Source organism: Pongo abelii, chromosome 5 (genome assembly GCF_028885655.2).
Source record: "Pongo abelii isolate AG06213 chromosome 5, NHGRI_mPonAbe1-v2.0_pri, whole genome shotgun sequence".
NCBI lineage: Eukaryota > Metazoa > Chordata > Mammalia > Primates > Hominidae > Pongo > Pongo abelii.
This window is the reverse complement of record NC_071990.2, coordinates 92,548,645-92,620,733: the sequence shown is the minus strand read 5'-3', so window position 1 is coordinate 92,620,733 and position 72,089 is coordinate 92,548,645. Positions and strand designations below refer to the sequence as shown.

At 34.0% G+C, this 72,089-nt stretch overlaps 1 pseudogene; it reads left to right on the top strand.

Annotated features, from left to right (window-relative positions):
- Positions 1 to 41,671: 41,671 nt before the first annotated feature.
- On the top strand, positions 41,672 to 42,978 carry LOC100449398 (transforming protein RhoA-like; annotated as a pseudogene).
- Positions 42,979 to 72,089: the final 29,111 nt, after the last annotated feature.

Below are 72,089 nucleotides of genomic sequence, written 5' to 3'. Positions count from 1 at the left end.
ATTTTATATGTAGAAATGGAGATGATTCAATATTAAATAATTATGTGGGTAACGCTGAATCCTTGATCAAGCTGTTTAGATCTTTGTAGCTCCATCTTGTATATTTAATTTGTCTAAGAGGCCAAAATGTCACAGAGAGAAAAAAAAAAAAAAAAACTAGAGATGATCTGAGTGTCCTCAGAGACCATGCCTGACTTCTTGGGGATGAAGATCTATTGGAAATATGATTAAGTTGTTCTAATTAAATGTGGGCTCAGAAATAAGCAATGTTCATTTGGTGCACAAAACCCTTGGGGCTGAGAGGCGTGGAGTGCATATCCCTTAAAGTGAAGGAGCACATTATATAAAGAAAGAAAAGAGAAGCCGTACAGTAGGGACCAGATAATGCAGAGACTTTATGTTAATGAGTGTTTTGCACTCTTAAAGAAATGCATTTTAAGCTGGGGAAATGACATATTTCCATTTTGAGATCACTGCAGATATAGAGAAGGACTTAGAAGGACTAAGGATGGGTATGGAGGAATTTGTTAAGGAGATAATAAGATAATCCAAGTGATAAAGTATGGTAGATTGCACAAACATAGTCAAAGAAGATAGCAAATAAAATGCATATATAAGATAAATATTTAGAGTTTCCCTTTGCATTAGCAAAGTTAAAGGTCAAATTTGCCATGTAACTAAAAGCAGGGCACTTTTCTTGTGAAGGAGGGCATCTTCACGTGGACTTATTCAGAATCTTTCTCTCCTTTTTTCCTTTATGTTCTTCTCTTCCATCCTCACATCTCCTGCCTCTGTCTATATCTTGGTGTAATTCTAAACCTGGAATTCACAAATAAAATAATGCATAACACAAAACATTATTTTTGTCTTTTGTTTGGTATATAAAAAACATATATGTGGCAAAATTACCTGACATAGGTTATTATTGGATAGTTTTTTCTATTAAAGGATTGAATATGAATAAATTGCTACTTATTCTTTTACTCCATCTCATGAAAATTAAACAACAAAAATTTCTAAGAGCTTATTCTAAACGAAGTATGGATATCCTATATGTTTTATTTTCCTTAATCTTCATGACAATTCTAAAGATCTACCTTCATGGATGGAAAGAAGTAAGATGTAAAAAAACCAAAGCAACTTGTACAAGATCTCCTAGCAAATAAATGAGAGTTGGATTTCAGGATAGTTATATATAGCTGTTTGGTTCAAATGCTGAAAAACAGGAGACAACTTATTGTCATACACTGTTATTTTATATATCAAAGTCACACGTTTTGTTTTTTACTTACAGATAGGCATGTTGTGCCCATGTTTTTCCTTGTATTGGTAATGGGTTATAAAGGGTCACCTACATTCTCTTGCCTTGTTCATTTTATGATGGCATATATTTGCAATATTTTCTTGGAGGACTTTCCCGGCATTCATTGTCCTGGCCCACAGCACAATAAATGAGCATTATCAATGGTACTTGGCTCTTATAAATATGCAAAATCATTAGTAAAACATTTTGTTATAATTTTTTTCTGAGCATAAAAGACACCAAATGATATAGACACCAAATGATATAGACACCAAATTTTATAGAAAAATGATATATTATTTTTGATAAATGAAAAATCAAAAAATTATTTAGAAAATAAAGAAGGGACATGGATGAAATTGGAAATCATCATTCTCAGTAACCTATCGCAAGGACAAAAAACCAAACACCGCATGTTCTCACTCAAAGGTGGGAATTGAACAATGAGAACACATGGACACAGGAAGGGGAACATCACACTCTGGGAACTGTTGTGCGGTAGGGGGAGGGGGGAGGGATAGCATTAGGAGATATACCTAATGCTAAATGACGAGTTAATGGGTGCAGCACACCAGCATGGCACATGTACACATATGTAACTAACCTGCACATTGTGCACATGTACCCTAAGACTTCAAGTATAATAATAATAAAATAAAATAAAAAGAAAAGAAAGAAGGAATTAAGAATAACTTTTGTCTTACTACATAGGGACAGCATTTTTTATTGTTTCTTTTCATTTTTAACTTTTTATTACTGAAGTCCTGAAACACACATGCAAATATCAGACCTTATATACTATGCAAAAAGGCATATGACTTAGAAGTTTATAAATTTATAAACATTTTCTAATAATGTAATCAACACTCTGGCTGTAAAACCCAGAAACTCATTCAACCAGCATAAGCAAAAGAAAAATAATACTAGATAACAAGGAGACCTATTATTTTACTGAACCAAAGTCAGAAGGGGATCAGTGTCCATAAGGTCTGGAATCAAAAAGTCAAAGGCCTTTTGAAAACCAGACTTATCTACCTGTTTGTCTCTCCTCTCTTTCTCTCTGTTTTTGTCTCTCTTATTTATTAGTCTCTTTTTATAGCATCATACTTTCCTCTGTTTCTTCTATCTTTCTTTGAAGCTAGTGTGAAGTACTTTTTAATCAGCCTAGCCGTTTTGGAAAAACCATCCTACTCCACTCTTAGTCTATATGGTTCAATAGTGCTGACCTCACCACTGAGGTGAACAATTGACCCAGGTCTGGTCAATAGATTACAATAATTGTTTGAAAAATAAGTATATGGAATATTAGTTAAAATCACTAAATTTGGAGTAAATTTAAACATGTGTTCAAATCTCAGCACCAACACTCACTAGCAATACAGGCCTGTGCTAATTATTTATGGTCCCTAAGACTTAGAACAGTATCAAGCAAATAGTAAATAATTAATACATGTTAGCTGTTATTTCTACCAAGTTAAAAAGAGGCAGTGTTGAGAATATTTATGGAACTACTGGATTATTAAGGAACTGTTGGAATTTACGGCTGCTTAGTGGTTGAACAAAAGCTTGAAGTTGTTGACCATTTTGCCACCATAAGGACACACCTGCTTGAGAATAAAAATGTATACTAAGATAAGCTGAGTCGGTGTATTAGTCCATGCTCACTCTGCTATAAGGACATACCAGAGACTGAGTAATATACAAAGAAAGAAGTTTAATTGACTCACAGTTCCACATGGCTGGGAGGCCTCAGGAAATTTACAGTCATGGTGCAGGGCATCTCTTCACAGAGTGGCAGGAGAGAGAATGAGGCAGGAGAGAAAATGAGTTCTGAGCAAAGGAGAAAGTCCCTGCCCATAATGGAGGCTCTCTACCCAACCCTCGTAACCATTTTTCCTTTCTAGGCCTCCAGGCCTGTGATGGGAGGGGCTGCCATGAAGGTCTCTGACATGCCCCGGAGACATTTTCTGCATTGTCTTGGTGATTAACATTTGGCTCCTTGTTATTTATGCAAATTTTTGCAGCAGGCTTTAATTTCTCCTCAGAAAATGGGTTTTTCTTTTCTATTGCATCATCAGGCTACAAATTTTCCAAACTTTTATGCTCTGCTTCCTCTTGAATGCTTTGCTACTTAGACATTTTTTTCTGCCAGATACTTTAAATCATTCCTCTGAAGTTCAAAGTTCCACAGATCTCTAGGGCAGGAGCAAAATGCTGCCAGTCTCTTTGCTAAAACATTGCTGATCTTTTTGCATAGCAAGAGTGACCTTTTCTTCAGTTTCCAACAAGTTCCTCAGCTCCATCTGAGACCACCTCTGCCTGGACTTCATCGTCCATATCACAATCAGCAATTTGGTCAAAGTCATTCAATAAGTCTCTAGGAAGTTCCAAACTTTCCCACATCTTCCTGTCTTCTGAGCCCTCCAAACTGTTCCAACTTCTGCCTGTTGCCCAGTTCCAAAGTCACTTCCACATTTTCAGGTATCTTTGTAGCAGCACCACACTCTCTGCAGTACCGATTTACTGTATTAGTCCATTCTCATGCTGCTATAAGGACATACCAGAGACTGCATAATTTATAAAGAAAAGTTTAATTGACTCACAGTTCCACATGCCTGGGGAGGCCTCAGGAAACTTACAATCACAACAGAAGGTAAATCTTCACAGGGCGGCAGGAGAGAGAATGAGTGCCGAGCAAAGGGGAAGCCCCTTATAAAATCATCAGATCTCTTAAGAACTCACTCATTATCACAAGAATAGCATAGGGGAAACCACCTCTATGATTCAATTATCTCCACCAGGTTTCATCTTTGACACATAGAGATTATTACAATTCAAGATGAAATTTGGGTGGGGACACAGAGCCAAACCATATCAGTTAGGAACCAATGACAACATATGAGAAACCGGGTGCAGCCCATTTATCTCTGGACATACCAATTACATGAGCCAATGCATTCCCTGTTTTGTTTAAGGCTGAGTTCTTTTCTCTTGAAATTATACTGACCAGTATTCTGCATTTTATTACCCAGGTAATTATCTAGATGAGAAAAAAATACATAAAGATATATCTTTCAATTAATTAAATTATTAATTGATACAAAATTAATGTGAATTTTATATATTAACATATAAAAGATATTTTATATGTACAAATATATATCATATTATCTAAAATGCCTGTTTGAGTACATCCGTGTACTTAGAAATTCAGTTGGTAAAACAGTATAAAATGAGAAGACTCACACTTTGGCCTATTAGTACATATATCTATGCCTAAAGTTTTATAATTTCAAATTTAATTATTTTTAAGATTTATAACTTCTTCTCTACTTAATATGCTTCTGTTCTCCTTGTATGTCATGTTTCTTTGATTTAGCAACATTAAACAATATCTTTGATTCTCAACATGTGCTATAATATATTCAGTGGTAAACATTTATAAGTATGCAAATATTTTTCTTTGTACTATAAGTAGTACAATTGGTTACATAGAGAAGGAACTATAATCTAAATCCTTAAACTTTGCTCTTCAAAGGGGAATTTTCAGAGCATCAATGTCACATGCATGATCCTTTTGATTTTTCAAAATATTTTGTTTTCTACTAAGATCATAGCTGGTTTTGTTATTGTTTTATTTTTCTTAGCTTTAATTTGCAATTCTGCCTTTTTCATTGTTGAAGGAAATGATGCAAGAAGAGCTGGCCTCCTGATTTTACTTCACTTTCTCATTAAAGATATTTATTATTCATGGAAATTTCCAATTTCCTGTTTTAGTTTAAACAAGATTATTTTCTCAGGCCATGCACAGCTGTCCTCTTCAGATGTCTCTTCATTGAAATAGTGAGTTAAGATTGTTGTTTCATATACTACATATCTTTTTCTCTTAGGCTATTTGTTCAATATGCTGTAGTATATATTTGAGTATGTTTTCCTTAAATAGTATATAGATGCCAACATTTATTTTCTGTGTATGTAAAAATGTATTATTTTGTTCTCATTATTCATTAATGAGTTAAATAGGTCTATAAATCTATCTTCAAAATCATTTTTTCCAAGCCTTTGAATGCCTTACTTCAAACTGTTTTGATATCTTGCATTCCTAAAGTCAATTTGAAGCTCATAGTTATCTTTATTTGGGTGATAACCTGTTTGAGTGTATATTCTCTAGTTTATTTTGGTTTTCCAACTTTGGTAAATTTTTAACTTGATTTTTGCAATTGTTAAATGTTAACAACTTAACAACTAGGTGTGAGCTTTTTATTCATTCATCTCACTCTGTAAGTATTGAGCTTTTCATTCTAGTAATAAATATTTTTCTAGGGATGGGGTCAATTAATTTTCCTGGAGTCCCTAATAAGTGGATGTTGCACATTTATAATTTTTTCTTCCCTGATCCATTTCCTTTTGGTTTTTTTTATCATTTATGAAATTTTTATAAATTTGTCTTTTTCCCTATTCTAAGAAAATCTGTACATTTTTCTCTTCCAGATTACATATTTGTTCTTCTGAAATTCCATTTTATTTTTCAGCCTCCTACTAACTTAAAATTTTAAATTTCTATTACCATCTCCTTGTCTGTTCTGCGGTTTGTTCCTTTTCCGTAGAAACATCTATTCATTCTATGGATAAAACATTCTCTTGAATTTTTCTGATAATTCAGGAAAATTTTATTTTCATTTTGTTTTTCTTACATTATATAATCATTTCTCTGTGGGGTCATTCATTGGATCTATTTCTCTTCATTCTTCTCTTTCGTGTTTGTGTGGGTTTTTTCCCCCCCACTTAGTAGCTAATGATTTTTACTTAGTCATTTATATCTGAAAAAAGGACTAGCCTCAGTGCTCCTGAAAAGTTGGAGGTTGATTTGCTAATAATTTTCTTCCCTGTAAAAAAAGATTCAAAGAGATTTCCAGTTTGTTAAGGGGGTACTGTCTGCATAATTCATTTTTAGAAAATGCAGTCAGCGAGAGTGGAAGGCAGGCTGGCAGGCTTGGACTTGTCCCTCCTCCAGCCTCACAAATGGTAAGCAACATGGAGCAGGAGTTAAGGGTTTCTGTTCTGGAACCAAGTCTGTCTGGTTCAAATTCTGGCTCCATCACTGGTAAGTTACAGGACTTTGTGCAAGTTACTTCATCTTTTGGTGTCAATTATGCGTTAAACACAAATAATAGACCCTTCAATACAGGATTGTTATAAGTTACATATACGTCATTTAGACCAATATCTGGCATAATATAGAAAGCACTCAATAATTGTTTGCTTAAAAATAAAAGCATAGCAAAGAAGTTTATGTTAGTATTTTTTTTCCTTGGGGAGAATTACTTTTGTTTTGTTTTGTTTTTCTCTGTTTTTGAGTTCTAAAACTGCATCAATCCTTTACTGGTTCTCTTTAAGACACCCTAATTCTAAACCTCTGTGGGCAGATCTGCTATTATTTCCAAAGATTCGTTCTCCAGGTTTAGCTTGAAATACAACTGCTGTCTGTTTCTATGTATTGGTCGTGAAAAGTGAGTAAGAGAAGAGAAAGAAGAAAGAATGGCTCATCCAGTGGTTTCTTTTAGTAAAGATAATAATTATGAATAGCCAATATTATTCCTAACAATCAAAATGACTGTCATCCACTCACTCTGAACTTTGAGTTCAGAGTTTGAGTTCTCCTATTCTGGACTTTGAGACTATTTCTAGGGATTGGGCTACAAGAATGTTTCCCACTTTTGCTAAAATCCTCAAACTGTGTTATATTTTATATCATGCAATTAATGCAAATCCATCTACATTTCTCATTCCACATATTAGACACACTATCCAATTAAGTAATACCATTGTTTCCCCATTCCATGCATTACTTTGTCTTGTAAATCTGTACTACTATCTTGAATTGGAAGCAGCACTCATTTATTTTATGCTGGGATTTTCATATTGACTTTTGAATCAATTAAATTCCTTAGTTCATCTTTATGTATCATATTTATGCATATCTACATCTAATCTTTGTTCCTAGTTTCCCAAATGTTTGTAATTTGTATTATTGTATTGTAAACCAATATTAGCTTTTGAATTTTTTAGAAGTTATATTATTAAACACAATAATGGGTAAATATCCATTTAATATATATGTAGCTAAATAAATATATATGTGGCTAAATATTTTAATATTATTCAATATATTAACATAATTCTTTAGGTTATTAAAAAAATTCTGAATGGAGTGCACTTTCACCAGGGCAAAGATAACTTAATACACATTCTTATTTGTTGTTATTAAAATTTAAAAGCATTTTTTCTGTATAGCACCTCACAGACATTAAGGATTTAGACTGGTTTTCTTTCTCTTAAAAATAAAATGTCTACTTGGAGAACAATGAATTCATTCATGGACCATATTAACCAGTCAATAATTTATGGTCCTTGTTTATACATAAGATATTAGATATATGCAATGTAAACCTTTAACTATGAACAAAAAAATGATTATCTTGTGATTAAAATAGACCTGAGAAATTTGACTAATGGAAGAGTTTCATCATTAAGGTCAAAGTTATGGCTTAAGTAAGGGGATAGATTTGCCTGCAAACAAACAAACAAACAAAGAAACTATTTAGTCAGATGATCTAAAGCAAGTACCTTTTTAGCCTTCTACCTCACTGTGTGGTTTGCAAGTGAAAATTTCACTGTCAATGAGCTCAGAATAAAGAAAAATCAAGGTTTTATCGTATGACAGTGATCCTGGCTGCTGTAAATAATGGCAGTGCTCCAATTTTTGAAATTCTTTTATTCTAAAACCAAACATTGGATTTCCACCCAATGTAATACGATTCTCAACCTCTTTTGACTCAGTTTGAAGGAAACATTTATGGTGCTTAAATTGTTCCTGAGAAGTCTATGCTCTGTAACATTTTGAACAAATGCATTTTATAGCAAACTTTCCCACAAAGAGTGAAGATAAATCTAAGAATGTATAATCACATGCCATTCATGGACTGTTTTCACTTTTTAGTGGGTTCAATTGTTGTGCTCTCTTACCAAAAGGATAGTCAAAACTTATAAAAGTGATATTTAAATGCACAGCTGGTTGCGTCTCTAATAAAATGACTACTCATATCTAAAATAAAATAAAATAAATTAGGAGAAAATGAAGCTCAGATCCTGAGGCTGGCACCTACATTTCACTTTCTCTTTCCCTAGTCTAAATATAATGTCAGTTTGAAAAGCCATGATGTGGATCATCATCTGCTTTTGTTTGTCCTTTTGATTTCCTTTATGGGTTTAAATGTAATAAAAACAAGTAGCCATGTCTTAGCAAGTGGACACTGGTCCGTTTTTAAGTTACGTAGATTATTCTTAACCTGGGATTTGACTCATTTTGTTGATTAGGAAATTTACTTCTGTTATTTCTTTATTTATTTTTAAAATCTCACTTCTTAGCTTTACAGTATACCTATGGGGGCCATCACATGTGGATGATGAATGTGTTTCTATTTCAATCTACTTGTTTGGAGATTTAAGTGTTCTGTGTGTTTTGTAAGCTCCAAATTTGACACTAAGAGGTATTCATAAAGGTTATTTTGTGGATATTTGGTAATTTCTGTGGCAATTTTCGTTTCCTCCAGGACCCTAGAGGAAATCATCTCTTCCAGTTGAAGACCTTCAGAGGCCTTCACATCCAGCCCTAACGTGCAGTGATTGGCAGGACCTCCAACAAACAGAGGTTTCACCAGTCAAGTGAAGAGTTAGTTACCTTTTATTATTACACTTTATAAGTTGACTGAATTAAGTTAAACCTGTACATCATTTTTCTTTCTGGAAATTAAAAAGATTTACACTCACTATTTTGAACAAGTACATTTTTGCTTGCAGCTGTCAAAATATGCTGTCATTTCAATTATCTAGAGTGCCTATTAGTCACTTTTTAATAAAGTTCCAACTACTTTTTCCTGGTGTGTAATGAATGGCGTCCCTTGAACACCTTTTAAATATGTGTTCATGGCCCCTATAGATTTCTACAACTAGGTAGAAAATATTAAATAATTTAATAATAAAGTGCTTTACATTCTTCCATGTTGCCAAGAGTGAACTTCTTTCCAGAAATTGTATTTTCTTTTTTTTTTTATAACAACTCCTTCACCAAGGAAATATATTTTAATTTAAATTCACCGTTCTTAGCAATCATCACAGCAACAATAGGTGTTATAGTATTGATGAATGTGAGACAATTATTTTCTTTTTCACTGGAGCCATATATAAACCATTCATTTCATATACATATATGATATTTATCTTTTCAACTCATTTTAAGGTACTTTCTCTTCCAACCTGACTTTAAACTCCTGAAAAAGAGTAACCATGTTCATTCTTCTCTCTATTCTTCCCAATATTTAGTCAATTTTTATGTACATAATTTGCTCTCATTAAATTCTTTATTAAGAGTAACTAAATAAATCCATATGTTCAGGTCCTTAAGGTCATCAATTATGCATCATTTCCACCTCAGAGATAAGGAAGCTGACTCCTAATGCATTTGGCCAACTGATGATAAGAGGGCTACCTTCTAATGCCCAGAGCACTAATGCAAGATCTATTTCACCTCTCCATCTTGGCTTTTTTTGCTAGGATGTGTTTATTCCTAGAAAGCTGTCCTTACTCTTACTGTGCTTTTGTCAAAACAATCCTCTGAGGGCCTCAATTTTCTGCAGCTGTCATGTTGTTATCTCTAAGCCAATAATGGACACCCAATAACTCTTTAAAACATTGAACTTTTTCCCCTACTCACAAAAGTTTAATCACTGCTTTGTTCATCCTTAGTATTTTCTTTTTTTTGTTTTTTTGTTTGTTTGTTTGTTTTTCTTTTTGTTTTTTTAGACGGAGTCTTGCTCTGTCGCCCAGGCTGGAGTGCAGTGGCGCGATCTCGGCTCACTGCAAGCTCCGCCTCCAAGGTTCACGCCATTCTCCTGCCTCAGCCTCCCGAGTAGCTGGGACTACAGGCGCCCCCCCACTGCGCCCACCTAATTTTTTTTTTTTTTTTTTTTTTAGTAGAGACGGGGTTTCACCGTGTTAGCCAGGATGGTCTTGATTTCCTGACCTCATAATCCGCCCGTCTTGGCCTCCCAAAGTGCTGGGATTACAGGCGTGAGCCACCGCACCCGGCCCAGCCTTAGTATTTTCTCTTTTACCACATTTCACATTCCTCATTTCAATATAGACCTTTTCATAAGCTCTATCTTCTCCAGTAGATAACAAGCAAGACCCTGGGAGTTTTAAGCCAAATTTGGACCATCTGCGTATTTATTGCAACACTTAGCATACTTAAAGACTAAATCATATTATTTAAGACTATGGTTTCTCTGATTACATAGACTTGGTTTAAATTCAGTGAGACATTGGCCAGGCTTTGTAACAACTGTATGCTTTCCTTTTCTGATATATAATTCAGATAACTGTAGTACTCTCCTTTAGATCTGTCAAAAATAATAAATTACTTTATATATGTAAAACATTTAGAATAGTAGCCCTCACAGATTAGTGCTCTCTCTCTCTGTATATAGATAGATAGATAGATAGATAGATAGATAGATAGATAGACATAGATATACATACAGATATTATTTATTATTTTGACAACACGAAAGCATTTTAGGAATTCTATTCAGGAGGTCTCTTTAAAAATTACATAAATATGTGTGTTAATAAGCATTATGTTTCCCTAAGGAAATTATTCATAACTTTTTATCAGAGTTGCAAATGTACCCATGAATTTAAAAATGGTTAAGAACCAATGTTCTCGGTAGCCGTAATATACAAGAGTAGGCAGAAGAAAAATTGTCAAAGATTAGTGTATTGGCAGCAGAGTCCCAGCTTCTAGTGCAGCTGTTGAGGTCACAGCCAGTAGGTTGAAGTCTAGAAAAAGAGACAAAGAGTACTGTGGGCCTCATACGTGGACCCACTATCTGCCAGGCACTTTGATAATTTGTGGGGGAGTCCAATTATGAGCATTCACTGGAATTAATATATGATGGTTTTTCTACCTGACAATCATTATACCAGCCCTACATCCATTCCACTCCCATACCAACTGACCATCATTATTATTATTTTTCTTAATTTTTGCCTCTTCTCCATTAGAAACTTTGCCAGAGGTTGTAATCAAGGTGCACTTTTTTTCTTTTAATTAAGAGCCAGGTCTTTAATCCTCTTAGCCATTTAAAAATTATTTTTCCAACATACATGTTGACTAGAATATTGAAAAATTTGAAAATGTTGGAATTTTCTATTTCATCACTCACATCCTGAAATTAACTCCTAGTAATTTCTTTTATTTATGCTCCGAGTGTCTTTGATTATTTGTCCAATCCTCTCTCCAGCTATGTTTTACCAGTCTGGATCTATAACTGCCCTCTTTGTCCTTCCAAAATGCTAATATCTGCTTAAGTAATCCACAGTCAGTCTCTGAAGTTGGCTCCCAGAGGTTCCCACCTGATACATTCAACAGCTTACCATTGAGTGGAGAAACCAAGCAATTAAATAGGTAGAAATAACAAAGTGTGATGGATACAGAGAAAGTACAGGTTGCTACAAAAGCATGTATCAGGAAAACATAACTAACCTGGCATTGGAAAACACTTTTTGTGGATGATATGTTTAAGCTCAAACCTGAAGCTAATGAGGCATGAGTTAAGGAAGTTAGGTGATGTGAGCTTCATATGCACAAGGCTGAAATATAAACACAATATTAAGGATAAAGGCAGGCCCACTTCTCAGACTAAATAAAATATTATAGATATAAAGGGTATATTGTGACTCAGAAACCATGGAGATTCCTAAAATTTTTCCTTGACAATCCAAATAACTTCTTTGCTTAATAAGAGTAACTGCAGACACCCATCTCTGCTTACATCCTGACCTTTCAAATGTGGCTTACTTAATAAGACTACTTAACCTTCTGACCAACCATGTATGGGGATTCCAATTTCACCTCTTCACCAACACTTGTTATTGTCTGTCTTTTTTTGTTTTGTTTTGTTTGTTTTTTTTGAGACAGAGTTTTGCTCTTGTTGCCCAGGCTGGAGTGCAATGGTGCGATCTTGGCTCACTGCAACCTCCGCTTCCCAGGTTCAAGTGATTCTTTTGCCTCAGCCTCCCAAGTAGCTGGGATTACAGGCATGTGGCACCACACCCTGCTAATTTTGTATTTTTAGAGGAGAAGAGGTTTCCGTCATGTTGGCCAGTCTGGTTTCAAACTCGCGACCTCAGGTGATCCGCCTGCCTTGGCCTCCCAAAGTGCTGGGATTACAGCCGTGAGCTACCATGCCCGGCAACTTCTTATTTTTCCATTTGAATATGTTTTCTTAACTTTTTTTCTAAGTACCCTGGCTAAAACCTCCAGTAGCATTTTGAATAGAAGTAGTGAGTGAGAAGATGCTTTCTGTTTTCCTGATTGTAGGAGGAAAGCATTCTTTCTTTAGTTATTGAGCATGATGTTAGCTGTAGATTTTTCATGAATACTTTTTCTCAGATTCAGTAAGTTCTCTTATATTCCTAGATTTTTAAAATCTTTTTTATCAATAAAATGTGTTTGATTTTACTATAGAAAATATGTCTTTTGTGTCTATTGAGAAGATTATGTGGTTTTTGTTTTTTATTTTATTGATATGGCATATTATGGTGATTAATGTTTGTATGTTAAACAAATCTTACATCCTCAAGATAGATCCTACTTGGTGGGTAATTCTTTCTATATGTTGCCAGTATTTTGTTGAGACATTTTGCATATATATATATTTAAAGAAATATTGTTGTTTAGTTTTCTTTTCATATGATGTCTTTACTTGGTTTTGATATATGAATAATGCTGGCCTCATGGAATAAATTGAAAAGTTCTATCTTTTTGGAAGGATTTGCAAAGAACTGATATTAAATCTTCCATAAATGCTTGTAAATTCATCAGTGAATTTTTTTTTGTAGAAAGTTTTGTAAGATACGAATTCAATCTTTTTTATATATTGATGTTCTATTCAGGATTTCTATGTTTACATTCTCTCATTTTAATTTTGTTTTTGTTTTATATATGTGTCACAAACAGACCACAGCTAGATGGAGATATCAAATCTATTCTGATTTTCTGGAATTTAACCTTTAATAGACTTATTCAATCTGTTAATATTTTTATTAGGAATAGCAATATTTGGAATATTTGTTATATTTTGTATATTTTGGTGTATCCTTTTCTTTCTTCATTTTTATCATTTTTTGCTTTTTGTTGGATTAATACAGCTTTCTTTAACCCTTTTTATTTTTTTCTCAGACATTATTTAATATGTATATTTCCTTCACCACAATCACTTCCATTATACTCCCTAGAAGTGGTCATTGTTAACAGTTTGTGGATATTCTTCCTGAAACTTTCTATGCACATACAAACATACATTGTTTTATACAAATTGAATTATATAATACATACTGTTATGCAACCAACTGTTTTCTTTAAAAAATAAATCCAGACATCTGTCGAAGTTAATAGATAGTTATTCTTTTGTTAAACTGCTGCATAATAATTCATGGTTTGGAAATTCCATAATTTATTCTTACTAGATTTTTGTATTATTGTAAAAGTAAGATATATACTTACAAACTAATCAACCAGTATCAAAGTATAAAATTATAATTGAAGGCTACAAAAAAAAGGTACACTCTTATTAACTTAAAGAAAGTCCTTTATAATGTGGCTTTTATTTGTTTGTCTAGCCTAAGTGAATGACAATCCATCATTATAGCTCTATGATCCAGCCAAGTCACCTATTTCATAGATCCAGTACATGTCCCAATCTTTCTTACCTCATAACCTTTGCACATTGTCTTCGCTCTACTCCAGCTCTAATGAGCCTAATTTAACTAGCTTAATCTTGATCTTCCTTTAATTGTCAGGGCAGATGTTATTTTCTCTAGACACATTTCTGCCTTTCTAGATACTCTCCAACTCTGGATTTGATGCTCCTTCTATGTCCACACATAGCAACTTGAATTTCATTTTGGCACTTAAAAGCATATTAAAATAATGATTTTAAAACAAAAATGCCCACTGTCACTACTCCTATTCACCATAGTATTGGAAGACCTATCTGGAGAAATCAAGCAAGAGAAAGAAATAAAAGGCATCCAAATTGGAAAAAAGGAAGTCAAATTATCTCTATTTGCTGATGATATGATATTATACCTAGAAAACCATAAAATCTCTTCCAAAAGACATCTAGACTTGATAAACTAGTTTAGCAAAATTTCAGGATGCAAAATCAACATGCAAAAGTTAGTAACATTTCTATACATGAATAACATTCAAGTTGGGAATGAAATCAAGAGCTCAATTCCATGTACGATAGCCATAAAAATACCTAGGAATGTGTTTAACCAAGAAGACGAAATATATCTACAAAGAGAAGTATAAAATACTGATGAAATAAATCATACATAACACAAAAGGAAAAATATTCCATGCTCACAGATTGGAAGAATCAATATCAATAAATGACCATACTTTTCAAAGCAATCTGCAGATTCAATTCCTACCAAATTACCAACATATTTTTCATAGCATTACAAAAATTTCCTAAAATTCATACAGAACAAAAAAAGAGCCTGACTAACCACAGCAATCTTGAGAAAAAGAACAAAGCTGGAGGCATCACATCACCTGAATGCAAAATATGCTACAAGCCTATAACAAACAAAACATTATGGTACTGGTACAAACATAGACACATAGATTAATGGAAGAGAATACAGAACCCAGAAAGAAAGCCACATACCTACAACCAGCTGATTGTCAACAAAGTCAACAAAAATATATAATGGGTGAAAGGACAACCTATTCAATAAATGGTGCTGTGGAAACTGGATAGCTGTATGCAAAATAATGAAGCTGGACCCTTATCTCTCACCACATACGACTAACTCAAGATAGATTAAAGACATAAATGTAAGACTTGAAACTATAAAAATCCTAGAAGAAAATCTAGAAAAATTTCTTCTGACATTGGCATAGGCAAAGAATTTATGACTAAGACCTGAAAAGCAAATTTAACAAAACCAAAAATACACAAATGGGACTTAATTAAACTTAAATGTTTCTGCACAGCAAAAGAAATAATAGACAGAGTAAACAGACAGCCTACAGAATGGGAGAAAATATTTGCAAACTATGCATCCAACAAATGACTAATATCCAGAATCTATAAGAAACTCAACTCAACAAGAAAAAAAAACAAACAATCCAATTAAAAAGTAAGCATAAGCTAAGATCATGCCACTGCATTTCAATCTGGGCAACAGAGAGAGAAACTCTATCAAAAAAAAAAAAGTAAAATAAGCAAGGGACATGAACTGATATTTCTCAAAAGAAGACATACAGCCATGTATGGTTGCTCACACTAGTAACCCCAGCATTTTAGGAGGCCGAGATCGGTGGATCACTTGAAGTCAGGAGTTTGAGACCAGCCTGGCGAATGGGTGAAATTCCATCTCTACCCAAAATACAAAAATTAGCCAAGGATAGTGATGCACCTCTGTAACCCTAGCTACTTGGGAAGCTGAGGCAGGAGAATCACTTGACCTGGGAGGTGGAGGTTGTAGTGAGCTGAGACCACATCACTGCTCTTCAACCTGGGTAACAGAAAGAAGCTGAAGGCATCAGAAAAAAGCTGAAGGCCTGAAAAAAAAAAAAAGAAAGAAAGAAAGAAAGAAAAATAATTTTTAAAAAAAGGAAGACATACCATACAAGTGGCCAAACCAACATATGAAAAAATGCCCTTCAAGTCTAAAACACCAAAAGCAATGGCAACAAAAGCCAAAATTGACAAATGGGATCTAATTACTACCATCAGAGTGAACAGGCAACCTATAAAATGGGAGAAAATTTTCACAGCCTCCTCATCTGACAAAGGGCTAATATCCAGAATCTACAATGAACTGCAACAAATTTACAAGAAAAAAACAAACAACCCCATCAAAAAGTGGGCGAAGGACATGAACAGACACTTCTCAAAAGAAGACATTTATGCAGCCAAAAAGCACATGAAAAAATGCTCACCATCACTGGCCATCAGAGAAATGCAAATCAAAACCACAATGAGATACCATCTCACACCAGTTAGAATGGCAATCATTAAAAAGTCAGGAAACAACAGGTGCTGGAGAGGATGTGGAGAAATAGGAACATGTTTACACTGTTGGTGGGACTGTAAACTAGTTCAACCCTTGTGGAAGTCAGTGTGGCGATTCCTCAGGGATCTAGAACTAGAAATACCATTTGATCCAGCCATCCGATTACTGGATATATACCCAAAGGACTATAAATCATGCTGCTATAAAGACACATGCACACGTATGTTTACTGTGGCACTACTCACGATAGCAAAGACTTGGAGCCAAACCAAATGTCCAACAATGATAGACTGGATTAAGAAAATGTGGCACACATACACCATGGAATACTATGCAGCCATAAAAAAGGATGAGTTCATGTCCTTTGTAGGGACGTGGATGAAATTGGAAATCATCATTCTCAGTAAACTATCACAAGAACAAAAAACCAAACACCGCATATTCTCACTCATAGGTGGGAATTGAACAATGAGAACACATGGACACAGGAAGGGGAACATCACACTCTAGGGACTGTTGTGGGGTGGGGGGAGGGGAGAGGGATAGCATTAGGAGATATACCTAATGCTAAATGACGAGTTAATGGGTGCAGCACACCAGCATGGCACATGTATACATATGTAACTAACCTGCACATTGTGCACATGTACCCTAAAACTTAAAATATAATAATAATAAAATAAAATAATGTAAAACAAAAAAAAAAAGAAAGAAAAAATGCCCAACATCACTAATCATCATGGAAATGCAAATAAAAGCCACAGTGAGATACCATTTCACAGTAGTCAGAATAGCTATGACTAAAAAGTTAAAAAACAACAGATGTTGATGAGGTTGTAAAGAAAAGAAAACATTTATACACTTTTGGTGGAAATGTTAATTAGTACAACCTCTATAGAAAAGAGTTCGTACAGCGATTTCTCAAATAACTAAAAATAGAACTACCATTTGATCCAGCAATCCCACTTCTGGGTATCTACCCAAAGGAAAATGAATCATTATATGAAAAAGACACCTGCACTTGTATGTTTATCACAGCACTATTCAGAATAGCCAAGTCATGGAACCACCTTCATGTTCATCAAAGGATGACTAGGTAAAGCAAATGTGGTGTACATACACTGTGGAATACTATGCAGTCATAAAAAAGAATGAAATAATGACTTTTGCAGCAACACGAATGGAGCTGGAGGGCATTATCGTAAGTTAAGTTACTCAGAAACGTCAAATACTAAATCTTCTCACTTATAAGTGGGAGATAAACCATGGGTACACATAGACATACAGATTGAAACAATACACACTGAGGACTTCAAAAGTGAGGAGGGTAGGAGGGTGATAAGAGTTAAAAAGTAACCTATTGGGTACAATATTCACTGTTCAGGTGATGGGCACATTAGAAGCTCAAATCTCACCATTATTATGCACCATGTCCACCTAACAAATCTGTACATATATCCCATGAATCTATAAAAAAATAAAATGTAAAAGGTTGGTTTTCCTCTCAAGCTTAAACCATAAACTGCATGAGACAGAATGAGGCTGTCCAATTGACTATGGTAATCCAAAAGCTTAGCACCTATGGTAGGTACTCTACAAATATTGGTTGGATAAATAAAAGGCAATAAATATTATTTCTTTCAACATTGCACTTTGAGTTAGCTTGGTTTCCAACATGGCACTTGCTCTAACCAATCAATATATTAAGGTGAGAAACCATAAATTATAAAATTAGTAATTCTATAGAAACTAATTGCAATTATTTAGACTTTTGACTTACAGAAGTAGCCATTTTTGAATGATATCTTTTTCTCTCTTCAACATACCAATCATATTAGTTGAAATTATTTATATTACAGGACTGTGGGCCTCAGTTACAATGTTGCAACTCTAATAGTATAATTAAATTTGGTTAGCTTATATATGACCCTTATTTATTCTACGAAAGGAAGAAACACTTTTTGCTTTGGGGAAAATTCTCTGCTTTACAAATTTATCTCCAGAAGCTTGTTTTTGGAAGAAGAAACTCATTAGAAGGACTGCCAAATTTTTTCACCCCATTTAAGAATTTAAATTGCAGTGAACTGTTGAAAGCTATTGTAAAACAGTTGAGTTTTAGTTGACTAATTGCTAGTAACCGTCCCAAGTCAGTTCCTGTGTTCCCTCTGAGAATATAAGAAATGTGTTCTTTGTCTTTTGCCCCTCAATTAAAGACATTACTATACTACATCTACTCCGACACTTGAGGTACTATCTTTAGTTCCTAGAATTTTCTCAACCCAAATATTTAACTCAATCCCAAGTGCTTCCAATGCTAAATGTAAGCTACGTCCTGAAACTATTACCTTTCTTCCAAGCCACAGATACAGTTTGTTTTCTTGTCATCTTTTGTTTGGCCCCTTGCAAAACTCAAGTAATTGACTTCTTGTTTCTGTTCTCTCCATAATCCAATTTAGGTTTCTAACAATGACCATATGTCAATAACACAGATCTTATCATGTCCCCCTCACCAAAATACATACTTAATGTCTGTGCATGACTCTGCATAATCCCATGTCAGAAGCCACTAGGATACACTGTACAATAGAAGTAAAATATGACACATATGTTTAAGACACACTGTAATTTTAAACTTTCTAGTGATTACATTAAAAGTAAAAAAAAGTATAATTAGTTTTAGTAATATATTTTATTTAACCAAACGCATCCAAATATTTTATTTTACCTGTTAGTCAATATTGAAACTTATTAATGGTTTATTTTATCTCTTTTGTTCTTAATAAAGCTCTGAAAGCTGGAGTAGTTTACGCTAATTTTCAATTAGTCATACTGCTGCCTAAATAAATACTAGTAGTACACAGAACTAGTGATTCTGTTGCAAGTGTTGAATAGGACAGCTAAAATTCAGGCGGGGTTCAGTAATGGCAAATTTTCCAAGACAGAGGATTCCCAGCAAAGCTGGCAGCTCTGGGCTATCCTTCATTCTAAATAAGGTATCAGTAATTTTTCTGGAGGTTAGAGACAGAGGTTGATGCAAAGTAGGGAGGATTATATCACCTTATTATTGTACCTACTAAAAGTGGCAATAAATTAATACAAATTTGTATGGGTATCTTGAAATGATCTTGTATAATTGTATGTGTAAGAAGAAGAAAATGTACCACTTTTCCTGAACCTTGCTGAAACTCACAAGAAGATGGTCAGTTTTGATCACTGTTAGAGGTGGGGCCTTGTTTGTCTATTTGCCAGGACTTAAAAGCAGTAATGTAAACCTGTAGCTCTTTCTCCCATTTGGCTACTTTTAGGCAGGTTTGACTTTCTCCAGTATTGTTTAGATTGGAGCAGACTTTAGGTCTTTCCAGTATAGAATGGCCCCCAAAACTGTACTGTGTATACTCATTCCTATAATCAAAAGGTATGTGTCAGGTTGCCAAAAAAATCAGGATCTGTAAGAAATAATGCTTTGGGGGACAAGAAAAATTCCATTGACTGGCAAAGAACAGGAACAGGAGATTCCCATTTTCTTGGTGTACACATAAAGAAGCAGAAAGCATACAACACTTAGTGCCTATCAGTGTAGCATTATTATGTCATCAGCAACTTCAGTTTTGTTTTTTGGTTTTTTTGAAGCATAGTATAGATATCTTAGCATATCTTTCATTTAAGAGCATTAGCAATTTCTTTGTTTAACTTTTCTTTGTAACTAATCTGTATATAACTCTCATTAACTGCTTTAAGTTTTGTGAGTGCCTGGGTAAATTACTACTCTTTACTGAGAGCAGTAATTTACCCATCTTTCTTCCTCTCTGTTACAGCAACTCTCTTTTTCCTTCCAGCACAAGGGAAATGGCAACCGACTGTTGCCGGTTCACACTTAAATGACCACCTCTACCTAAGCTTGACTTATATACTTCCTCATACTACACACAAAAATCCCAGCAAATGTTTTTTTATTAGACCGGAGAAGTGAGGTTTGTAAAAATACAGTATCTTTTGGAGTGAAGGGGCAACATTTTCTAAATAAAAGAAAGATGCTTTCACATAAGAAGAATGGGACAGAAGCTAAACAATAAAGGGCTCTGCTTCCACATAAAGCAGAAAATAGAATTTACTTCTGTCCCTACAGGCAGTTTAGATCACTGCTGCATTAAATGGCCTAGAGCAGCTTGTTCAGATCATGACTCTGATGTTTTACAGGCACTCTAACATGCCGTATGCTCCTCTCCTTCGATATGCCATTTTTAGTAAGTAGTAAAACGGTACCCCTTGTTCATGCCAAATATTTGAGAACTATTCCCTCTGTTTCATCTGCCACATATAATGGGTCACCAGTCTTCTAAACTCTAATTCTTACTTGTCTCTTGAAACCACCTGCTGCTACTCTCATTCCCACTACTTTTATCCAAGCCATCATCTCTCTCCTGGGCACTGCAATACCTTCATTACTGTTTGCCTAGATTCTCTAGGCCCCCGATGACTCATACTCTACACTGTACCTTGAGGGATATTTTAAAAGTGCACATCTGGTCATTTTACTCTTCATTGGTTCAATGGCTTCCCACTGCTTATACAGATTAAGGTTTTAAGGATTAAGGATTTAAGGATTAAGACCTATATTCTTAACAAGTTCTCAAGATTTTGTGTGGTTAGACACCTGCTCACTTACTTAGCTTCCTTTCTCAAACTTCTCCTTTTAAAAATATATTTAAGTCAAATGGAACATCTTTCAGTTCTATGAGTGTGTACTCTTTTATCTCAGGTCTTTTACATGATTTTTTTGTACGTGGAATAGTCTGTCAGAATTTTTACTCCTATTCATTCTGTCTCAATATAGGCAGCCCTTTTCCCAGGTAACTTCACCCAGGCACCATGATGAGGTTGGTTCACATGTTAAATATTTCTACAGCATGCAGCATTTCCTTTTAGTGGTATAGAATACTTGCAATTATTTGTTTAATATCTATAAACTCCATGAGGGCATGGACCATGCATTTTTTAGCCCTGTATTCTCAAAACCTAATACAAATGCCTGACCCACAGAAGGTGTTAATGAGCATTTGTGGAATACATGCATGAATGCATGAATGAATGATCACACTGCTATAATTTGTTGTTCACAATTCTGTCACACATCACACCTTCTTTAACAGCAAGTCCCAAAGGCTTTGCATCCCCATGTTTACTGTATTATATGCTTCATAGGAAGCCCCCAAAATAGATTGATTGATAGATTAACAAAAGTAGGTGATGCTTGCCCATGCCAAATAATTTTGGTTTATTCTATTTAATTCACCTTTTTTATTTAGAAGGAATTTTCTTTGTTGATGTGAAATGGCTAGGTTTCCTATCTTTCATTTATCAGCATAAAATCAGATTACCAAACTTAATGCCTTAGTCAAGGGCCTAAACAGAACCTTTGAATTAATCTATGAAGTAACTGATAGGTGTGGGGCTACTGAGTTCTGCTATTCCTCTGTAGTGCACAACCCCTTTCATGATACTCTTTTTTTTTTAACTATGGACCCATATTTTCCCTTTTCTGACTTCTGTCATTCTGTTAGTTGTTGGAAATAGCTGCATAGCAGAGCATTGCAAAGCTCAGCCCTAATTCCAAACCTGTAACTGGCAGTCAATAGGCAAAGACACATAGTGAGGATATTATGTTGACAAGTCACTCAAACCCCTTCTTCTATATGTAATCATTGTAAAAACTCTATGATTAGTACCTAGATCACTTATCTGTCTTTATAAAAGTCAGCCTGGTCACTTTTTTTTATAATGTCTCTTTCTTCTTTACTGAGCACCTGATACATAATAAGCCAAATGTGTTAGTCACTGGAGAAAAGTCAAAAATAAACATTGTCCATGTTGGATTTGTTATTGGCTCTTCTTGTAGCAAGGTAACCATGAATCAACACACTGTGGACTCCCTTGGTTTTATTCTCACGATTCACACAAGTGAAATCAAAAATGTATTTGGAGTCATTCTGTAAACCACCAAACAATACGCCAGACTTTTGGAGGTCGGGGATAGAGAAAGAAGAAACGCTAGATCAACTGATGCTCCTGCAAGATGCCCTAGAAGAGAAGGCCCGATGTGTTCATTTTTGATCAACCACAAAGTGTTCATATCAACATAACCATAGAAAGGGAAAATAATAACTCTTAGAAAATAAATCATTCAAAGTATTATTTGTAATAAAAGTGGACAAAATAAAGAACGATTGAAAGAACTGTGTGTGATATAGTGACTTTAAAGTGCCCTAGTTTCACAATGCGTGTGTTAGCAAAGTCATAAAATCCTATAGAATCACACACTAAAAAATCAACAAAGTTATTCTGTGTTCTGTGATTGGTATACTTTGTTCCCATTAGTTCAATGAGTTTCTATTTAGTCCCTAGATGAACTTCACTTTCTGAATTGTGAATGTTTACCCTATATAGCCTTTTATTTTATTTTGTATTGTTTTTGAGATGGGGTCTCCCTCTGTCACCCAGGCTGGAGTTCAGTGGCATGACTTACTGCAACCTCCATGATTAAAAGAACTGTGTATGATACAAGTGCCTTTAAAGTTCTCTAGTTTCATACATCATCTGTGACAAAAGTAATAAAATCCTATAGAATCACACACTAAAAAAATCAACAGAGTTGATTTGGCCTTCTCTAATGCTTGTCACTGTTTAGCTTCTAGGTCATCACTTCATCCATTTGACGATCAGGTGATTAAGACTTTCTCTAAATAAACTTTGAAAGTTTTTGTTTTTTTCTCAGCCAAAAATATTCATAACTGTTTCAGACAATAGCCAATGTCTATACAACTCTTTAGCATGGTATATTTTGTTTTCTGGGGGCTGCCATAACAAAGTACCACAAATTGAGTGGCTTAAAATAAATCTACTCTCTCATAGTTCTAGAGCCTAGGAGTCTGAAACTAAAATGCTGACAAGGTCATGATCCCTTGGAAGGGTCTACAGAGGAATCATTCCTTGCCTCTTTCAGCTTCTGGTGGCCCCAGGCATTCCCTGGTCTGTGACAACACAGCTCCTATCTCTGCCTGCTTCTCATTTGGCCATTTTCTTTCTGGTTAGGACTTACTCAAATGCAGTAGGATTTCATCTTAACTATTTACGTCTGCAAAACTCTTATTTCCAAGTAAAGTCACATTCTGAGGCTCTGGTGGACATGATTTGGGGAAATACTATTCAACCCACTACACATGGCATAAAATCCCCTATAAAATCTAATGTGGTTGAGCACAGTGGCACACAGCTGTAATCCCAGCACTTTGGGAGGCCAAGCTGGGAGGATTGCTTGAGCCAAGTCATTTGAGACCAGCCTTAGCAACAGCCTTGCCTCTATAAAAAATCATATATATATATGTGTATATATATATGTAAAATATATGTATATATATAAAATATATATATATAAAATATATAATATACACACACACATATATATGTGTGTGTATGTGCCTGTGTGTGTGTATCTGGGTGTGGTGATGCACACCTGTAGTCCAAGCTACTCAGGAAGCTGAAATGGGAAGATTACTAGAGCCTGGAAGGCAGAGGTTGCAGTGAGCCATAATCATGCCACTGCACTCCAGCCTGGGCAATAGAGGGAGACTCCATCTCAAAAACAATAAAAAAATAAATAAATAAAACCCAATCCTAGCACACTTCATTTTTAGACTATCCTTTAAATTACTACTAATTGCCTTTAATTAGTCAGCTAGAAGGACAAAAATGAGTCAAGAAAAGAAACCAACAATTATGGGGCTTATTTCCTGATACAGTGCCTTCCAAGGAAAGATGCATACATTTGAAGTAAAGCTCACCTTTACTTAGGGACAACCAATGCAATTTTGAGTAGTTTGTTTTCCATATAAAGATCTTATGTTCCAAATAATCACAGAGTAAGTGTAATTATAAAATTAATAAACCACATGTTATATAGGTTAATAATCTACACGATAAAGCTATGTTTCTATTTCTATGAAATGGCTTTAAAGTAACACAGTGTAGAATAAAATATGCATACAGCATGTAAAATAGTGTATTATAATTTTTCCTCAATAATTTACATGAGTTTTGTTTTTTTACTCAGCATTTGCAAGGACTTTCAGGAGATAGTAAATAGTTCAGGATTAACCAAAATCCTTATTTTGTTTTGGATAGGTTTCTCTGTAGCAAACATGAAAATGTGAAATGTATTGAACTTAGGTATTTTTCCCAAATGCTACATTCAGCACTTAGTAAATGTGCTTGTTATCAATGATGATAATGACAAGAAGGAGGAAGAGGAGGAGGATATGGAGGAGAATGATGGTTTCTTCCAATGAGAAGCTCTTTAAATGTAAGAAAACCTCCACTATTTTTATTCCCACCTACCCTACAAACTCTTTTTAATGCAAATTCAGAAGTAAACTTTTTCATAACTCCTAAATAAAGGCTTTTTGGAAATTATAAGAGCAACATAATAGAACAACTACTGAGTACCAATTGTGAGCATGTACAAAGCACCAGGAGGGTAACGATGAACTAGACATGAGATTCGACTTTATTCTAGCTGGAGACCAGGAACAGTAAGTGGTAATGAAATCACCGTCACGTACTATGACAGCGCTGGCCTAGGGAGCCTTGGAATGCATGACAATGTGCTTCCTGTATCAAAGTCAGGCGGTCAGAGAGGGGCTTCCGAGGGAAGAGGACAACCTCAACTGAGATCTAAGGGTTGAAGATGGAATTACTATATAGAGAATTACAGGATAGGAATGGGAGACAGGCAAAGCAGGAAGAGTCAGAATTAAAAGGAAAGAGGTTAAAAGAGCCTGGTGATTCCTGTCACCTTTTGACATGCATTTGATTGTTCCTATGGCATTTCAAATGAGGAAGAGTAATTCTATAGTTTTCTATAATGTTTTACAGCTTTCCAAGTAACCCAGTATATATTACCATAATGTTCCCTCATACCTACTTTTATGGTAGGTATCTGTGATAAGTATTATTACCCCCATTTAACAGACGAAAACATTAATTTGTACTTAAATTTAAAATAAACTGCTTTAAATATGACACTGAAGAAAAGCTTTTTTATTTAGTTCCTTCCTTCTCTTTATTTTCATCTTGCGTATACTTATGTTCCTCTTTAAGGGAAAAGCATAACTTAAAATTAAATGAAATAGACATTGAAAATCAAAATCATCTCTCACAGAATTGCTACAGTAGCATAAGATAACTACACAAGCACTCACTATTACCTTAGAACTTGATCAATGGGAGGAAATGATTTAAAAAGCAACACTGTTAGGTGACTATTAATATCACCCAGTTACAGAAAGCAGTAGGAGACCCAAACAGCATTCACTCCACAAGTAGGTTTGGGACAATCACTGCACAGGGCTCAGCTTTATTGTTTGCTTAAAACCTGTGTGCCTGACATTGTGTAGAAATATATTATATTTTTAAAAAATATTTATTAAATGAAAAACTGAAGAGGATTGCACAGATCAGACACCATTTTAGGCGTTTCAAAAGTATCTAAAAAAAGTGTCAAGGGAAGGGAAACCAGAATGGGGGCGCAAATTTCTTGTGGCAGTTACCTTTTATTTTGAAGCCAATAATTTTGTTATTTCCTCTCCCAGAAAACTGTCTGTTTGGAAGACAAAAAAAAAAAAAAAAAAATAAGTTTCAACAATCCTTGCAGCAGTGTAGAAGAGCTCTCTATAAACATTGTTCCTTTCTTCTTAAGTCTTCAGTATTGTGATAATGTCATATTTTTCAGAAAGTCACTATAATTCTGGTAATATTTACTTCTTCCCAGCTGTGGACTAGTGTTCTTGTGGAGATGCATACTTTCTACTTTTCCCATCATTGCTTTAGTGTTGAACGTTCTATCTTAGTTTCCCATGTCAGAAGGGCACCACTTCTCTCAAAATACAATATCCAAATGCTCAGCTTCCAGTTAAGCTATAAGCTTCTATGATATCTGTACAACCTAAGATCTCCCCCTAGTTTGAATTAACAGGAAACTCAGTTTAAAGCTAGAACATATAGCACGAAAGAAGAATTCTGTACAAATCAAGCAATAATTTAGATGGCCTCAGGAAAAGCAATTTGCATTTGTCCCACTGGTTCTGCTGACATCATCATCTCTGCCTCCATTAAGGCCACCATGTCTAACCTCATGTGGCAAACTTGTTAGCATAAATTTTAACTCCTATATCAAAAAAGCACATTAAGTTTCAGTTAAAATTAATAAAACTGAATACACAGTTTTAAAAATATTTGATAATTTTCTCCTCATGAGTGATGGGAATGGTTATTTTGAAAATTGTATGTAAACTGAGTGTGTATGCTTCAATTGAGAAAATGCTAAAGAACAGCACTGTACTAATAAACTCAGGCAGAATCTGTATTAGATCCATCACCGGTAACCATATTTGCATGTCAACCTAAGCCTATTCTTGGGATGTTCACTTTCATTATCCACACTTTTCTTGGGATTTCTCTAGAGCAAGACAAAGTGTTTGTCCAAAAGCAACAGCAGTAATGTCTTATAAATTAAGTCCTGGTGCCTAAGTAAAATGTAGACTCTGTCTCCTGGGTGTGCCGCTAGCTGGTCCAATGCGTGCAGTCCATCAGGTCTTAGAACCATTCTAGCCCATTGTAAATTAGGACCAAGTCTATCTTATTTGCTGCTGGGTTTTCAGTGCTTACACAGTACCTGGCATGTAGTAGGGATTTCATAAATATTAGTTGAATAAATAAATGAATGGTCAAGCTTAATAAGTACTCAAAAGAGACTAGGGTATTTTACTATCTGCCTTCCCGTTTGAAGAGCAAAGCTATGCCATGAAAATCTCACTTCTGCCTCAGTGAATCAATCGCATTCCTTCTCTCTGTATAGGGCAATTTGCCCATCTGGATAGAGCCTTTTCTTATTTGTAGTACTGCCCAGTATATTTGCTTTTATCTTAGAATATTTTGTACTCCTCTCTTTCAGATGGAAAATAGTTACTTAGGACTGAAATCTTTACCTCCTTTATGCAATGTAAAATCTATGTAAGTTTACTGCTTGCCATTCCTTTGATGTTTTGATGTTGCATGTAGGAAGGACTCACATTGCTTTTAGGATTATATCCCAGGGCAAAATGTAGGGAGGATGCTCTTCCAGATGGTGACCTTTTAAGGGATGATTGCTAGTGCCAAATATTTTAGCACATCAAAAAAATAAAATGAAGCACTCTGGATGAGACCTCATGGACAAATAGGGAAAGCTCACCCTATGCACCTCCTTCTATAATAGCCTTACTATTTATTATGGGATGTGAGTTCTTATAATTATGAGAAAGGATTGTATAAAGTTGAAGAAATCATAAGTAATGTTTCAATAGAAAGGGAGTTTTGGAAATATCTCTTGAAAAAGCTAATTGTTATGACTGAGACATGGAAAAATTTTGTCATTGAGGCTGGTAGGAATTGATTTTCAATAAGGTCTACAAAACTTTTTCAAATCAGACCACTCTATTTATATTTTGATATCCTGTTGGCACTAGGGAAGGAATATGACTATGGGAGTGTGGAGTTATTGAAGCTTGGGACTGGAGAAACATGGATAGTTGTTGAAAGTAGCTTTGAGGTGACTGCATTTTTGAAAGCTGATCAAATAGAGCCAAGTTTTATATACTTAACTTACACAAAATCAACTATATACGCTCAGGAGATAGAGAAATAGCAATTCACATTTATAAAATGCAGTCATTCTCACTCGAAGTGAATCTGTTCTGAATGTTTAAGGTAGGGTAGGATGCATGGTGCTTAACTATATCTTGCCAGTCTCTATTTTCATGGCCTTCCTAGACAGTGAACATTTTGCTGAACCGAGTAATATGTAAAGTTGAAAATATGTGTATCTTGATTTCAGAATATCCACTATATGAAAGTCAGCTACTTCACCTCTTACTCAACTGAACAAATTGTTTAGGTGCTAGGGGAAAACTCTCTTTGTTGGAGGTTTTAAGACACAATACTTTGGTCTTTAATCTGGTAGATTTTCTTAGCTAGTTGTGAATTTACTTGCTTTTGGCTTACACACTAACTTCAAGATTTTACCACCACATAAAATCATACCACCTGGACATTTCTAGATAATTAGGTTCTGACAAGGCCTACTGCTTGTACAGTCCAGAAGGTATGTTTCACATTATGTTCAATGAAATGAAGTGGCCTGGAGGGTGCAGATGGCTGTACAATGAACATGATAAATCTGCCTGTCTTAATTAGGAGAGGTGATATCTGAAATATAATTTTAGAATTCATGTAGCTACTTATTACATATGTGTCAGCCATCTATTATGTGTCAGGCAGTGTTCTAGACACTGAGACATTAAACATTTGTTGACAAGAACCTAGTAGCCATCTAATCAAGTTCCTAACTTATACTTGAATTCTCCACATGAATTCTCCAGTGATAGGAAAGTCACTTCCACAAGGAAAGTGACGCTTCCATTGAATTGAAGCAAAACTTTCTTTGGATTATCATTCTAATTTTGCCCTTAGAAACATAAATACTCGTAATTCCTTTACATTCTTATAACCCTAAAATATCTGAAGAACTTTTCTCATTTCTCCTCTTCTCCTTTTGACCCCCAAACCTTGTCATTTTTAAGGTAAATATATTCTGCCAGAAATATTTTATGTGTCAGTGTTTCTAGTCTATTCCTATCTTGAACAATATCTCTCTTACAGTTTCTCATCATCCCTGCCCTAAATTTTGGGCCCAGAGCTAAGCCCATTACAATTGAGATAAACTGAGCCAGTTGAGTGAGATTCTCAGATGACATATTTGAGAAGTTTTGGTCAAAATCTACCATAAACTCAGATTACACGCTCTCATTTTACTTACACAGAATTTAAAAATGGCCACAGGAACTTCTGGGGAATATTTATTACATTTTGATCAGTTGCCTTTAGTCTTCTCCTTTTTTTGGGAATGTTGACTTATTATATAGTATATAATCTCCATATATTAAACAATATAAAGACTTTTGAAGCAAATTTAATTAAAGCCATTAGTTCCCATAGTCATCTGGAGTAGTATCTTTCTTGTTTGTTTATCTTTTTCCCAGAACAATGATACCAGATGTACAGGTACATGTGTACTAAAATCATGAAGATAAATATCTGTATTGAAGATCTGATCAGATGATTATTAAAATATTTATTGGTATTCGAATGATTTTAAAACAGATTTTTGTTGAAAATATGACTTAAGATAACTTTTCTTATTATGAGTTTAATTTAAAAGATTTTGAAAATATTGCTTCTAAACTCAGATTTTCATAGGTTATCATAATTACAGTTAGTAAGCTAATTATTACTAAAAATTAAAAATATCTTAAATCACATATATTTTCTATTACAAATTATTAAAATATTAGAAATTTCCTTTGAATTTGATAAATCATTTTATACATATTTGTATACACAGTATGCAAATCATATATCATTTATATAATTTTCCTTTTTTGTTCACATATGAATTTAATGTGTTAAAATATAGCAAGAAAAATATATCCTGCTATGATGATATTACTGAGAAAATATTGTTGAGATTTTTAGATGGGAAAATGTTTTTCCTTTAATTGCTTACATAGTGTTATTTATTTTTATATAATTACATTTTATAGATAATGCCACATGCTTTGTCCACACAATGCCAAAACATCTGGTTGAAAAGTGGAAAGTATAGTAACAAACCCAGATGGTTTGTAAGTACAAGGCCAAATATCCAGATGGAGTGAAGAAGGCAGAGCATCTGGATAGCAAATATCAAATCTTTCATTCAGATGTCATGGCATCATGTAGACACAGTGTATCAATAAACTCTTTTTAGTGAAGAGAGAGTATGTGAAATCAACTAGAGCTCAAAAAGAAAGAGGACAAATTTATGAATAAAGGATATAGTTAACATTAAATCAATTTTGAGCTTTTAGTAAAAGTAATTTAGAATTGTTTGATTTAAAGAGAATCTAAGCAAAAAAGATTCAGCTTATTAGATTCACCTTTTAATTGCAATTATGATTACTGACTGTTTTTGATTTGGGAGAACTTTCAATACAGCTCACATGTGCAATAAATGGGCTCAATTAAAAATTATATTTGATTCCTATTAAAAGTTCCTTGATCTTTAATATTACAATATACTGCAATCCAGAATTGCATCTAGCATGTCACTTTCAATAAACAGACTTCTTTGCTATCTCCAAATAATTAACTTTATCTTTGTTACAGGGAACAAAAGTAATGAAAGCAGCATAGACATTATTCATTTATTCTTAGTATGAGGATCTTATCATTTGAGCCTGTCACCTCATAGTAACCTCTTGTGTGGTGTCTCCTACACTTTACATGAAGTAATTTCTGGCAGAAGGCTTCAAAGCTTCAATATGATTCCATCTCAAGCCCTGAACGACATATGAGAAAGAGAGTCAATATTCAACAGAAGACATATTATTTAAATAATCATTTACTGTATGTGCGTTCTTTCTAAAGCAAAGGGACGAGTAAAGTATAGAACAAATTTCCTATGTCTCAGGAAGTTTCTATAAAATGTGAACTTGTTCATCCCCGAAAAAATCCTGTTTCCATCACTGTAGCCCATTTGCAGGATGACAGCCTTTATATCTACTGCGGAAAGAGTTTAATATCTTAGAGCTCTTTTACTGGTATTAACTTTAGAGCCTTATACATTCCATTGGAAAATCAGTTCCATTGCTTTATAAGTGACCTAAATTGAATTGTGTCCCTCAAAAGAGATATGTTAAAGTCTCTACCTTTAATACCTCAGAGTGTGAGCTTATTTGGAAACAGAGTTGTTTTTTTTGTTGTTGTTGTTTTGTTTTGTTTTGTAACAGGATCAGGGATCAGACTACCTTATGTGTCAGTTAATAAAAGATTGAGTAAATTCAGGTGATTGAGTACTTACCATCACTTAGTAAGTCACAATCAATATGAAAGAAGCATAAAACACGAACCTTGCCACAGAGTTGCTCTTTCTTTTTAATATTGAATAAAACTACAGTCATATTGGTAAGCAAATTAAAATCACCTAGAAACTTTTAGAGAGGGAACAGAGAGAAGATGGGACTTGATGAAGGCCAAGGGTTAACAGGTTCTGAGTTGAGTGGAGGAAGGAGGAAGGGTGTTTCTGGCAAGAGAAAGCATTCACAAAAGCTCTGAGGAGTCAGGGAGAGAAGAAAGAGATGTTTACCTTTTAAGTATTGAGTAATGATAAGACTATCCATGGTGAAGATATCATCTATTGGGGAATAATGCAAGACACAAAACCTATTGGTAAAATTATGAAGACAATGGGAGGGGTCTAAGGCTGGGCAGAATGAATGATGCAGAAAGAGTGTGAAATGAAGAAATTATAAAGTCAAACTGCTATTACAAATATTAGTCATCCACTCTCATACAGCCTTTTGTGGAAGAATTGATTGAGATAAGAAGAAATGGAAGGCAGACTAATTAATTACACTCTCTACTTACAACTGAGTGGTGAAGCAAACATGAAAAATATCCTGAAGGAAACTGACATTGAGGAAGGTATAGATGAGAACCTCATCTTCTAGAGAGAAAATAAGGACAAACTAAGTTTCTGTGGGCCACATATCAGGCTTTAAGCAGCTCTGGGTTTCTCTGGAAGATAGCATGTACCCTGACAGGTTGCAGACCGCGGGATATTTGCCCTGGAAAATAATCTGGTCTAGAAAAGATGAGCTGATCTCACTTCTGTGAGTGTAAGTGTTCTGTTGGTGTGGGTGAGTTACAGCTGGAAGATAAATGCGTGATTTGCACAAGAGGCTTTTCACTTGGGCAGAAATGCATTAGTAGAGCTCAGATGCAAGCAAGACTCAGAATTAGGGCTAGATCACTCTTGCCATTGTTGTTCCAGATCCTTCACTCGCTTAATCTCTGAGGATCAAGAACTCTTAAAAGCCTTGAGAAGCTGCAGTGTCATTCTTTTTTTTTTTTTTCTCCTTGTCTTTTATTTTATTTTACTTTAAGTTCTGGGTACATGTGCTGAAAGTGCAGCTTTGTTACATAGGTATACACGTGCCATGGTGGTTTGCTGCATCTATCAACCCATCATCTAGGTTTTAAGCCCTGCATGCATTAGGTATTTATCCTAATGCTCTCTCCCCCCTTTTCCCCAACCCCAAACAGGCACCGGTGTGTGATTTTCCCCTCCCTGTGTCCATGTGTTCTCATTGTTCAACTCCCACTTATGAGTGAGAACATGTGGAGTTTGGTTTTCTGTTCCTGTGTTAGTTTGCCGAAGATAATGGTTTCCAATTTCATCCACGTCCCTGCAAAGGACATGAACTCATTTGTTTTTATGGCTGCATAGTAGTCCATGGTGTATACGTGCCACATTTTCTTTATCCAATCTATCATTGATGGGCATTTTGGTTGGTTCCGAGTCTTTGCTATGGTGAATAGTGCTTCAATAAAAATACGTGTGCTTTTGTTTTTATAGTAGAATGTTTTATAATCCATTGGATATATAACTAGTAATGAGATTGCTGGGTCAAATGGCAGTGAGGAATCGCCACAGTGTCTTCCGCAATGGTTGAACTAATTTACACTCCCACCAACAGTGTAAAAGCATTTCTATTTCTCCACATCCTCACCAGGATCTGTTGTTTCCAGACTTTTTAATGATAGCCATTCTAACTGGCATGAGATGGTATCTCACTGTGGTTCTGATTTCATTTTCTCTAATGACCAGTGATGATGAGCTTTTTTTCATATGTTTGTTGACCGCATAAATATCTTCTTTAGAGAAGTGTCTGTTCATATTCTTCGCCCACTTTTTGATGAGGTTATTTGATTTTTTTCTTGTAAATTTGTGTAAGTTCCTTGTAGATTCTGGATATTAGCCCTTTGTAAGATGGATAGGTTGCAAAAATTTTCTCCCATTCTGTAGGTTGCCTGTTTACCTGGTTGATAATTTCTTTTGCTGAGCAGAAGCAGTGTCATTCTTAAAATGATCATACACCGTGGGGATTCTTCAAGTGTAACATGTGTAAGCTGAAGCAGAAAAGGAAGATCATGGTGACTACTGTCTGGGAATAGAAATGAACTAGATTCAGAAGGTCTGAGACACACACCTTGGGGATATCTAGAAATACATATGGAGGAGGAGTGGTTTGGCAGGAATGATCTCACTTATGTGATAGTGGGATGAATGTTCAGAAGCAGAATCCAGGAATTATTGTGGTCAGGACTATATATAGAACTAGTGGAAGTAGGACACTTAGCTTATCTAATTAATTATTCAAGGAGGACTGTGATAACATGCCTGGTAAAAAAGGCACAAGAGTGCAAAGTGTGGCTTTGCCTGCAGCAATCAGAGAAGCCATCAAGGAGAAGGTAATATTTAATCTGAGATTTGAAGAACATGAATAATTGAATGATAATTTTTGATGTGGACTCATGTAACAGAAAACAAAAACCAAAAGAATAAGGCATCAGGGAGTTATATAATATTGGCATTTGTATAATTTTATCTTTACTATGTTTATTTCTATACTAGGGTATAATTTATTACCATGGACAAGTATTTTAATCCACCATTAATTCATTTTAGGTATATTTATTGATTAGTCTACTATGTGCAAGTACTGTGTTTTGGATAAGAGATATTAAGCTATGTAAATGTAGAACTGTTAAGAAAAGCCCAATTGAATTGAATATTAATTTATCAAAATTATGATCCAGAAATATGACAGCTTAATATACAATTGATTAAGCAAGGAGAAATCAATGTTGTGGATACTAATTTGGAGAAATAATTATGTAGTCAAAAATAAGAGAAACTAAAACAAAGAAGAAGAAACAATTAAAATAGAGTACTTGGTGAAGGAAATGCTTGGAAAGATGCATTAGAGATGAATTTGGTAAATCCTAGAAACATTTAATGTTCTGAGGGAGAAAAGGCCAATGATTTTCAGCTTTCAGGCCTTAGAGAGTGAGAGCACAAGGGTATATGAAACAAACAATGAAAGTAGGAGAAATCGCTTCTGATGTAGGAGAGGGTACTATTTAGACCTTGCATATGATGAGTTTAAGTTCCAATTTTTATAAGAAAGGTTAAGTTATAAATCATAAAAAATATAACCAATAATTAATGATTGGTGTGGGCACATGCAATAGAGAACTAAATAGTTAACTCATAATAATAGGTGAGTTCCCCATTGCAAGAATTAAATTTTTACCTTAAAGTAGAATGAAGCAAAGCATATACCAAACCTAATCTATTGTGTCTACATATTAAAACTAATAAATGCTCAATTATAGAGAATGTAGGCAAATATAACTAATTATATTTAGTTTATACCCCTGAAGTAAAATCACTCCTTTTTCTTACTTTAGTTGATTCCATCAATATTTAATAACTTTCTATTCACCTTAATAATTTCATCTTGTTTAAGGAAAATGTGCTGTGATTCAATTACCTAAGCAGTCTCATTAATTAATTTTTCTATATATTAACTATTAATGTTTGTATAAAAATGTATTAAGATTACAAATGTTATAGAATATTGCCCTGGTACATAATAAAAGCATGAGGTGGGAAATATAAACATAACTAACGGGTACTAGGTTTATACCTGGGTGATGAAATAATCTGTACAACAAATCCCCATGAAACTATGTAACAAACTTCAACATGTACCCCTGAATTTAAAATTAAAGAAATGAAATCTGAAAAAGAGAAAGAAAAATAAATTTCATTTCAATAATTCTAATTTTTTTTTCAAATTTAGGAGTATTGTAGAATTCTACAATGCCAAAATCATTGATCTGGTTTGGCTGTCTAGTTAATGCAACACTTAAGTAAATGACTCTATGTTCTTCTATATAAATCAAACTGACAGTCTGAAATGTAGCATGTCCCTAGGGACTTAACTAAGTCCAATGAGATGAATCACTAGAAAGCACTCTACTCTTTGATTTGTGCCAATTCATTAAAGTAATACTAAAGGATATATAGCAAAATGATGAAAAAATCCCTAAAAGTTTTAGAGATGACTCAGATTGAATAAGTCAAAGTTCAAAGTTGCCTAGAATCATAATAAAGCATTTCTGACTCTATTCTTTTCAGAAGATATTTGAGAAAGCAATAGATGATTTACTTAATATAAAATACACCCTTGTTTTAAATTATTAGGGGGAAGTTTTAGCATTATTTTTAAATATATTATTCATTTATCTATTGAAACTTCTAGTTGAGAAAACCTTAATTTCCTTTTTAATTCAAAGAAGACTATGAAACAGAAAAAGGGCAAAAGGTATCAGAAGAGTTTTCTTTATTTAAATATCCATAATGATAAGCAGAATATTAAAGACTTGAAAAGTATAATTAGGCCAAATGTCAGGTTCTATTTTATGTCAGAATAATGTGACTTTTATAATGAAGTTCACCATGAGCTCCTTGCTCTCAAAGATCTGGATTAATTTGTTCTGTGTTTGAGTAAAAACTTTGGTGGCTTTGTGTGTGTGTGTGTGTGTGTGTGTGTGTGTGTGTGTGTGTGTGTGTGTGCACTTGTTCGTAAATTGTTAACAGAAACTTAATTTTATACTTTTGTGGAAAAGTCAATAATTGTCTCATTCCTTAAATAATGTAACCAATTTTCCTAGTACAGTGATTCCTTTGTTCATTGGAAATGACATTGAAACATGGTATCAGAAGCAAACATATTGAAACAGTCATGATTTCCTATACCAGAGACCATGAGGACAGAAAGGGCATACTGCTAAAAAATATTTTGCAGCATCTAATTTCCAAAATTCTCAACTGTTATATACTAATTTGATTAATAAATATTTATTCTAGTCAGAAAAAGAAAGCCATACACTTTATTTATAGTGTTATAATCCTAAATGAATGAGACTATTTGGTATAGCCATCACTATCAGGACAAGGCCAAATATTTTAGACTGTAATGAGAAATGTTAAAGAAATAATGTAGAATAGGCACAGGAGATAATTGTTACTTGTTAAAGCAATCAGAAAACAAAAGCAAAAACTAAATGAGTCTTCTATTCTGAAGTGAATGTTACTCAAGACTTTCCCATTTTGAAATTGCATGAATATTTTGGCAAGAAAAGAGAAAAGGAGGATTGTCAAATCCAATAATAGAAGCTATTCTTTCAATAAGTGGAGCTACAGAACTGGGAAATCAATAAAAGTGCATTACCACATCCCCATCTGATACAATATGGAGACTGATTGTCCAACAGTGGATTACTCAGACACTTAACTTTTTTCTGCCTCTTACCCCATTTCACTGCTTGTTACCATCCTGGGGCAGGAGAAACACATTGGAAGGGATTTAGTCAATTAATCCTTTGTTCAAAATTTTGGTAAAAGATTTGGTGAAACTCCAAGACTTTATCACATTGTGATTGCAAATGCCAGATAAGGGGCTTCTAACCACTGGCAGTGTCAGCTGAGACCTGGAAATATCAGTCGTAGCATGCCTCCTGCTAGATTGATGTGCTGTGGGGTAAGGATGAGAAAGAGCATCCACTGTGAACTATCATCCCATTAACTGGAAATTTTATTCAGGATGATAGGCTCATTTATTTTATAAAATAATATTATGAAAAATGTCCATTTTTAGTTTTATATTTCTGTATTAGTAACAGGTACTTCATAAGTATTAAATTAATATCTATCAACTTAAATTGATTAATGAAATTATATAATGTTTATTTGTATTATTTTAAAGTGATTTATAAACTAGTACAGAAAATAATAACTCATAATTCATTAAGTACTTTCCTCCCTGAGGGGTTGTGCAGAAATTTTCCTGAGAAGGAACGGGGAGTCTGGTAGATTAGATATTATATGTTGGTGGCAGACAAGTAGGAATAGTACAAACGTAGAATTCCAAACTGTATATGTTTAGGGTAAATAGATACACATGTAAAGAGAATTACCCTGTCAGAAAGGAGACACAAGAATGGTTTGGGATGACGGAGTTAAGTCTTGACAATGTACCTCAATCCATGTTGGAGACTAAAATCAACTGAACCCCACCATTATCCCTCAGAGGATGAAGTATGAAAAAAGAATTTAAAATCTGTGAGTTATTTTCCCAAAGATGTTTACCTTGCTAGGACACAAAGTTATGCAAAAGTATGAGACAATAGCTTTACTAGAGAGCTTAATTAGCTGTCCCAAACAGAAAGATACCCAGAGTCCAGGAAAGACACAGCCATAGCATGGGGTTCTGAGACAGTTGGATAGAGCACCTTTGCCATCCTGTTAAGGAGAGGTAAGGTGTATGTCTAATCAGGGCTCATGGTGCCACACCAGTTTTGGAACTGACACACAAAAAAAAGGTGTCAATAAAAGCAACAGTATGATAGCACAAATGGTGCAGTGGCAGCATCAGGGCAGTTGAGATGTGGCAACCTTTAAGGGAAAAGAAATAATAAAATAATGCCCACGAAATAACTGGGATTACTGGGACCTTGTCTCAAGCTAAGACATTTGGACACATTTATATCCATTCTGATAAATAATAATGATGGATAAGGTAGGGGTGTCTGTTTCTCTACCACGACACCAAATATATAAGTTTTGTATTCTGGAAAACAGAGCTATGTAGAGTTATAGCTTGCAACTCGGGCAGTTGTCGGTTCTAATGTTACTCTGTTGGATACTTGGTCAGATTTGTTTCCATTGTTGTATTACTGAAATTTCACTGAAGTTCTATATCCAGAATGATGGCCAGGGAAACCCTTTGGCTAATTCACAGCTCTGGCTTATAATCACAAAGGGACTAAGTCTGTCCATCCTAAGTTTTTGGAAGCAAAGATATATTTAATTCATTATGCATTTTATCTAGTAATCTAAAGAGTTTAGCATTTTGGGAATACTACCAGTGTTTGTGTTTATGTGAAATTTAGATGTTGAAAACAACTTAAAATAAAAATATGCAATGTTAGAAATTATTTCCACCAAGAAAATCCTGTTAATTCATAGCCTTTAACGATAACTATCTTCAAAGAGAAAAAATATAAATACCTTTATGCTACTCAACATATAAAAGATACAACGCTGAAAAGGAGTCTGAAAACTTAGCTTGTTTTTGTTTTTGCTTCTAGATTTTCTGCATTGAACCATTGCAAACAGATGGTGATTTATAATATGTCTGGTGACCTCCAGAGAAAGGGATTCCAAAGCTTCTGAAGGTTAGGCTGTATAATGTGATTTTTGTGTTTATTATCTTTGTAGAAGACTAAAAATTTTATTCCATATATTGTCCTTCCATTCTACAAAATTTGTAACTGTAAATTTACTTTCTAGTTTATAAGAAATACTAACTTATTAACTTGTAAAATATAATCCTACAAATTATATTATTCCCATGTTATATAAGAAAAAAAATGAAAATTTGAATGCTTTTCCCACGATCCCATAGAGAGTAAGGGGCAAAGCCAGAATTCCAGTTGAGGCCATCTGATTTTAAATCTGGTGTTCTCCACTATTGTAAACTTATTCTGCTTCTCTATGGACATGAACACAATTTACAGCATGACTTCATTGATTCCTGGATTTCGGGTTATTTTATATTGGAAGCTAGTAACTTAATCTGCCAAAAATGGAGGTCCCTATGGGCCATTCATTTAAAAAATAAATGTGTCAAAACAGAATCAGAAAATTGAAGTGGCAAAGCTCCTCAAATCTTCAGCAAGAGAGGTAATTTCAAAACAATCTTGGTTTTCTCTTTTATTTAATATACGCTTTCTGTCTCTCTTTTCTGCATGTATACATAACTTCAGTGACCAATGTCTTTATAGTCCACCATGCTTCTTGTGCTAGGTGAATTGTCCACTAGGCTTAATTTCTTGACCTTCAGTAATTTTCTTGACTTTCTTCAAAATTGCTGGTTTTCCTGGCTACTTTATGATTGTGGAGTCTGAAAAATAGATAAAGTACAAATAAAAGCTGAACAGGTCAAGTTCTAAATGCCTGGTTTATTTTCAGGATATCTGCAAGTTTGATGCTTTTCATGGTCTGGTTGGCCACCAAGACCCATACTATTTATAATATGAATGACATTTGAGTAAACAACAAACATTTAGTAATTATTTTGAATTAGAAAATATTCAACTAAAATGTATTGTTAGTAGTATTAAAGAAGATACAAGATAAATTCTGAGTACAAACATATGTACAAGTATATCCACAGAAAAACACTAGGCTCAATGCCAAAAAAAAAAAAAGCTAAATATTATCCAACAGAAGGTAACAGAAGCACAGAATGAATGGTAGAAAGTGGGTTGTCAGGGGTTAATTTGGTGGGAAGAAAAAATAGATCTTAGATATAATAATCACTCAGCTCTTACCCTTGTAGCTCAATTTAAAAGGAGAGTTTGTGTGGTGGCTCTGCTGACTTAATTCTGCTTGAACTAGCGTAGTGGGAGTCAGAGTTAGGGCTTCATACCCAATCAGAGACTCAGCAGCTGTTACAATATCTAAAGCAAGTCCAAGAGAAGATATTCTTACTGGGACACATGGTACGAAATACTCTACAAGGAACAAGCCCTTTTCTCTTTAACATCTGTACCTCCACATGATTAGCATAAATACCACATTGTCATTTTCTTTGCCAGAATTAAATGTTCCTAATAAGATCTGTTTTCAATTTAATAGTAAACTTTCAGTCTACTTAACTACAACATAAAGCTTATAATTAAAAGTGGCTTCTGATATTCTTACATCACTCCAACTGTACTTACAAGTTAATTATAATAATGTGAATTAAAAATGAAAGATAATCTAATCAACCAATTTTTGTGATTAATGAATTGAACACAAATTCCCAGAAATCTCCTATACATACCAACTATGATAACACCACCTATGTGCAAATATACATCTATATATACATACACACATATATATACACACATATATACACACACTAGTATACCTATGCTGTTTTTAAATGTTTGCTTATAATTACAGTAATGACCTAGGAGTGAGACATGGCTTGAGGGTTAATGACTGTCAGGGAAAATGCATCTGGCCATTAACCCCAAATAAATATGCTTTCATAATTATTTCAAAAACTTCACAAGCATATATAGAGTGTAACAAAACCTTCAATGTTATCTAGGTCCATGTCTGTTCCTCTCTTGAATGTTACCAAATTTATTAATTATGTGAAATAGTTGTTAGAGATGTATTGTGAAATTTTGTAACTAAAATATTTTGGTGATATGATAAATACTAAAGATATATTGTAAATGTTCTTCCAAAAATGAATAAAACTATAGCCAATACAAAAAGGTGAAGTAGATAAATACCAAACTGATGAGCAAATTAATAAACTGGGAAAGAGTTCTTAGAAAATCACTCACAATAAAACATCATAAATATAAAGTTATAGAAAATATGAAAAGTGAGTCAAGATAAAAGTATCACAGATTAAAAAAAGGTATAAGTGTAAGAGAAAAAAACAGCAGAAAGAGATATTTGATAAGAAAATTTCTGATAATTTTCTAGAGGTGAACATTGAAAAACAAGATCAAAGATGAAAGGTGAAAATCTGGAGAGGGTAACTAGAAACAAATTCACAAGTACTTGTGAAGCTGCAGAACACTAAAGAAAGAAAAAAAAAAGTCTCAAAGGAAAAAAGTCAGATGGGGCTAGGTAGGAAAGACAATTAGAACGCTATACTTTTCAACATCAATAACAAATGTCAGAAGACAATGAAAATACCTTTAATATGTTGAAGTATTAAAGGTCAACTAAAATCTTCAAGGCAGATAAACTAGCATTCTAAAATAAAGGTAAAGTAAATTCATTTCCAAACATTAAAAAATGGATATTTTACCACTCACAGACCCTCCCTGAAAGAACTACTAAGGGAGGATGAAGAAATGAGCATGAGTAAAACTGAAACCAAAAAAAAAAAAAAAAAAGGAGAGTACAAGAAACACACTTGAACAAAGATACAGAAGAACAAACACACGGATAAACATGTTTTTCAATAAGACTACCAAATATAAAAAGAGAAAGAATGACCACCTGTGAGAGTTTTCAAATCAGCTGGAGGCAGCCCGCCCACCCTGGCTGGCTCGCGCTCCCTTCCAGCGTCGTCCTCCGTCAGTTCTCTCGTGAGTCCATGGTCTCCAGTTCAGTTATCGGCCCTGCTTTCCCAGCTTGCGACTCGCGGACAGGCGTCCTGGGCACGAAGAGACTGGACTCGGATTCATCGCCTGAGTCTGTCCTCTGAGAAGTTCAAGGTACTTTGTACAATTTCAGCCACCCAGGCCAGTGTCCTCCAGCAATGGTTCCTGTCCGTGTCGGTGACGGAGTCTGTGGCAAGACATGCTTGCTCATTGTCTTCAGCAAGGACCAGTTCCCAGAGGGGTGCGCACCCTCAGGGTTTCAGAACTATGTGGCCCATATTGAGGATGGGAAACGCGTAGAGCTGACTTTGTGGGACACAGCCAGGCAGGAAGATTAGGATCGCCTGAGGTCCCTCTTTTACTCAGACACTGATGTTATGTGTTCTCCGTTGACAACCCTGATAGTCTAGAAAACATCTCAGAGAAATGGAGCCCAGAAGTCAAGCATTTCTGTCCCAACGTGCCCACCGGCCTGGTTGGGAACAAGAAGGATCTTCGGAATGATGTGCACACAAGGTGGGAGCTAGCCAAGATGAAGCAGAAGCGGGTGAGACTCGAAGAGGGCAGAGATATGGTGAAGGGGATTGGCGTTTTAGGGTACATGAAGTGTTCAGCAAAGACCAAAGATGGAGTGAGAGAAGTTTTTGAAGTGGATGCGAAAGCTACTCTGCAAGCCAGATGTGGGAAGAAAAACTCTGGGTGCCTTGTCTTGTGAAACACAGTGCTTAGGAGGTGAATTTTGAAGTGCTGTTGGTTAGTCTTAGTGGATGAACACTGGCCTTTTTCACTTATATACAGTTTACCTCAGTTTACAAATTTAAGGCACGTCATCTTGTTACCAGTATTTAGAAACCAACCCTGATTCTTAATGATGTCAAATCCGTCAGGCCTACCAGGATCCTTTTACCACTACTCTTAACAACCCTCCTCTACACTTCTGCCTGACACACCACGGCAAATTCAAAGAATTTCTTAACTTCTTGCTTCTGTCTCGAAAGAGAAACAGCTGGTAACTTTGCAAATTAGGCTGCAACTACTTTATAACTAACGTTCCCTGCCTATCATCTGTCAACAGCAAGGTACTCTGGCGAGACACAACTTCAGTGCTTTACTCCTTAACAGGTTTCATTGGCATAGCTCTGGGACAGGCATCTGGTCTTTTGAAAATGGGTTCTACAAGGAAGGCCCAAGTCCATGCAGCTGTGGCACAGTTACAGTTCTGTGGTTTCATGTTAGTTATCTTAGAGTTACTGTGTAATTAGTGCCACTTAATGTACATTACCAAAATAAATATATCTACCCCAGACTGGATGTAGTATTTTTTTATAATTGGATTTCCTAATATTGACATTTGTTATCCCCAAAGACAGTGTATTGCTTGTTAAAAAATAAAGTGTTTGGAAATGTCAAATGGAAAATTCATTTTTAAATAAATAAATACTAAAATAAAATAAGGTACAAGAAAAATACTAATGGAAATATAAGAATAAATGTGGATTTTTCGGGTAATGTAGTCTAAGTTTCTTACATAGCTCAAAAATATTAGAGATAAAACCAATGAAAGAATAAAAATAAAAAATAAAAATTTCAAACCAGTAAAAAAAAATGATTAATAGAAATGTGATTATTCCAATAAACATTAGAAAATAAATAAGGGGAAAAGATTATATTCAGTAAAAACAAAAGAAAGTGATAGAAGAAAGTAAAATATAATAATTACAATAAGTTGCAAACAGGTTAAAATAAATTCTCCATAACATGGTAAGTGGTATAAAGAGATGTTTAGGCTATAAAGATTATGACATAAAAAGGTTATCAAAGCCAGATGATGGAGTTGTTTCCTGCTACCTGAAATGAGCAACTATTACCAACAGTCAGAATATTTAGGGATATAAAACTTGGTCATGATAAGGAATAATTTTGTAACTGTTGGGATTTTCTAAAGAAGGGAGTTTCTATTGAGGGAAATTCTTCAAGCCTAGGATAGACAAATGTTAAGTAAAAGGTGAGAGTTTTATATGTTTGTCTTTTTAATACCAGGATCTTCTCATGCCAGGGTTTTTCAGGTGTATAAAATAAAAAAAATATATTCCGAATGTAGAATACTTTTTTTTACTCTGAAGCATAATCAAGAAAAATATTTTAAGGATTTATTCTACTCATCATGGTATCCTACAGCCTTAGCACAGTGTGTGACACTTAACACAACTTCAATAAATAGTTCTTGAATTCAATTGAAAACCCTGGCAGATTTAATAGTTTTAGGAAAATAATAGAAAGCTAAAGAGGATAAAAGTAGACTATCATAGTAGAAATAAACACAAAGTTATTAAACTTTATAAAATCCCATGCAGTGGGAAATATAAAGTGCATCTAGAAAATCATGAGTATTTTTCAAAATATACAAGAAAAAGAGTAATTTTATCTGATGCATTTGGGTATGACCAACTATGATGGAATGTAATTCTAAACTGGTAGTATTGTGTCTAGACAAGTATTAGCCTTTTTTAAAAAAGGAACTATTAAAAGTAATATTTTCCATTTTAAGAAATACATATTTTATAAGCAAACTACACCCAGACTAGCAAACCTATTGACTTCTCTGTCCAGAGAGTGGACTGGGACTTTGGTTTTATTCTTCCATCCAGACAGGACCAAATACCTTCATTAAGAGGGGATTCACCGTAACTACATTTATTGCAATAAATGTTCTTCCTGGCAGCACTTGGCTATGTGACAAGGGGTTTCCTCCATACACATCTTACAAAGTCAGTTTCTAAAAGCTATAAATTATTTTTGAGTTTTACTAAAATAAAGTAGTGTGATATTTGCCAGACATGACTTTATTTCATCTAGCCCACAGGAGCAAAGGAGATGAATTTTAGGTTTTATTTCAACATACTCGAATTAATTGCTGTTTCTTTGAATACATAGGGGATTTCCTCTCACAACCACAAACCCGTTCCCTATTTAGTGGTCATATGGAAAAAGATGGTTTCATATACTGGTTCTTGCGAAAATATAATGATTGTTATTTACCTATTTTATAGAAAACATGAAAGACATATAGACTTTACCTTAGTTTTAAGCTGCTAAAATTCTACTGGGATCACTAAGTCCTTACCTGATCCTTCATATCTGAGGTCCATCAGCAGTAACCGGCTTTAAAATTTATTTATAAACTGTGCTTTCCCTAGAAAGTATTTATCAGTCTCCTTTGTACTACAGTGTTTCACAAACATGTCTGATCCAAAGAATCATATGGGGAGCTTGCAAAAAATCTGACTTGTGGATGTGTCTCCTGGAGATTATGATTTGGTAGTTTAGGGAGACCTAGGAATCTGTGTTTTTAAGTCTCCCCAAGGGACTCCTAAAATCAGACAAGGTTGAGAAACACTGACTCAACTACATGTTGCTCCTTCAGCACTTCCTCTGCACACCATATGGTATTCTGCACCCCTAAAGGAGGTACACACTCTGAACGATGAGCTCATACCAGGAAGATAAACCCCAGAGCACTGTGACCCTTGCCCAAGAGTTCAGAAGAGATCAATGGCAGGATTTGTTTTGGCTGCATTTAGACAAAATTTATCCAATAATGGTATTAAAAACATCTGCTTTTTTTGAAGCAAATGTGGATGTAATAAAATAAGTGCTTTATTGCAGATGAAAAACTATGTGGAGATGTGAGAAAGGAAACTTGTAACTAAAAGAATAACTCTTAAAGCCACAGTCAAACTCTTGTGATTTAATTCAGCCAGCTCAGGAAGAGGAGCACCAGTCTTAGGCCCTTTTCTATGCAGTTTCATGGAGCATGCAGGTCACTTTTGCCTTGGTTTTATATTACTTTTGGATTAACATCTTGTTTGCTCGATAATGCAAAGTGCTGGCTAATATTATACCTGTTATACAGTACATGCTTTCAATGAATGGTTGTTGAACAAAAGAGGGGTGTGAAATAGATGTTTTGGGAGATAGACTAAAAGTAATAGTTTGCATTAAACATATTTTTAATTTACCTATTGATTTTAATTAAGGTCTTGCTGAGTTTACAAATGCAAAGTGATTTTTCTAGAGGAAATATACTTTAAATCTTTCCCATATGTTTTTCATATTCTTAATGTATAAAATCAGAGTCCTAAAGATTACAATGCACACACTTAAATGATGGCTTGTTAAATCAGCCTGCATCTGCCTGAGATGAAAAAAGCATTATGAGATAGAAATAATGGATTGAGTTTTTGATATAAAAAGCAGAGACAATAGCTCTTCTAGTCAAGAATACAGAATTTTTCTTATGAAAGAAATGTTTTTATGATAGAAAAATATTTATTGAGCTTATGTCTCTCTTAGATCAATTTATGTCTTCCATGCAGTTTTGAAAACCTTTTTCTCTTTTTCTTTAAAATACAATTTCTTTCCAAGAAAGTCTCTTATTTACCTCAGGGAAAGAAAATCAATACTAGTGCAGAGAAAAAGAGACATTCTTATTTTCCATTTGGTTCCTTAAAATTACAGACATTATAATTAACATAAATCCATTACATACTACTTTTCATAATAGAAATCATGATGATCAAATTGGTACATTTTATAACCTCGAACTCAGAAAATTGCTAAGGTAGATATGTAGTTGGTTTTTTAATTGGTATTTCACCAAAAGTAATTAATTATAGAATGTGTCATTTTCAGTAGCATTTTTTTTTGCATAATATCAGAGTTCCACAAAAGATTTAGTAGAAACCCAGCAGAACACATTATTCTGTCTTTATATACAAAATTAATGCTTCAACATTAGGAATTGTGCAGATTTCATAATTTTTGCTTAAGAGTATTATAATAACACTGATAAAATACCATTGTGTTAAATTAAACTACTCTGTTAAATGAGAGATGGATGGAGGAGATAATTGTAGACAGACAGACAATAATGACGAGGACATAAGGGCATAGAAGAAAATATACTTAATAATACATGTGAAAAGCTAAATAGGCTTATAGCTGTCCAATCCCAAAATAATAGATTTAGGTTCTATATCTTTAAGCTGGAAAGAAACCTGGGGGCATAGAACTTAAAAAATAGGAAAGACTTAGGAACAATATAAAGAAAAATTAAAATAGTACTTTTCTGCTAAGTTGTAAATGAATGTAACTTAGTACCTCCAGGAAGTGGTATAGTTTAGAAATACAGTATAAGGAGATTCCAAAAAAAACATTGAAGAATTCATAATGGGTCCTTGCTGCAATTAATACACTTGAGATATATTTGGAGTGGGTATTGACAAGCAGGCCCTGCTACTGACCGTTAGCTGACCCTGACATACTGGATGGATTGAAGGACTGGCCTCTTATGATGTTCTTCATCTCGTTCCTGCTCATTTATTCTTTCTTCAAGCAGCAAAAACAGATGTAAGCCTTGCCGATCATGCTTAAACAATCAACATCTAACATTCATGCTAACCAAAAATCTCAGAGAAAGAGTGAACAGTTTAGAATCTATGTATAATTTTTTGGATTTTTGTGAAAACATTTAAATAGCAAAACTAGGGAAAGTGTGTTTGTTTCTTCTTGTGGGTTAAGTTGCTTGTTGTGGGTCTGCTTACACTAGAGTAGAAAATAAATAAAGCTACATGCAGAAGTTGTGTTTTCAGAAGGTACAACGGTTATCTCAAGCTCTTGGTTAGTTAGCATAGCACACTGAAAAAGAAAGATAGGGAATTACCTGGCCACTTGGGTGCCGTTTTTCTGTGCTTGTCTGGGGGTATGCTTGCCTTTGATAATAGACACTCGTAAATACAAGTCATTGAAATGGTGGGAAGGGGAATACTGTGGCTCCAATGCTTTGAGAGGCTTTGAAATTCAATGTGGTATCTTTATGTTGAAGAGTGGCTGAAGATCAAGGGCAATCAAACCTGATGCTTTCAAATTTATAGACATTTTGGCTGGAGGAGGGAATGGAAAAGATTTATCCTTCTGGAATACTTCAGGTCTACTCTGTCTCTTCTACTTCATCTTTGGATCCACATCTTAGTGGAACAGCAGAGAGGCTGTTTGCAGATGGATATGAGCTGCTGAATCTAATTACGGCTACTCAATAACAAAAATTCCAAACCAACAAAAAAAAAAGAAGAAATTTCTTCATTTTTGGTCTACTCATATTTCTTTTTATTATAACCTTTGCTATTTTATCACCTAGAGTAAGTAATATATATTTCACCTGTAACTTATTATAAAATCACACCACTGAGAATCTAGGTCATATTTGTTATTATTAATACACTGTAAAAATGCCAAGCATTTTCTATTTGACCTTTTGCAACTTTCTCTCCACCATGCTTCCTATCTCTGTTCTATCTCCTTCACATAGTCTCAAATGTGGGAAATAAATGTCTTTCTATGTCTTGTTAAAATTAATTATTTCTTCTTTTCTAATTCTTAATGACCTTGGACAGTCTTTTCTCATTTAAGAGTAATACACACCTGTTTCAGGCTGTCACAGTCTCTCAGGCCTTTTTGTTAACTGCTGCTGCTACTTCGTCTTATAAATTACCTCCTTCTCCCCAGAAAGTGGCATCTCCTTTGAATGAGCTTTCTCTCACCTACATCTTCCTCTCCTTTTCCTCCCTCCATTGATCTTTTTGTCTTTGTATCCATGATTTCTTCCTTTCATAAAGTTTTCTTTAAAAAATGTCATTTTATAATCTAAACTGAAATTCAATTTACCCTCACAATTTTTTAAAATGGAAATTGATACACTTCCAAGTTGTCTAGAACTAAAAATATTCTAACAATAGAAAAATAAACATAATAAACTTAAGAAACATTAACATATGAAATGACAAGTTCATCAACTTTATACTAACACTTTGTAATAATTCATAAGTGCATAATAACAACCCAATAATTTATTTTTTAAAATTTCTATGTATCTAAAAACACCACTGTATCAGGAGATGTTACATGATTTCATTGGTTTATTGGTCTCTGGCAATATGTAAGAGATTTCATAATTATAAGAAATGATAAATTAGATTGAATCCAACACAAAATTTATAACCAACTAAACAAATAACCCATGCAAAGAAAAAAGTACAGTACCAATTTGTACCATCTTTGCACTTATTGATAGCTAGTATATCTTGGAAACAAAGCAAATTTTCCATGAAAGCTGAAGATTTAGCTTGGTACCTTATAATGGATTCATTAATGCTGGAGGAAAGAATTTATATGATTAAGTAACATTTTATTTACTCAAAGGAAACTAGTAAAACAAAACATATAGAATAAGTGGATGTTCTCTCTTGTTCACTGTTTATTAAAATTTTACACCAAATTACATAAAATTTGCTTCCAAATATCTATTGATAAATGAATTAATTGGCATTATACATAAAAATTAGAACTCTAGGGGAAAAAATCAAGAATATATTAAAATAAAATTATTTAAGTCTTATAAGTGCTAGCTAACCTAACAATTAGCTTGCTTTGCATAACAAAAATATTGTTTTCCTAATAGTGTTTCCTCAGTAGAACTAGTGGGAGGGGCGGAGGGAAGAAAATCATATTTCTATAACAGAAGAACTAAAGCTAAGGAGCATCAAAGTAAAGTGAATTGCCTCCTTGGTGATTGGGCTGGTTTAACCAATACTAGTTAACACATACGATTGCACATTTCATGGAACTGGAAACATTTCTTTCATGTGTTGAAAAGTTTTCAGGACACAGGATTTCAAATTACTGACTATATTGCCAAAAGAATAAGTATTATTAAAGACCTGTATTATTCCAAATACATGAGACTAATAAGACTAGTAATGGTACACTATTTATATTCATTTTTAAAGTGTAAGAAGATATAATTTGACTTACATTGCAATTTGTATAAATGAGTATGCCAAGCCTGGGCTGATCCCCTGCATTTTCAGTAACCAAAAGTCCCAAATAAGCTACTATGAAAAATAGTGTCTTGGAATTATGGTATTGTTAGAAACAATCTACGTAGGTTGGCAGAACTTTGTAAGTTTTGTTGAATTAGTGAATGAGTAGGAAATTTAGGACATATCCAGTGTCTTCTGTCATTTAGGATTGGCTAATTTCCTGAACAAATGAGTCTAAACTTGACTTAATAAAACAAGAGAAATAGCTTGAAATATACATTTGGGATACCATGTCAATACCTGACACTTTTTCTGCAAGTTAAAGGCAAATTGTATAACTTGCAGAGTCTCAATTTCCCAATTTTTCAAGCAGACATGGTAACATTTGCAACCTATCAAAAGAGCTTAGGAAGGTTTAATGAGGTGACATATCTAAAATGTTATCTGAGAGAAAATATTTTTATTATCTCTGCAGATAATACCTCAGCTTGACTGGAGAAAAAAAGATACTACAAGATATTATTGTATTATGATAAAGCAATGAACTACCACCTGCAGGAAATTGGCCTCATGAAAGGCAATGACAAAGAGCACATCAGGATTACATGAAATCAATCAGAGGCAGGCAGGAAGAACACAAGCCAGATGAAGTGGAGTCTTTCATGACAGGCAGGAGAATATATCAAAGCCATCCTTGCTAATTTCAAAAAGCCCACTCCCTCCTCTAGAGGTGAGAACATTACTTCAGACAGCACGCTGGCTCCACTGGACTTCTGTGAAGATGCTACGTCTCCATTTGTGGGTTTCTTAAAGAATGATTTAGGAATGAAAAAGGCCAGCATGCCTGAGCACTGTTAATTTAGATCATCCGTGGGAGACCCTTGAGTGCAAACTTTTCCACATTTATTTCTCCATTAGGAACTTATTTGCAACAACTGAACCTTCACTTCTATATTTTAATTGCAAACTAATCTTCTTTTAATAATGTTCTCTTAACTAATTTTCAAAGAAAATGCTAAGTAATTTATCTAAAAATATGCATCCTTACAAACAAAACAATAAAACAACTCATATAAAAGTAGATAATATCACCTAATAGGTACCCACAAAATTAAAAATTGAATAAATAAGTAAATAAATAAATAATATTGTCTATCTATTATTATTATTAAAAAAGTAGATGGTATCTATCCTTGAAAGACAAAGTGAAATTAGAAGGAGAAACAACAGTCAAAATGATGGATATGACGGATGAGTCATGGTGAGATCTCCTTGAAGGCCAATATTTTTCAGAGGAAGAGCAGATGCTATAAGAAGATCTGAATAAATGCTGTAATCCTAAGGTTACATTCAGTAATGAATTCACATGTTCCAGGACCTGTAAGGATAAGTGAAAAGAGTATCCTGAGAAACCTCATGGTGTTCTCTGTGCTCAGACGAAGGACTATACCATGAGTACTAGACACATATAAGCAGTTGTAAATAGTATGATAGAACTATGTATAATTGGAAGTTTGATAGATTATAAGGATGCTTTAAGTGGTTGCAGCTGTGATACTGACAGAGGAGCTGATATTGCCAGGGGTTCTAGGTAAGTAAGATGACAGTTTTTCACTTAAAAATTACCAAATTTCCTCCTGAAATAAATACCAGGGGGTAAATAAATTAACTAAATACATCAATTACATTTTTATCTATGCCTTCAAATTGATTCCTTTCTGGTAATAAAGATACTTTGAATTGAATTAAGGGTCAATGAAAATTTAGGGTAGTAAAATATTATTTTAATTAATTCACATACCTATAAAAGTTCAACTTAAATATTTTGGTTCAATTGCCAACAGTCTCTTTCTAAAATTTGGTAAACAGGAAACAAAATATTTATATTTGTGAATCCAGAGTTAATGTAGCATTTATGAAACATTCAAAGCAAAGGCAAAAGTTCTCTCCTTTGCAGCATATTAATTGGAATCACATTTTTCAGGAAGAGTGTTCACAACAGACAAAAAAGCAAAATTACTTCACATTTTTTATAAGGCCTTAGCTTATAAAACACTTCATTCAAGAGAGAGCTAGCATGCATCTTAGAAAAAATCTCTTCTACTTTTCTCAATCCATATTCCAAGTTGTCCCTGAGCTGAGCTGAGATAGATTTAGACCACACTCTAGTTCACATAATAGCAATCTTTTTCAAATGTATAAGGGAAAAAAGAGCTAATGTATGAGTTTTCTCAATTTCATGTTTTCTCTCATATTTATTTTCTTTTCTGCTATTATTTGTCTTTTAGTAATATTAGTAAACAATAAATGATCAAGCGGTGATATAATAAATAACTTTATTAAAATGAATATGTGTTTTAAATATTTTGATTGTGGATTTTCTGACATGTGGTGGTGACTTGACTTTGCTCACCTATAATAGAGCCATGTTATGTTAGGAAAAAGAGTTCCTATTCAGTGGTATTACATAAAATATACTTTGAAGGCATGATTTTCCTTCAATGGAGACACAATTTTCAAGTATCCTATTACCTGGGTAAGCATAAAAGCTTTAAATGTGGTCTAATGTTGAGTTCTAGTAATGTCACAGAGGTGGTAAGTAGCACAATAAAATTAAAAACCCATCATCTGGCTTTGAGTACAAGATTTGTCTTATTTAATTAGTTATTTGTATAGCAGGGATTTTGTTTTCATGAGGAAAGAAGACAACACAACAGCAGAGTTCTGAGTATTTCTGTGAGGCTGTTTTTGTATAAGTATAACATTTAAGTTGGTAGACTTCAAGTAAAGTATATTGCACTCTATTACATGGGTGGGTCACATCAGTTGAAAGCCTTAATGCAATAAAAAGATTGCTCTTAAGCAATAGCAATTTTTCCAGAGGCTTCCCTTGGACTTTCCCTTCAACATTTAAGCTTTCTGATTCTACAGTAAATTGTTTTAGGACTTGAACTAGAACATCGGCTCTCCTGGGCCTCTAGTCTACTGGTCTTTGGACAGGAACTACATTCTCAGCTTTCCTGGATCTCCAGCCTGTTAGTCCACCCCACAGATTTTGGACTTGCTAGTCTCTAAAATTGGATGAACCAATTCTTTATAATACATTTCTTCACACACACAGACACACAGACACACAGACACACACACACACACACACACACAGTCTATTGGTCTATTTCTCTGGAGAATCTTGAGTAGAAGGATCGCCAATTTCTGTTTCTAGTTAAGTCGGAGTAACAGGAAAAGGTAACAACAGCAACAAAATGAAACATTGGATTACAAGATAATATCAGTAGGCATCAGGCAATGAAAATGAGTTATCACCCAGGGTTGGGAAACAAATTAGGTAAGCATTATGACTGCTCCCAGCTTACTGCCTTGAGAGGGTTTCAATACCACTTCACAAGAGAGAGGGACTAAGGGAACCTGATGGACCCCCTGAGTTGAAGAGATGGAGCTGAGAGTTCAAGGAGGCTGAGGAGACCAGAATATGTAGGTGAACGCACTAGAGAGAAAAGAGCTGTCCAGGAAAAGGAATCCAGAGATCTGCAGAGAGTGTCCCTCAAGTATTGAACAGAAAACTAATCAGTATATGCATGTGAGTAAACTATCAAAAGACAGGAAAGGAGCTACCTGAAAGGATCAAAGATAATAGTGTTTGGCACTCACACAGGTCTGCAATAGTGCTTAATCCTGCCAGAAAGATTAGAAAACCTCATGATTCATGGTATTGAATTGAATATGCAGGAGGGCCTTATCTCAGTAGTGGGAAATAATCAGATGTCTGCTGAGCATTATTCTGGTCCAGTCTAACAAATCTTAAAAGCAAATTAGGGATCAAACAGTTTCCAAGTGACTTAATGGTGTCTTAGGAAAAAAACTCAAGAAGACAGAGGAATAAAAAAAATTCAGTAACCAAAAAGATAAAAATTATAATATAATATCTGCTATCCAGTCAAAAAACAGCATGCATGCAAAAAAACCTGAAAAATTAGACCCATAATGAGAAGAAGAATAAAGCAATGAAGGTCACCCAGAATTGAGGTTAGAACTGGCACTCAGGTATTAAATATATATTATAACTGTTTCCTGTATATTCAAAAATATGAGTAGAAATATGAAGGGAATAAATAAAAACAAATTAAATATCTAGAAACAAAAACTATAATGAAAACAACTATTCATAATAAAATGTAGTGGAGAAAGGCACACAAAAAATAATGAGCAAAGCATAAGTGAGCTGTTGGGCAATCATAAGTAGCCTTATATGTGTGTTATTAGAGTCACCAGAGAAAAGGATGTGGGAGTGTCAAAACATATGTGAAAAGCAACGGCTGAATCTTTTCTAAATTTTAAGAAAACTGTGAACTTATAGATCCAAACAGCAATAAATCCAAATTACAAAAAAATGAAAAAGAAAGAATACAAAGAAAAGAAAAGAAAAAGAAAGGTAAAAGAAGAAACTACACCAGGGCACATAAGACCAAATTGCCCTAAATTAGTGATAAAAATAAAACAAAAATTATTAAAACAGCAAAAGAAAAACACATGGCATAGACCGTAAAGAAGAACAGAGATAAAGATAACAGCAGATTTATCATTGAAAAGAATGAAAGTGGGGAAAGAGTGGAGCAATATCTTTGAAAGTACTGAGAGAAAACAGCTGTCAGCCAAAAATTCTGTTCCTAGCACATGTATCTTTCAAAAGCAACAGCAGAAAAAAGACATTTCAGACACAGCGAGGCTCAAAGAATTTACCACCAACAGACAGTACTGAAAATAAAATGTTTAAATAAATCTTTCTGGTAGTAGAACAATTATACCAGATGAAATATGAATCTACACAAAGAAATGAAGATCGTAGAAATGGTAACTATGGATAATTTTTAATGTTATTTACATCTCCTAAAACTAGTTAACTAAACAAAAATAAAATCAATACAGTGTGTAGTTTTTAACATATGTAAAACTGAATGTGTGACAATAAGAAAACAAAGATTGAAAAGACAGAAGTATTGTATTTTATAATTCTAAGATGTGCAAAATTACGTATTACTTAACAACATAAGTTAAAATGTATACTATAAACCACGAAGCAGCCATTAAAATGATAAAAACAAATAACCAATAAGCCAACAATGTAGATAAAATAAAATCATAAAGTCCTCATTTAATTCAAAAGAAGTCAGATAAAAAGGAAAAAGTAAACAAAGAATACATCAGACAAATGGAAAACAAAATGAATGAAAACAGTCAAAACACACCATTTTAAACAGCAGGTTTTTTCTCTTTATTTGACTGTTCTCGAATCCAATGAGGATCTTTTATGATTCCATTTTTATCTTCTTTTTGGGCTTTATGGTTATTTGTTTTTATCATTTTAATGGCTGCTTTGTGGCTTACAGTATACATTTTTGACTTATGACATGGACACAATGACCCAATTATGTACTATCTACAAGAAACCCAGTTTAAATAGAAAGACAGAGTATATCATAAGTAAAAGAATAAAAAAAGTCATGATAACTCTAATCAAAAGAAAGGTGGAATGATTATATTGATACCAGATGAAGTAGATTATCAAAGCAAAGGCTTTATCAGGAATAAAGAATGTCATTCTTTGATAATAAAGTCATCAATTTTTAAGATGATATAAAAAATTTTAAATTGAGTGCAATGAAAATAGAGCATCAAAATATATAAAGTAAAAATAGTAGAAATGAAAGGTGAAAATGGATCCACAATTATAGTTAAAGATTTCAACACTCTACCTGGTACAATAAAAAGATAAAATATAGATTACAATATAGAAGACCTGAAAAATACTATCAACCAGCTCATCGATGTTTATAAAATACTGTATGCAACAGAATAATTCACAGTTTTTTAAGTATACATGGAACTTTTGCCAAAGTAAGCAATATTCTGGGCCAGAAAATAAGTCCTCCAACTCCAAAATTTAAAATGATTCAAGTCATGCAAAATATGTTCTCTGGCCAAAGTGGAATTAAATTGGAAATAAATCACTGGAGGACGCTTGGAAAATCCCCAAGTATTGAAAATGAAACAATACAACTCTAAATAGCCTATAGGTCAAAGTAAAAATCAAAAAGTATGTTAGAAAGTATTTTGAACTGAGTGAAAGTGAAAACACATGTCAAAATATATAGGATGCTAGTAAAGCAGAACTCAGAAGTAAATTATAGCACTAGATCTGTATTAGGAAAAATAAAACAGTTCTCAAATTCATGACTATAGTTTCAACCCTAAGAAACTAGAGAAAAATAGTAAATTAAACCTTAAGATAATAGAAAAAGGAAACAAGGATTGATATAAATCAAAATAGAAAACAGTAAATAGAGGAAATCAATAAAATCAAAAGATAGTTTTTAATAATGTGAAAAATAATTGATTCATCTTATGCCAGACTACCAAGAAAAAGAGAGGGGTGAGGGGTGACACAAATCACCAATATTAGGAATAAGAGAGGTCATATCATTACAGATTCTATATATATTAAAAGTATAATAAAGAATACTGCGAACAACGTTATGCCAGTAAATTTGACAACAGAGGAAATCAACCAGTTGCTTGAAAAACGCAAACTACCAATATTTATTCAATAAGAAGTAGATATCTTGAACAGCCATGTATCTATTTTTAACAAACTTCAAGTTGTAGTTAAAATTCTTTCCAGTCAGAAAATTCTAGTTTCAGCTGGGCGCCCTGGCTCATGTCTGTAATCCCTGTACTTTGGGAGGCCATTTCGTGCAGATCACGAGGTCAGGAGTTTGAGACCATCCTGGCCAACTAAAAATACAAAAAAAAAAAAAAAAAAAAAAAAATTAGCCGGGTATGGTGGCACTTGCCTGTAGTCCCAGCTACTTGGGAGGCTGAGGCAGGAGAATACCTTGAACCTGGGAGGTAGAGGTTGCAGTGAGCCGAGATCACGCTACTGCACACCAGCCTGGGCAACAGATCGAGACTCCATCTCAAAAAAAAAAAAAAAAAAAAAAAAGAAGAAAGAAAATTCTAGTCTCATGTGGCTTCACTATTAAGTTCCACCAAATGTTTAATGAATATATCATACAAACTTTACACAAGCTTTTCTAAAGAAATGAAAAGGAGGGAGCTATCGGAGCCCAGAATTACTCTGACAATATAAAAACAGAAAGAAAAAAACATCTCCTAAACATGATGCAAAAGCTCTCTACAAAATGTTAGCAAATTGAAGCCAACAATAAAAATATATAATACATAATTACCAAGCGGGGCTTATTCTAAGACTGAAGGTTTAACATTAGAAAACCCATCAATGTAATTCACCATATTGGAAGATAATTATTAAAAATCCATGTGATCATCTCAATGGAGAAAATGGTGTAGACAAAATCCAAAACCTGTTCCTAGGGAAAATTCTTAGAAAACTAAGAATAGAAGGTAATTTATCCAACCAAGTGGTTCTATGAAAATATGCAGCTAATATTGTATTTAATAGTGAAAGACTGAATACCTTTTCCATAAGATCGAAACAAGAAAAAAATTATAATAACTACCCTCAACACTTCTGTTTAACATTATACTGGAGGTTCTAGCTAGTGGAATAAGTTAAGAAAAAAGAAATAGAAGCATGTCGATTAGACAGAAAGAAGTAAAACTGTCTTTATTTGTAGATGGCATGCTTGTACATGTAGATATTGTGACAGATCTACAGAAATCTACAAAAATTAATTTACGAGTTCAGCAAGGTTTCAGGTTACATAATCAATATACAAAAATCAACAGTATTTCTAAATACAACAAATATCAAAAACTAAAATTTAAAATGTAGCAATAACCTGGAACAACATGAAATACTTAGGGATAAATCTAACATGTAGAAAGCTTGCACACTGAAAACAACAAAATACTAAAGAAATAAACTAAGGAACTAAAAAACGACAGATACATTATGATTGTGGTTCAGAAGACTCAATATTATCAACATGTTAGCTCTTCCTAGGGTGATCTACAGGTTTAATGAAATCTCAATCGAACTCACAAGAGGATTTTTTTTGCATGTGTGTACCAGACTCATTCAAAAATTCATATAGAAAAGCAAAGGCCCTAGACTAGACAAACCAACTTTAAAAGAGATAAACACTACTTGATTTAGACACGTATATAAAAGTATAGTAATCAAAATACTGTGACATCAAAGCAAAGACAGAAAAACAAATAAATGGAAATGATAATCCAGAAATATATATATATGGACAGAGGTACAAAAGAAATTCAGCTTCTAAAGAATAATTTTTCAACACAGTGCTAAAAGAATTAGATATCTATTTGTATGTGCCATGTAGAAAAATCTAGAAAATCAAATGTGTACTAGAACAAAATTTAAAACCTAACACTATAAAACTTTACAATAAAACCATACAATAAAATCTCATGACTTTGGGATAAGCCAAGATTTCTTATATATAACACCGAAAGTATAGCGTATAAAATAATTAATTGATAAATTTGTTTTATCAAAGTGAAAAATGTCTACTCTTTGAAACATCCTGTTAATAAAATGAAAATCGATTGAGGGAAAATATTTGCAAATAATATATCTAATAAAGAATTTTTACTAAGAATAACAAACTCTTAAAACAATAACAAGAAAACAAACCAATAAAAGTTGGGCGACGATTTGGATGCTTCACCAAAGAAGATATACTATTGGCAGAAAAGCATGCGAAACAATGTTCAGCATCATTTTTCTATATGAAATGAAAGTTAAAAATACAATTATATATTACTAAATATGTTAGAATAGCTAAAAGTAAAAAGACTGATCACATTTAATGTTGGCAAAAATGTGAAGAAACTACAACTTTCCAGGGCTGCTGGTGGGTAAATAAAATGATACAACCACTTTGGAAAACATTTGGAGATTCTTAAAGTGTTCAATATAGACCTACAATAGCATTTAGCCCTTTACTCCTAGTTATTTGCTCAAGAAAATGAAATTACATGTCTATAACAAATACTTCTATGCAAATGTCAGTAGCAGATTTATTTGCATTAGTGAAAATCTAGAAAATACCAAATATCAATTATCAAGTGAATGGACAAACAGTGGAAAAATTTGTGCAAGGAAATACTATCAATATAAAGACATAGCTATTAATAAACATACCATGGATGAATCTCAAAATTATTATGCTAAGTGACAAAAGCAAGACAAAATTGTACATACTGTATAGTTCCATTTATTTAAAATTCTAGAAGGTGACAACCAATTTGTTGTTACAGAAAGCAAATGAGATTGCCTGAGCATAAGGTGGGGGAAGGATTGGTGAGGAATGAAAGGAAGGGATTCCAACCAGGCCCTTGGAAACTTTTGGGAGTGATGAATAGCTGCATTATCTTGAGGTTGGTGATATTCTCACAGGTATATACATATGTCAAAATTTATCAAATTGTACCTTTTAAACATGTTCAGCTTATTGTATTTTTTTAAAAAGGAAACAAAAGAATTTTTAAATTTAGACAGTTCAGACAACTGGACTGTCTGGATTAGAGTATCTACTTTCCTAGCTACCAGTAATGCGACCCTAGGCAAGTTATATAACCTTTCTTTGTTGGCAAAATGGGTATAGTTATAGCAATTACTTATTAGGTAATTCACATATAGTGCTTAGAAAGTTGCATCACATAATAAGGACTAACTCAGCACTTTCTATTATTACCAATGTTGAATGTTCTTAAAGCAATTAAAATGTCACACTGTCTATAAATATTATTCTAGATGTTGTAAGGAGAATGCAGAAGAAATTATGGAAAAGAAAGCTATTCATCAGGAAAAAAACGCCACCTTGAGAAAAATGTCCACAGACGTGCTCATATACAACTACATACATTTAGATAAATATAAAATGCAACAAATAACTTTAAGGTTTTATAGTTTGGATATTAACTAAAGAAAAAAAGTACTACACAATACTACATTTAAAATTATCCTTGGAATAATTATTTGAAAACTAATTTTCATGAATTCCATTACATATTAGAAAAGAAATTAGAAAAGAAAAATCTAATGACAATGTTATTGTTACAGAGAAAGAAATAAAATAGTTCTACCATTGTCTGAAATTATTTGTGTGTGTATTTCAGTGACAGATTTGCAAAAATAAATATCATTTAAATTATGATATGTATAAAATAACATATAAATAAAATATAAAATAATATAAATAAATTATTATAATCTAAATGAAAAGTAGATTTTAATCTAAAGGTAAAAGAGTCTAAATGAAATTCCTTATTATAATCTAATACAAGTCAACATTTGTAGCCTTTGTCAGTTTTTTCTTGCCAGTGTGCTTAACTTGTACATATTTTCTAAGGTCTTGATTTTCAAGTTACATGTTTTAATTTATATACAATGGAACTAATCACATCTTCTTTCCTCTTCCTTCCCTTTCTACATTCAGGCTTTTGCTTGCCATATTTTCTCACTTAGATATATCTCTTTTCTCTAAGTATAATCTTCAGCACCACTTCTCTAGCCTATAGCAGGTTTTTTCCTCCTTTGTGTAAAAGAAAGCAAAACGGACCTTATTTTGTGAATCCCATTTTGTTTTAATTAGAAAGATATTGATACAACTCTGAAATATACTTTGAACATTTTAAATAATGGGACAATAACACTGTTTTTTTTTTTCCCTTTACCAACAACATTTTGCCAGTAGTTAATTTTATTCAGTTTTTTTCAGCATTGTTTCCTTAAGAGTTTTCAAAAGGATGGGGAAAATCATAAGCTGTCTTTTTAGGATACAGAAACACAAAAGGAAAAAAACCATCTCCTTGTCAGTCACAATGTTAACACTAAGCAACAGCTCTGAAATATTATTCCCACCAAAAATAGATGTCTTAGGTTCACAATACAATGTAATGTTTTAGGGGGATTTAAGAGTGTGCCACAGTTTCCACTTGACAATCTTCTTTTCACTGAGTGTCCATCCTATAAAACACACTGCAGTGATAAGGGACTAAGTTAATCTCCTAGATTGTCTAATAAAACGCTATTATATTGGAACATGTTTAGTAAAATTATTTTCTTTTGAACAATGAATCACCTAGTTGTAATGAAAAATAAGATTTCTTTGGTGTATACCTCTGGGTAATAATTGAGTATTTTCTTCTTGTAGAATGACTTTAGTCTGGCATGTAGTAGGCATTCAATATGTATTTACTAAAATATTAAAAGAAAAATAGGGCATATTTATTTTAAGGAGTGTTTTGGTTAAATATTATAGCTATAGAAACATGACCTATGTTATTAATAACCCTCTTCTGCGTGCCATAAAAAGCATGACTATATCAAGTATAAAACACTAATAGGTCATTTTGCACTAATAATAACATCCTACTTCCTGAAAATTAATGTACATGGTCATTAAATGTATATTAATAAACTCTTATTTCAAGAGCTTAATAAGACAGATGGATAATAGATACAATTTTCAACATCAGCAGATTTAACAACAAACAGCTATTTCCAAGTATTACTTTTACTTTGCCATTTCTCAAAAATACTAAATAAGAGGTCATTTTTGTATTCAGTTTTACTGAGTAGAACAGCTCATTGCTTCTAGTAAAATGATATTGGCATTTCGATAATTTCTGCAAACTTGAAAAATTATCAAACATGTTTGGTTTTCAAATAACAAGGAAGAATCACCTGTTATATCTGACTTACAAGTTACCAAGTCTTTACAAATAATGCTGGCTAATCAGCACAACAATAGTGTGGACGGGAAGTGCACAGAGAAGGATAATGGAAAGACTAGGCCCTGATTGTTCTATTAAAATGGGAGCAATTCATCACTTAGCACCATTAGGCACTGATAACTTGGACTGTATAAAGAAGACTTTTCAGAGTTTCAAGTGTTCTTCAGTCAACACAATGCACTGGTGAATAAAAACTGGTACATCTGTTAAAAAATATAGATATTGGTTGCTGAAAGGAATTATCAATTTGATAATTAGTCACATTTAAAAATCATTAAAATAATCTATTATGCAAAATTAAATCACAGTGAATGGACCATATGGATATTTTTCTATTTACTGTATTTCATTATGGCACTGATAAGTAGCATATAGCTTGTAACACTGTCATTTAATAATTAAAATGACTTTTATTATTTTGTTTACTGGTTTCTCATTTCTAGAGACTGTAATTTTGCCTTGTAATTAGTAATGAAGCTCACTCAGCAGCTCCTTCTAATAGAACTCAGCATGGACAATTTTCCACACAGATTCAATCTCTGCCTGAATCACACTAATCCTTTGATTGGGCTCAAGGAAAGGCTTGGATCCCTGTAGAGTTCCTGACGCACCGACTATTCATAAAAATAATAACAAGGCACCAAGCAGTTAGAAATGTGGGCCTTGCACCTGTTTTTTGCCCCAGTGAAACGAGCCACAGGATGATCCTTGTTGATTCTTCATTGGGACTAGATCTAACTTATTCACACTGGGGACTGAAGGCCTCTTGCAAGGTTTGAGCCTAAGGTTGTAGTTGACAGAAGCTTTTGATGATCATAACTCATTCCTCTGTCTTTGAAAAAAGACACAGAAGGTTACTCTATACGCAAATCAGGCACACACACATAAGTGTAAACACATACACATGGAAAACAGCTACAGTAAATAAAAACAGGCAAAGTGTTTTCATGTTTTGCATGTAGGCAAATATTGAAACAGATTTTCTTAGTGACAATGTTTTCATGGTTCAGTAAAATTTGTAGTTATGTTAATACTTATGGATCCCCAGGGAACTATTTAGACCCTATAACCAGTCACCATGGTGGTCTTATGGAATAAAACAATGGTTTGTACAGTATGCTTCTTTATCATTAGGCAACCAAAGTAGTTAATTTTCCCATGTCTGAAATATTAGCTTCTCTTGATTATCAACATATTGATAATTTAAGACACATTTTAGATTAAGATTTGTTAGTCCATAGTAAGATGATCGTTAGAACACTAGCTTGCTGACAAAATGGTCCTCATGCAAAAAATGAAGGAAATTATTTACTTTATGAAAGCTGCAGTACCCATTCAAGCAACTCAGCAAGACCAGTATAATTCAGGGGTTAGAAAATAGGCATGAGGATGTAAAAGATGCAGGTCCTAATGTTTAGTGCACCTGGAGTTGGTCCAGGCTCATGCATAACCCCTCCTCACATTTCTCCAAGTAAATATTTATCATGGTTAGCAAGTTCATCTTCTAACGCATTTAAATCCTCTGAAAGGGTGAATGTGAAAAAAATTGTTTTTGTTAATCATAGAGCACTGTGATATTTCATATCCACCTTGTTACTTTTAAGGCTATTTTTTGGAACAAGTTCAGTCTTATTCATATAGACTGATTTTGCTTGGTAGACCATCGTAAAAATAACTAAGTGTTCTGTTCAATATATCTCTCCTAATGTAAAAAGTTCACATTTTTTCTAATCATATGATAAATATATGGTAATATTTATCTTCAATGTTTTATTTTAAGAATGACCTCAAAATGTAGTTATCAAACATCCTTTACAAAGGAAAATGTGATTTTCATTGCTGCGAGTATGGCATTCTAGATAGCCTGGATGGAAATTCAAAATGAAACAACTGAAATGTCAGTTAAAATATTATTTTAAAAACAATGCTAAGTTGTCACAAAAAGAAGAACCCATAGAACTAAAAGTAAAGTGACAATAGTAACCTTGAACAATAAGCAATTGCTAAAAGTAGGTTTGCATCTAGAGGGCTGTAGATAACCCTGGAAACTTTGAATTTTTGTTTTAATAATGGCATGGGACATAGCAGAATATAAAGCCTAATGCTTACTTATGCTACACAGAAAAGTGATTAGAACCGGTCTACATTCATTTGATGAGGCTGGGGACTAGGCAAGCTAGGTGTCTCTCCCATAAGGAGGCACCCAGTCAGAATTTTTTTTAGCAACTTCTTCAATTTTGCACCTCAGGTGCCTAGGTTACTTCAAATTATACCAGGCCTTAATCTGGGTGCTAAGTGGAAGGAAAATATCTCTCCAAAGAGTAAACTAGCTTGTCAATCCATGGGTTTACATTGTGAATTCACATCAACTATAAAATATAACAATTTCAAACCTAGAGCGGAATGTGGAATGGTCCCTTGTAGGCAGTACACTCAAGTGATTGTGGAAACCATTACAAATCCTCTCTAAAGAAACTCAGCACTGATGAAGATAAAAATCTAAAGAACAAGAGCAAAGACACAACATACAAGAATCTCTGGGACACATTCAAAGCAGTGTGTAGAGGGAAATGTATAGCACTAAATGCCCACAAGAGAAAGCAGTAAAGATAAAAAATTGACACCCTAACATCACAATTAAAAGAACTAGAGAAGCAAGAGCAAACACATTCAAAAGCTAGCAGAAGGCAAGAAATAACTAAGATCAGAGCAGAACTGAAAGAAATAGAGACACAAGAAACCCTTCAAAAAAATCAATGAATCCATGAGCTGGTTTTTTGAAAAGATCAACAAAATTCATAAACTGCTAGCAAGACTAATAAGGAAGAAAAGAGAGAAGAATCAAAGAGACACAATGAAAAGTGACAAAGGGGATATCACCACCCACCCCACAGAAATACAAACTGCCATCAGAAAATACTATGAACACCTCTATGCAAATAAACTAGAAAATCTAGAAGAAATGGATAAAGTCCTTGACACATACACCCTCCCAAGACTAAACCAGGAAGAAGTTGAATCTCTGAATAGACCAATAACAGGCTCTGAAATTGAGGCAATAATTAATAGCTTACCAACCAAAAAAAGTCCAGGACCAGATGGATTCACAGCCGAATTCTACCAGAAGTAAAAGGAGGAACTGGTACCATTCCTTCTGAAACTATTCCAATCAATAGAAAAAGAGGGAATCCTCCCTAACTCATTTTATGAGGCCAGCATCATCCTGATACCAAAGCCTGGCAGAAACACAACAAAAAAAGAGAATTTTAGACCAATATCCTTGATGAACGTCAGTGCAAAAATCCTCAATAAAATACTGGCAAATCGAATCCGGCAGCACATCAAAAAGCTTATCCACCATGATCAAGTGGGCTTCATCCCTGGGACGCAAGGCTGCTTCAACATATGCAAATCAGTAAACATAATCCGTCATATAAACAGAACCAATGACAAAAAACCACATGAGTATCTCAATGATACAGAAAAGGCCTTTGACAAAATTCAACAACGCTTCATGGTAAAAACTCTCAATAAATTAGGTATCGATGGGACGTATCTCAAAATAATAAGAGCTATTTATGACAAACCCACAGCCAATATCATACTGAATGGGCAAAAACTGGAAACATTCCCTTTGAAAACTGGCACAAGACAGGGATGCCCTCTCTCACCACTCCTATTCAACATAGTGTTGGAAGTTCTGGCCAGGGCAATTAGGTAGGAGAAGGAAATAATGGGTATTCAATTAGGAAAAGAGGAAGTCAAATTGTCCCTGTTTGCAGATGACATGATTGTATATCTAGAAAACCCCATTGTCTCAGCCCAAAATCTCCTTAAGCTGATAGGCAACTTCAGCAAATTCTCAGGATACAAAATCAATGTGGAAAAATCACAAGCATTCTTATACACCAATAACAGACAAACAGAGAGCCAAATCATGAGTGAACTCCCATTCACAATTGCTTCAAAGAGAATAAAATACCTAGGAATCCAACTTACTAGGGATGTGAAGGACCTCTTCAAGGAGAACTACAAACCACTGCTCAATGAAATAAAAGAGGATACAAACAAATGGAAGAACATTCCATGCTCATGGTTAGGAAGAATCAATATTGTGAAAATGGTCATACTGCCCAAGGTAATTTATAGATTCAATGCCATCCCCATCAAGCTACCAATGACTTTCTTCACAGAATTGGAAAAAACTACTTTGAAGTTCATATGGAATCAAAAAAGAGCCCACATTGCAAAGTGAATCCTAAGCTGAAAGAACAAAGCTGGAGGCATCATGCTACCTGACTTCAAACTTATTACAAGGCTGCAGTAATCAAAACAGCATGGTACTGGTACCAAAACAGAGATATAGACCAATGGAACAGAATTAATCTCCTCGGACTCTTACCCCACTCATTTATGCCAACTACCCAACTATCTATAAACCTAGCCATGGCAATCCCCCTATGAGTAGGCATAGTCATCACAGGCTTCCACTTTAAAACTAAAAATACCTTAGCCACCTCCTCAGAAATAATGCCACATATCTACAACTAACTGATCTTTGACAAACCTAACAAAAACAAGAAATGGGGAAAGGATTTCCTATTTAATAAATGGTGCTGGGAAAACTGGCTAGCCATATGTAGAAAGCTGAAACTGGATCCCTTCCTTACACCTTATACAAAAATTAATTCAAGATGGATTAAAGACTTAAATGTTAGACCTAAAACCATAAAAACCTTAGAAGAAAACCTAGACAATACCATTCAGGACATAGGCATGGGCAAGGACTTCATGTCTAAAACACCAAAAGCAATGGCAACAAAAGCCAAAATTGACAAATGGGATCTCATTAAACTAAACAGCTTCTGCACAGCAAAAGAAACTACCATCAGAGTGAACAGGCAACTTACAGAATGGGAGGAAATGTTTGCAACCTACTCATCTGACAAAGTGCTAATATCCAGAATCTACAAAGAACTCAAACAAATTTACAAGAAAAAAACAAACAACCTCATCAACAAATGGGCTAAGGATATGAACAGACACTTCTCAAAAGAAGACATTTATGCAGCCAAAAGACACATGAAAAAATACTCATCATCACTGGCCATCAGAGAAATGCAAATCAAAACCACAATGAGATACCATCTCACACCAGTTAGAATGGTGATCATTAAAAAGTCAGGAAACAACAGGTGCTGGAGAGGATGTGGAGAAATAGGAACACTTTTACACTGTTGGTAGGACCGTAAACTACTTCAACCCTTGTGGAAGCCAGTGTGGCGATTCCTCAGGGATCTTGAACTAGAAATACCGTTTGACCCAGCCATCCCATTACTGGGTATATACCCAAAGGATTATAAATCATGCTGCTATAAAGACACATGCACACATATGTTTATTGCAGCACTATTCACAATAGCAAAGACTTGGAACCAACCCAAATGTCCAACAATGATAGACTGGATTAAGAAAATGTGGCACATATACATCATGGAATACTATGCAGCCATAAAAAAAGGATGAGTTCATGTCCTTTGTAGGGACATGGATGAAGCTGGAAACCATCATCCTCAGCAAACTATCGCAAGGACAAAAAACCAAACACCGCATGTTCTCACTCATGGGGGGGAATTGAACAATGAGAACACATGGACACAGGAAGGGGAACATCACACACTGGGGCCTGTTGTGGGGTTGGGGGAGGGGGAAGGGATAGCATTAGGAGATATACCTAATGTTAAATGAAGAGTTAATGGATGCAGCACACCAACATGGCACATGTATACATATGTAACAAACCTGCACGTTGTGCACATGTACCCTAAAACTTAAAGTATGATAATAAAAAAAACTAAATAAAATGAGCCATTCATGATCAATACAACAGTTCACCATAAGACAGAAAGAGTAGAAACAGCCAATAGCCGATTCAGACTTTTAAATAAACAGATATTGATGTTAGCAAAAGTAGGAAATAATTAACAAATTTAATAAATGTTTTAAAATTCAAAAAAGCTTTAAAATATGAGAAGTGTTCAGAATGCTATTTAAAGCAAAAATAACAGATCTGAAATATAACTAAATAAAATGTTAAGAATTTTTAAAAACATGATAATTGCAACTAAAACAATGCATACATTAACCAATAGATGGCACAGTGAATGAGAACACAGATGCAATGCAATTTTTCATAATTCAGAAGGCAGAAATAAGAAAAGGGAAATATTTTTAATAAAATAATGGTTAGAAAACATGAGGATAGACTAATACTAATGTGTAAATAATTGAAGTTCTAGAATTAGATCATAGAGATAACTTAGAAGACAATATTTAATGGTAATTAGCAAATGAACTTTCAGAATTTCTTATGGCAAACTCAAATTCAAAAAGTTTAAAAAACTTGAGAAGTACAAACAAAAAATTAAGGCATGTAGCACACATCTTAACAAAAATGTAAAACATAACAAAAAGGATGCTATCTTCAAAAAGTACAGACAGAATAGCATGGACCATGAGCAAAGAAACACCATTAGACTAAGCACTAACTTGAAAATAGCAGAAAGGGAAGATTGAAACAATAGAATGTTATTTAAAATATACGAATAAAAATAATTTCAATCTAGGAGTCTACATCCAGTGAACTATCTTTCATTAACAAAAGTAATGATATTTTCAGATACCTAAAAATGAAGTAATTTTGTAGCAGTAACAGATTCTTACAAAAGCAAATTTTAAACCATATAATTCTGATGGAAGAACATGGTTCTCAATTAATATTTTTAAAGCTCTCTTCAAATTCATTATTAACCAGAGAAGCCCTAACAGCAAAATAAGACATCATTTCACGTCGACTAAATATGCAAATGTCTAGTATGGATGAAAATCTATGATGACAACAAAAATTTTTCTATGGCTGGTAAGAATGAATACATCCATCCACTGTGTGAATGTCATTATCTAGAAGAGCTGACAATACAATAACAGATAAATTCTCACACATGTACATCTATATAAACACATTCAGATACATATGTATATATATATACACATACATACATGTGTATTCACAGATGCATTGTTTATAATAGTAAAGTAATGAAAACAAACCAAGAGTCCATTCAGAATACAAAATATCAAAAGAGACATACAATAGAACATTATACCTCAATGAAGATGAAGTACAACCACATGCATCAACATGCCTAAATGTCCAAAACTAATACTGAGTAAAAAAGAAATTCATAGAATATATGCAATATAATATTATATAAATTTCAGAAATAGGCAACAGTTAATAATATGCTATTTAAGTATACATACAACATAAATCTATAAATAGTAACAGTGACTAACAGAAAGGTTGGCATAGTGGTTATTTCTTGGGGAATGAGTGGGTAGTAATTGGTAGACAGAAGGATGCAATTATTTAAGCACACATAGGGATTCTAAGTATGTACTAGTAATTTACAGCATTTAGACAGTGTGATGAATACACACCTATGCTTTTTAAAATTTTACTATTCTTTAAAACCTGCGTACATATTATATATAATGTTTTGTGTAATGACAAGTTTCAAAAAATTACAAAAATTTATATGGAAGAGTATGTTCTTGCATAAGGGAAAATGTTAAATTTTTGTTTCACATTCCACTTGCCTGGAAGGCAAAATTGAAAAGCAGAATGAGAACAGAACTGCTTACTTTTAAGAAAAATTTAGCAACACTAGCTTCCAAAGAACATGGTCTTTAAGATTATTGCCTATGAAGAAGAAGGAGAAAACAAGACAGGCCTGTTAATTTAGGACCCCAACGCTAATGAAATCATAGCTTTAGAAGTGTATTGAAGTAAAATGGCTACTTGGAAGTCTTTAAATAAAAACAGCTTGTTCTTTAGCCATTCAAGACCTTTTCAAATTTAAAGTCACCCACCACCGCACCACTCTAGCCTTTGGTTACAGCAAAGCAGCTCCTTAGTGTCTTAGGTGCTAAGATTAGGCAAAGCCATTATCAGGAAAAGAGTACACAATGTAATCAGATAATTGTAAGAGCAAAATAGAGCACATGTTACATTAAATCGCTTGGTAAAAAGTCTGTAAAAGTTGGACATTTTAAATCTTTTTGGGGCAATATTGCATAGCAGTTACACATCTGGGATTTAGGCATATTTTATTCAAAGCCCAGCTCTACTATTTGCTAGTCATATATTCTGCAGAGAGACATTTAGCTTTTAGGTTTCTTAATTTTCAGGATTAAGTTATAATATAATAGTCTCTTTGTATAGTGGTATCTGACACATAAAATTGCTAAAGGAATGTTAACAATTTGGGTTATGCATTGGACTCCCTGTCATCATAACTAAGGTTTTAGGTACAGATCCCCATCTAGAATAAACCATTCACCTATCAATGAGAATACATTTAATCAGTAAGATTTTTTTTTTTGGTAATGTACAATGAATATTGATAGCAGTACTGAGGGAATCAATATTCTGTGAGGGGCTAAGAGTAAATGCAGGTACCAATTTACAGCAGCTACTACTAATTGACTTATCAGGGACTGAATTTAGCATGTTTTGTTTTGGTCTTACAATGTTTTTAAAATGGTGCTAACGTTTAAATATTGAGACTTTATATATCTATAATAAACCTATATATTAAAATCTCTATATAAATTCTACATAGATTTTAATATATAGATGTTAAAATACAGATGTTTTTATTAAATCCATTTTATATAAAATCAACATATATTTTATATATAGATTTTAAAATATAAATTTTACATAGGTTCATATAAAATCTACATAGATTTTAATATATAGATTTATTTTCTTTTATACAATTAGAAGGCCTGGCTACAATATGTGCCCCTATTCTGTAAATGGCAACAATTGACAAAAACTGACTCACAGCCACACATTTTATCTGTCCACAGTTTACTAGACACCCCACTACTCTCTCTTGTGTTACCTACCTGGTCCCTAAACCACTTTAGAGCCTGGGGCATTGAGAGAAAAGATAAAAGGAAAGCTGCATTCACTCTGAAGGAGAGATCTTTTATACCAAGAAGGCGTAATTAAAATGCAGGTGTCCTGATGAAAAGAAAAAAACAAATCTGAATTGATTTATAGAGTTCAGAAGGAAAAATAAGACAAAAAACTTTGTTAAAGCTTACATTTTCTTAGATTCCTGAATGTGGAAAAAAAAAAAAAAGCATTCACTTTCTGCATCAGGACACTTCATTTTAAGCAGCGGCATTACAAATAGCATTTTAAATCTTAAAAAATAAAAGTTTCCTATTTTTCCAAAAGCTATTAATGTTAATTGCCACTTACAGCATTTAAATCCTATTGTTTTCTACAAATGTTCATTGCAAATATAGATTATTCACTGTAATATTGTTAATAGGGATGTATGTACTTGCTTACAAATCGAAGTGCCAGCTATAACCCGTTTCTCCACTTTCTTCAAAACCTGTTCTGTACTCATTTTCTTTCATCTCAGTAAATACAATTTCTTTTCTACTAGTTGCTCAAACTAAAATTCCTGGTTACATCCTTATGCACGCTGTTTCCCTCACACCCTGCAACACTATTTCATCCTACTGAACCTGCAGTGGCTGGAGTCACCCAAAGTCAGCAGCAGGGGAGTTCCCACAAGGGAGTGCCCTAAACCATCCTGAGATGGGCCTGATTAGGATTCCAAAGAAAGATTGCTAAGCACCAGGCGATTAGACCAAAGCATTTATTAAGGACACTTACAGAGTACTGCAGCATTCCTCACTACAGATGGCAAGAAAAAGGGATTTATGTCTACCTCGATATGTCCATGGCAAGGAAATTAGAGTATGGAGTTTTGATGAGAGTTGAATGAATTTGGCTCAGGGCCTAGACCAGTTTCTTTCACTGTTTCAGGCAACAATCTAAATGCCTTTATCAGTGCCTCAGAATTTTCAAGCCTGCTGGGAAAACTTGCACCTGGCTGTGTCACAGAGCACTCAAGGCACTGAGTGATTTGCGATTTTCGCTCAGGACACAAGATGGCGGGGGAACCTGGGGAGATCCTACAACCACTTTTATCAGGTACATTTTTATATAGAACTTAAAAACTCCTTGCAATCTTCACTACTTCCTGCTTACTCCAAACCATCATCATCTCTAACCTGCATTTTCTCAGTAGTTCAAAGACCTAACTGGCATCATTAACCTAGCTCCACTAAAGGCTGTTAGTCAAACAGTAGATTCTATCACTTCGCCGCTCAAAATCCTCTGTTTTTTTCCACACACTTCACTAATTCCAAAGTACTTTCCACATACTGTAGTTTTTTAAGCCCCTTCCCTTCCTATTACCACTCTCAACATTCATCTCCCACCACTCTCTTCTCCTTTCACTCAGTCTACTCCCACACACACTGGTCTCAGTTCCCCTCAACAACAAATACTGTCCTGCTGCAGGGCCTTTGTCCATGCTGTTACCTGAGATCCCTTTGACTCTATTCCCGGCTTGCTCCACCTCTGTGCTCAGAGGTCTCCTCCCTCTACAGACAGGTGGTTCCTGACCCACCTATACCAATAACACCTCACCCATGTTGTTGCTCCAAATCTCTAACTTGCTTTAGGCCTCGACACAGTGAAGTGATTTATCATCACTTAATGAACTCTGTTTATTTACAAGTTTATATTTCTCTGGTCCGTCACCCACCACTTCAATGTAAACTTCATGTGGATTGGGCTTTGTTTTAAACATTTCTGAAAAAAGTCA